The following is a 69322-nucleotide window of genomic DNA, read 5'->3' as shown; positions in this document are numbered from 1 at the left end:
AAACTTTCCACAAACACCCCCTTCATTAGCGAATAAATAGTCTAAAGCCAGCCTATTCTGGTACACTGCAGTTTTTCCCCATTTTGCCTGCAGGTACTCAATTTGGGTGGGTCTGTGGCTGTTGACATGGGTGTGTGTACCAAAAAGGAACTTTGGTATCTTTCCGTGTAATACTTTCTGTAGCATTTGTGACACGATCTTGCTGGTATCTCAGAAGGGAAAAGACAACAAATGAGAGACAGAAACAGGAATGACAGAGGTCTGGCTTGGCTTATACCCCTACCTCCCCTGCCTGTGGGGTTGCTGCCCACAGCAGGTACGTGTGATCTTCTTGCTGGTGAGTACAGTGCTCAATCCAGGCTTGCCCTCTGTTTCCCTTGTCACTCCTTTTTGCTGATTTTTCTATGCAAGTCCTTTTCAACGCTCCTTTGGTGTGTTTTGGTGTTGCCCATTTTAGATGTGATAGTCCATTCCTCACGTTTCTTCACAAGTCCTCTGCCTCTGTTTCCCACTTTCTCTAACAACCTGAATACCACCTTCTTTCAACTACTCAAAAAGTCCTTTCTCTCACAATACCATTCAACACAATCCACCTGCCTCCAAGGAGGTAAGTAAAGCTCAAAATAAACAATCTACATTATATATACTTCCATTCATCTACATTTACTCACTTCTATTTTTCACTCACTTTCACATACAAGGTACCTTTTACTTTCAAACAGTCTACATTACATATCTACACCCTGAGTGCTCATGGAATGTTAATCCATCAACCCAGCAGGTTTAATCCTGGATGTCTCTCAACCCAGCAGAATTTTAGGTGTTACTGTTTTCCAACCCCAGATCCCCTTGGACATTTTTAACCTACAGTCCAGCTGTGTTGTCCAACCCCAGATCCCCTTGGGCATAACCTCAATCCGCAACCCTGAGTGCTCTTGGAATGCAAATCCCCCAACCCTCTGGAAGGAGCCCCTAGAAAACAAACCCCCACGGCTCCTCCCCACCCACCTGATTTGGGAAGAATTTTCTCTGAGAGAAGTGGAAAAGAACCTGTTTATTTAACAAACAAAACACTCCCCAGCACTAAAAAAAATGAACAACACCAGATGACAACAAAACTCTTTCACCACTCTGCAGAGATGACAAATCCAGAAAGTCTCTCCTGGGGGTGGTCGCCCGGGTCTGGGCGCTGGGGATTGCTCTGGGCACTGGGGATGGCTGCTGCAGATCACAGAGCGCAGGCTCCCGGTGCTCCTCGGGGTTCCCAGGTCCCAGTCCAGAGCAGGTTGGATGGTATTCAGAAGAAGGAAAGGGAAAGAAACAGTCAGGGGAGAGAAACAGTCCAGGGAAAGAATTGGACTGCCTAGTTAAACTAACTAACAGGAAAAAGCAAAGGCAGGAGCAGAAGCAAGAGCAAGCAAACAAAGCCAGCAAAAGCAAGCCAAGCCAGCCCGCACAAGCCTCTTGTGGAGAACAGACCATGGGGGGAGGTGAGCCAGCTGATAACAAGGCAAAACAAACCTTCACTTTCAGAGTCAGTTCTGAGAGCACAGAACAGAATATCAAACATGAACAGAACCCACGATTGGGGATACAAACACCAGAACCTCACCCTGGGACACCTGGGTTTCCACATCAGCAGGAGACAGTTCCTTCCAGTCGAAGGGTCAGCGGCAGGGTCCTCAGCACACCCGTTCCTTAAATGTTATCCGGCCATGCAGATGGTTTTAGCTACTTCCACAAGCATTTTAAATCAACATTGGCTGTTTCACAAATACCTCTGAGTTATTACTGTCAGTTAGTTACAAAAATAAAAGCATTAGTTATTATTTCACAACTACAGCTACTTCTGCAAAAGTTAACATTCTAATGCACAACCCATGGCATCCACTTCAATATTTTGCAAAAGCCAAAACTATCATGTATGTTTTTCACACTGTGCACAAACTAAACTATCAGCCATGAATGATGTTCTAAAGATAGGAGCTACACAGGGGCCAGGGCATTGGCCACAAAAAGCTGACAAACGATACTACAGAAAAAGCAGTTAAAAGTGATTACAAACTGTACTGCATCAAAATCGTTGTGATTAAGAATAAGTTGCAGAAGTCAAGACATAAGAGCAAAAGCCACCAACTACATAGCTCTCTATAACAAACCCAGGGCAGGTGTTTCCCTTGCAGGGAGCACTGGGGCCTTCCCCGGGCCCCTTCTGCCCTCTGGCAGAGCCGGTGGCATTTTCCAGCACACGCAGTTTGTAACCAAGAGTCGGGTGCAGCCCAGAAGGCTCCGAGCGCCTCCTCCCAGGCTGACTCTGCAGATCCGAGGCTGCTCTGGGCTCTGCCAGGGCTCTGCTGGGGCTCAGCTCTGGGCCAGGCTGGGCCCGCTCTCCCCTCACATTGCTCCGGGCAGCCGAGCCACAGAGGGAGGAGGAAGGGACACCTCAAGGGAGTTGAGGTTTAAGAGAGTTTTTATTCAAAAAACTGCCATACCAAACAGGCTGTCATAAGAGCCGTAACAAACAGGCTGTCCTAACTACCATAACCAACTAGCACTGCTAACTACCATCACTAATCAGTTGTCCTCACTAACTACTGTAACTAAAAGCTGTCCTCCAGTGCTTCATCTCCTCTGCTGCTGCCTCAGTTGCTTTGCTGCGGTGATCAGAGGGGTCAGGCTGGAGAGAGGCTTGGCTGATGATAAAAATGGGTGCTGCCCAAAGGATAAAAAAAAGAAAGAAATGAACTGTTACTTTCCAGAGCAACTTTCTCACAGGCATGTTGCAACAGGACAAAGGGAAATGGTCTGAAACTCAGGAGAGGGAAGCAGGTACAGGTTAGATCGAAGGCAGAATCTTTTTGCCAGGAGAGTGGGGAAACACTGACAGAAGGTGCCCAGGGATGTGGGAGGTGCCTCCTCCCTGGGAACATCCAAGCTCAGGCCAGGCAGGGCTCTGAGCACCGGACCTGCCTGAAGATGGCCCTGCTTCTTGTGGGGCACCAGGGGCAGATGCCCTTGAAAGGACCCTGCCAAGCCAAACCCGGTGAGGATTCTGCTTGCTTTGCGTGTGGAACGCAGCGAGGCTGGAGACTATCGTAGGGGCCCCAGCAGAAAACCCCTCCCTGGCGCTGCTGCTTCCCCTCAGCCGCTCGGCATTCACCTGCAGCAGCTCCTGGGCAGACCAGCGCTGCTCCTCGTCCGGCTCCAGGCTGCACTCGAGGAAGTCCCGCAGCAGAGCCGACAGGCGCCGGGGCTCCTGCAGCTGCGGGGTCCCATTGTGCCGGATCAGAGCGCGAGCCTGCAGGAAAAGCAAACTCAGCGCTCTGCCAGCTTCCTTCCCACCCACAGGTGCTCACAGCGACCCCGGGTTCTCAGCCCCAGCTCCAGGGGCACTTTCCTCCCTGGCACAGATGCTGCTCACAGCTCATTGTCCTGTGCTAACCAAAAAACCCAAACCCTGGTGCTGCCACAGTCATTGGAAACAGCTGATGCACTTGCATCACATTTTCAGGTCATCCTCACAGCCAGAAGAGCTGCAACAGCATAAATCCCAAAGCAAATTGTTGCTGGAGACTGCAGAATATTTGTTTGTGTTGAGGCTCGAGTGCTCTGGGAATTCCCTTCCCCAGGTGCAGAAACCTCCAGCTGCTGCTCCCAGTGCAGGGTCACCCTGTGCTCACAGGGCTCTGCAGCCCCTGGAGAATTTGCCTCTTACCATGGCCCTCGTTTCCTTGAAGTAAGGAGGTTCTCCTTCCACCATCTCGATGGTCACAATGCCAAAGGACCAGATGTCCACCTTGGGGCCATAAGGAGAACTGGTCACAACTTCTGGGGCCATCCAGTGAGCAGTGCCCACCATGGAGCTGCGCTGGTCCTGTTCAGAGCTGAGCTGAGCACAGAGGCCAAAATCAGCTGAGGACAGAAACAAACACTGTCAAGGGCAGCTGGAATGAGGAAACCAAGCACCAAGACGCCCCACTCTCAGTCTGAGAATGCATAGTGAAGTCAGCTGGAAAAGTGCTCAGGACTGTAGCCAAGGGAAGGTGGAACTGGACCCTTAAAGAAACCCTCAGCTTTTGTGAAGTGGCTTTTACTGATTCCCTTGAAGCTTTAGATTCCAACTCCTGCCCCTCTGGCAGGACCATACCCAGAGCAAAGCCACCCCTGGCACCCTGCTGCTCTCCGGAGCTCTCTGCAGGGGCAGCCGCTCTCAGCTGGCAGCAGGGGCCGGGCAGTGCCCCCAGCAGCCCTTGTGGGGTTCTGGCCGGCACTGGGAAGCAGCCCCACAGCCGCACCCGGGAGCGCCGTGCCTGGCCAGGAACACCCACCCAGCTTGACAGAACCGGCCATGCCCAGGAGGATGTTGGAGCTCTTCAGATCTCTGTGGATCACCCGGTTCGCATGGAGGAAATCCAGGCCCTGCAGGCACTGAGATAGAACAAGAAACACCAGGACAAAAACCAGTGGCCGGAATCTATCACACAAGAAAGGACAGGTCGGAATTCTGCCAGCAGCAGCTTTGCTGTGACAGGCCAGGAGTGCAGAGCAGACAGGCTCCAGGCAAACGGTTCAGGGCAAAGCTGAGAACAGCACATCAAATCCAGAACAGACAGAGAGTGCCACAACAGCAGGAAAGAGAGCAAGAACAGAGCAGAAGTGCAGCGATGCTGGCAGGCCGTTCACTGCAGAGGCTCTTTCTTCTCCAGCTCATAAAAACAACAGAGAAACAGAGCCCTGAGCATGGAGCCACTCCTGTTCTCACGCCTCTGTGGAAGGACCATCGTGTCCAAGCCGTGGCAGCCACAGGCAGGATCCCTCACCTCCCGACTGACAGCTGTCATCTCTCCTTCAGCCATGCGTGTCTGTCTGACAACGTCCTGCAAAGTTCCTCCATCCATGTATTCCATCACCAGCCAGAGATCTCCGTCAACAAGGAAGCTGGAAGAGAAAAGCAGTGACATGGAGACGAATGTGCAGTGCTCAATTCCCCCAAGGAAAAGTCTGGAGTGGAGTTTTGTTTCCAGGTCACTTGTCCATGAGGACAGAATCAGATGGAGAGACATTCCTGCCAGGCTGCAGAGCCCTTGGAATCTGCACAGTCTAAAGGAAGAGACACCTGTGAGAAAGGAGAGGCCTTAGATGGAAAGCAGGTGAAAAAAGCAGTTTAGCAACAGCCCAGATCAGTGTGGAACCACAACACTGGCCCCAGCTGGTTCAGCTTCTGAGCTCATCAGTTCCACCATTCCCTGCAGAACAAGGCACCACAACCCCCAGGGTTATCCAGGGGATGAGGCCGTGCAGCACTTGGGACAAAAGCAATCAGAAAACCTTTCAGAAAGTCCCTTCAGAAACAGGCAAGGCCAGTGCAAAATGGGCAAATGAGGCATTTCTGGAAACAAGGCCCTGGTTTTCCTGGCATCTGCAGCAATGGAAAAGGGCTGGGAAGAAGAAGCCAAGGGAAATAATTTCTGCTGTGGTTTATCAGCACTTGCTGTAAGACACAGAAAACGGGGTCAACTTGAAGGAAAAAACAAACCAAAGTAACCAAAGCACATGGAGGGAGCGAACTGTCAGGCTGCTGTTTTGGGAAGATACGGCTGGGTCAGGCATTTTCAAAACAGGCTACAGACTACGGGTGCCAGGAAAGGTAAAGGCAGGGCCCGTGCACGGGGTGAGGCCTGGAGCACTCACCTGTCCAAAGAGTTGACAATGTTGGGGTTCTTCTTGTCCTTCAGGAGCAGGAGCTCATTCACAGCGCGTTCCCTGTTCTGCCCTCTGAGACTCATTTTCTTTATGGCCACCTGAGGGGACATTGCAGACCTTTAACTGGAGGAGTCTGTGGCAGGAGGCCACAGCCAACACGGGGCGAGGCTTTTTGGAGCAACGGAGCCGGGCTGTGCCAAACTGCCCTGGGATGGGCACCAGAGCTCAGCAAGGGCCACTCCCACAGCCCATTGCTCTGCTCGCTGGGGCTGCTTACAGGACACACGGCCAGAGACATTTGGCCTTGCAAGCTCTGCAGAAATGGCCCCTCAGCTGTCAGCCTCCCAGCTCTAACCACATTCTCTGCACCTACAGTCTTCTCAAATGGCCTCAACACTCTCATTACTATTCAAACACATTTTGCAAGCAGGAGGTCATTCTGGTTCTGTGAAAACAGAGCAAAACAGCCAGGAACCCTTTAGCAATTCCATGGGATTTGGTCATGATTTCAGATGCAGCTGCTTTGTTTGGGATTGCACAACAAAGCAAACACACACATCCATTGCTCAGGTGATCCCTGTCACAGGCTGTCACTGACCCCAGACCCAAACAACTGCAGGGTTTAGGAGAGAGCTTTGCCCTGGACATCCATCTTCTCATTTCTCTCCCTCTCTCTCTGTGGACAGCTGAAGTGGAATTAAATCCCCAAATTGAGCCCAAGCAGGATCTCACCCTAATTAGGCCTTGAGGTACCCTTTGAAGATGAAAGGCAGTATGGAAAAACTGCTAAATAGTGTTCCTGTCTGAGGCTGGGGTTAAGATAAATTGGGCCTCAGTCTCCAGCCCTGATCCATTCACACTTTTAGATATGAAGAGCAAGCCAGCGCGTCCTGCTCTGACAGACACCGCTGCCCTCCTTGCATCCCTTTGGGCACTCCAGAAGGACCAAGTGTGTCCCAGCTGTGCTCTGCAGGCTGACACTGCTCTGCCTTCAGAGGAGCAGCCTGTGCAGGAAAGCTCTGCTGGCCCCGAGAGCTGCAGCCACAGCTCCCAGCAGAGGGGAGAGCCCTGGAGAGCTGCCAGATGTGCTGGGCGTGTTGGCACTGACCTCTCCTCCAGTGGCCCTGTCGAGTTCTCTGGAAACGGTTCCGAAAGCCCTGGAGACAAAACAGCAGAGAAGAAAGAAGCAGCGCTTGAGGCCCTGGGAGTGAAAGCCAGCCCAGACAGGAGATCTCTGCTGCCTGCAGCGCTCACAAACACCTGGGTGCATCGACCCTTGCAACAACAGCGCAGCAGCCACCAGCCCTCTGCCATGGCAGGTGTGCAAGGGAAAACTGAGACCCAACACGAAGGAATTGGGCTGGAGCAAATCCCAAATGTCCACACTTAATTGCTTTAGTTCAAAACCTGAAGTGAGCAATGGGTGTCTAAAGAACTGGAAAAGAATGCATTTCATCCTTTTCCATTTCCTGCCTAAGACCTGCAGGATCCACAAGGGCCCTGCCATCAGGCAGGTGATGCATTTTCCCCCAGAGTGCATCAGCTCTGTGTCTGTTGCTGAATGTATGGGCTCTACAAGCTGTGCTAGAATAGAGCACTTATTAGTTCATCTCTGGTTCCTGTTTCCAAACCATTAGGTTGTTAATGCTGACTGGAGGATATTTTTTGAAGCAAAATATTTGAAAGAAATCTCCTTGAGAGCTGTTGTCTGACAGTCACCAGATGGTGAGTGGCTCTTTTAAGCAATCCAGTTCCAGACACAGAAGATCTCCCAGGTCCTGCTCCTTGCTGCAGGCAGGACACTGCCAGCCTCAGGGGCCTGTGACGGCTCCTTCTGACCACAGTTCTCAATTCTGATCAGGACTGAGAGACAGCAGGATGGCACCCCAGTGTCTGAAGGTGTTTGCAGCTCTCCTGACTTCTCCCTTGATCCTGCACCAGCACAGCCCCTGGGCTGCTTGTGCAGAAGTAGCTGCCGTGCACTTACCCTTGGCTAATCTGCTCCACTTCCAGGTATTTCTCGTCAGGCTCCTCCACGCTCACGATGTTCCCTGAAAGAAACCACGTGGAAGAGGCTCCCTCCCAGAGCGAGACCCCGCCAGAGCAGAGCCAGAATGCAGCCCCACTCCCTGGGGCCGTGAGCCCCTTGGTCTCAGCTGGGAAGGACAATAAATGCCCCTGTGACATTCAGCTGCAGAGCAACGCTGGCTGCAGCTGATGCCGAGACACACACACAGCCCCCTGCTCTGAACACAGGAACAGAGCAGACGTACTCAGCTGCACCAGGCACCACTCCCCTCTCCCCTCTGGCTGCAGGGCTGTGCTGCTGTCAGAACCTTCAGCCCAGGATCCCACAGCGGAGGGAGGTTCCGTGTCCTCTTCCCAAGCACAGGGAGGATCAGTGTCCTCTTCCCAAGCACAGGGAGGTTCTCCATCCTCTTCCCAAGCACAGGGAGATTCTCCATCCTCTTCCCAAAACGCTGCAAGTTCGCCATCATCTTTCCAAGCCACAGGACATTCACTGTCCTCTTCCCATGCTGGGAGAAGTTCACCCTCCTCTTTCCAAGGCACAGGATGTCCTCTGTCCTCATCCCACACCATGGGGGCTTGGCCATCCTCGTCCCGCACCAGGGGACATCCACCGCCCTCGTCCCACGCCGGGAGATGTCCACTGTCCTTGTCCCACGCCGCGGGAGCCTCGCCGCTGTATTCCCACAGCGCGGGATGTTCGCCCTCGTCTCCCAGAGCAGCGGGAAGTTCACTGTCATCTCCCGGCACCGAGGGAAGTTCACCAGCGTCCCCCAGAACAGCGGGGAGCTCACTGCTGTCTTCCTCCTCTTTGGCCTCCTCTTTGGGAGCAGAGGGAGCCAGAGGAGGGGCTGGTGCTGCTTTTGTGCCCTGTGGACAGACAGCAGCGTGAGGGACGGGAAGTTCTATCTCAGTGATCACCTTATTTACCTTCAGCTGCACATCCAGCTGCATGAAGCAGAAATTGGGTTTGGAGTCCTTCAAACTAACAATGGGCTAAAGTCCGCATTGCCACTTATTGTTGGGAATTCCATATTCCACCGTGGCTAAAGCCAGCAAGCAATCCTCTGCCTGCAAAACCAGACCTGCAGCTCTTCAAAAGCTCTGCAGCAGAAAAGGAGAAATCTGCTGGGATCCCTTTGCTGCTGCTGCTGCTGCTGCAAAGACTCTGACAGGAACTTTCCTTCAGCCTCCCAGGCTGGCACTCGGCTGCCACATGCCGAGCTCACAGCTTGCTGCACAATTCCAAACACCAAAGGTTCCTTTCCCACTCACCGGAGGAGGAGCTGCTCGGAATCCACACATGAGGTGCCCTGCAACGGGAGAGGGAACATGAACCAGATGCTGTCAGGAAAAAACTGCCTGTGGTGGGAAATGCCATGGAGCAAGGCAACCCCGAGAGAGCATTTTGCTTTCCCAGCGTCCCTCCAGGAGCCACAGTCCCTTCCCACAGCAAGAGAACAGCACAAAATGCTGGGCTGGGTCAGTTCTTGGCTGGGCAGGGAGTTCCCGGCTCTGCTGCCACAGACTCCCCGCTGGAGGGAACAGAACCCCCCAGGGCTCATTGCAAATGCTGTGCACGCCCCGCTGGCTGCAGACACCCCCTTTTTCAGCTGCAGCTGCTGCCAGGAGCTCTCCCAAAGCAATGGAGCCTTCATGGCCATTTGGTTACAAAGTCAGCTCGGGTCCAGAGGAAGAACAGAAAGCACACTGTGGGAACTCAAAATGTCTCTCAGACATTTTTAGAGGTTCCAGGCCTTGGTCAGAAGCATTCTAGACCCTGGCAGACAACTGAAAAACAGCTGTGATTTTGAGTTTGAGCCATGGAATGAATTGCCAACTTTGGAGGTGGAAAAAGCAATCACAAAAGGTTAGATAGTATAGTATAAGTAGTTACAAAGTAGAGGGGAAATTTTTTTAGTATTGTACAGGGGAGTTTTAACACATGTACAGGGGGTTTTCACTTTGTACATGGGGGTCAGAAGTTCTAAGATGGAGGAAAGTGGGCTGATCCTGTTCTTCCTCCTTCTTCTTCCTTACCTCCATGTTCTTGGTGATGTTGGCACTCACAGATTGGTTTAGAGTAGAAAAACACTTGGCAACGTAGGTAGTAGGTATTGGGGAATAATTGTAAACATGTTATACGTAATATATCTTATAAAAGATAGCAGCAGCCCTGGGCGGAGGGAGAGACGAAGAAGACAGCAGATAGAGAAGATGTCAGGGTGTGTGTGTGCCTCTACCCAGGCCGCTGATCAAATAGACGCAGTCCAAGAACATAATCTGTTAGATAACTAGCAATAAACTGCCTTGAGACCGAACAGCTAAGCCTGCGGAGTTTTTCTTTGGAAGCACGGGTTGGAGGAGGAATTTCACCACCACATGAGGCCCCAAAGCAAGGCCGGGGTTCTCACAGATGAGTCCACACGCAGGGGGATGCTCCCAGATTTGGGCATTGCACAGCCTGGCTGGGAACCAAAGGTTCCCCCTTTGCTGGGGCGGATGCAGCTGATCCTTCAGTCGGCTGCCAGGCTGCTTTTGGCAGGGCTGGGGCATGGGCTGGGGTGGGTACGAAATGGGAGTGGGCTCCTGGCCCTGCCAACAGCCCCCAGCACCCACCGTACCCCGGGCTGGGGCTGGGCTGGGGCAGCCAGCCCGACACAAACAAACCCCCATGGTGGGAGCAGAGGTGGGACTCCAGACCCTGTGCAGGGGCTGCTTTGCTTTGCAGGCAAGGAAGGGCTTGGGCTGCTCCACTGCCCTTGTTTGCTTTGGGATCACCATGGGGGCCGTGCAGGGGAAGGGAGAAAGCCTGGGATTCCCTCACCCATGGTGGGTTTTTCCCTGGCATGCAGGGGTTGGGGCTTCCTTAAGGCCCTGACAGAGATAAGATCTTTGACCTTTTTTCTTGTTCCCCTTTTTGTCTGTAATCTATTATCAATAATTTGATGTTTGTTTTCCTTGAGGAAGCGTTCCAGGTGGGGTCCAGTCTGGATCAGGTCGTGCCTGGGAGCAGCTGTGGCGTGGATGGGCCGTGCCCTTGGAGAAGGCTGAGGGCATCGTTTGGGAGCAGCTTTTCTTCCAGCGGGAGATGGCGTGAGGTGGGTCCTGTCTGCTGGGGATGGTGGGATCAGAGCTCTGGGGAGATGGCAGCGAGCACAGGAGCGTCCTGCTCTGGGCAGCTGCTGAGGGCTGGAGGTGCCGTGGCTGGCTGCAGGCTGGGCACATGTCCTGCCCTCCTGCTCTGCTCCCAAAGGCAGCAGTGATGGGCAGCTCTGGGCACAGCTCTGGCACGGCCAGCATGGCCTGGGCACCGCGGGTGGCTGGGACAAGGGGACAGGAGCCTTCAGCTGACGGGGCTTTCTGGTTTCTCTCCTTGCAGCCGGGCTCTGCGGGTGCTGAGGCTGCTCTGGGCTCTGCCAGGGCCCTGCTGGAGCTCAGCACCGGGCTGCAATCAGCCAAAGGAGAAATGGGGTGCCCTGCAGCACAGACTGGCTTGAGCATTTCAGCAACACAGCTCAAGTCTGCAGAGTGTACACCTCCAAGGAAAAACACACAGCCACCCAAAAAATAAACTTGTTCAATAACTTCTGAAATGAAATCAATCTGGGATGACCCCAAATGACTTTTTGCAGCTTGCTCAAGCAGTAGCTCAGCCCTTCTCTGAACTGTTCTCTCCCACACCTGCTTTTTACTTCCCAACTGCTCCCTCTTTTCCCCCAGTGAGTTCCCAGCCCATTCCAGTCTCCAGCACACTGTTGCCTTCCTTGCTGCCCCTCACCATGAGGAAGGCCCAGTCCCAGGCTTAGGGACTCATCCTGTCACTGGCTGAGGAGCAGCAATGTCTCAGAGGTCTGGTGGGATTTTAGTGTCATTCAGAGCTGCTCTCCAGCCCCTAGCTCTCCTCACTGCTGAGTTCCCGGTCCCTTTTCCTTGTCCTTGCAGCAGGATGAGCTCTGTGAATCCCCTGGAGCCTCCCCACTCTTCCCAGCCCATGCACCCACCTCGTTAGGCTGAAGCTGCAGCTTCTCTGTCCCCTCTGGCACACCAGTGCAGTCCCCTGTGCGGGGAGCCCCAGCCCCAGAGCACAGCACTCAGCAGTGCAGTCGGGGCTGGAGCAGCTGCCCTGCAGCCCTGCCTTGGCTCTTTGTGGCAGGGAATGCTCCCTGTTTGCAGCTGTCCCTGCAGGATGGCCCCAGGGCAGAGCCCAGCCGGGCTCCCACTGCAGCCCCTGAAGCTTGGGGCAGACAGTGGTCCCAAGAGCTGAGGTTCACGGGGAGCCCCCGGAGCTGTGCCTCGCACTCTGTTGCTGTGTCCCCGTGCAGGCTGGCTTGTACGGGGTGAATGTACCAGCCCTGGTTTGACTGACAGGGGCCTGGCCCATCACATCTCTCCCAAGGCTGCAGGCATTGCCCAGGCCAGAATCTGAAGGGGCACAGAGATCAGAGCAGTGAAATCATCCAGACTGGGTTTTCAAAGGCCCTTTAGAAGGAAGGGCTTGAGAATAAACGTGCTCTGTTTGCCACACAAACATCAGGGTGAGTGGTCTCTTTGGCTCCAACCCACTTTCCTCCCCGAGCCAACGTTACCCACTCCCTCACACGTACCCCCCGTGCCATCCCACTGCCTTGTCCTGTCAGGGCTTCCGCAGCCCCTCATCCCTTCGTGGCCCCGTCCCCTCAGGGTCTCCCCAGCCCGGCCAACCTGCCCGGCAGCAGCGCCGCAGCCCCACAGGAGCTCCAGAGGAGCCCCACCAAGAGTCACCTGGGAGCCCTCAGCAATCCAGCCAGCAACACACGGGCAGGAGGACACGGATGGCGCTTCCTGCCTGGGACAGGGCTTGTGGCCATCTCCAGGCACCGCTCTCACAGAGATCCCCACAGCTCCAGCCCCTGCCCATCTGCTCTGTGGGCAGCACAAAGGCTTCAGCAGAGCCACCAAAGGCCAAGGGGCTTCTGGCCATTTTCCCTGCAACCCTGCATGCCTGGGCAGCTTGCTGAGCCCAGGAACCCTTTTACACCCTCTTCCCCTCGGCCCTGCAGAGCCTGGGCAGCAAAATAAAGATCCTGGCAGTCTGTCTATAGCAACACATCCTATATTTATATGCTAAAGAAAAACAAAAAGAAAGAAAAGAACAATCTTAAAGAAACGAGACATTCCTGCTGGCTCGGGTGGCCCCAGCAGACAGAGCCTCTGGGATCAGCTCTCTGCAGAGCTCCAGCAGCGCAGCCAGCCGAGCCCCGACAGACGAGGCCGTCTCCTCCATGCCCTGCGGAGCCGATCCTGCAGGTTGTCAAAGATGGAATATGGAGCTCTCTCTGCTTCCTGGAGGATGCACAATGTTTGTACTGCCAGGCTTGCGACGGCGACGCTGGTGTCATTTTCCATGCCTTCAAGGGCTGAAAGAGAGAGGAACAGAGCCATGGTCAGTTCCCACATCTGAGGGGACCCGAGGGGACTCTGTGCCAGGGCCATCCCAGCCGGCTCTGGCCATGGCCAGCAGGGAGCAGGGACCAGCTGGATCAGCCCGAAGCTGCTGGCCACGAATCCCCCGGGTGCCCTGAAAGCTCTGTGTGCTCTGCCCACGCCGGCCCTGGTCCGCACAGGGAGCAGAGCCCTCCGCAGCCGGGGCAGGGCTCACAGCTCCCCCGGCAGCCCCCGCTGGCAGCCCGCTGTCCTCGCTCACCCTCAGAGAGGAGCTGGAGCTCTTCCTTCCTCCCCCTCAGGTGCCGCCCGGCCGTCCCTGGGAACACAGAGCCTGTCAGGCCCAGGGCACAGCTCCCTGCCAGCGGCGCCGCCAGCCCTGTGCCCACACGCCCTCCTGGCCCGGCTCGTGGCTCACCCATGAACCTGACGGCCGCCTCTCGCAGGGGCTCCTGTGGGCTCTGCAGGTAGGGCAGGGCCTGGCGCAGGTGCTCGGCCACGCTGCTGCTGTCCTCTGCCAGCTGGAGAGAGAGGCAGGAGGGAAGGGTTGGCCCCGCAGCCCCCCGGGCCGGGGCTCCATGGGCACCCGGCTGGGGCCGCAGGAGCCTGGAGCAGAGCCCGCGCGGCCTCGGGCTGCAGCAGTGGGCAGGGGCACAGCTGCCAGCCCGCACACCGAGCACCGCGCTCAGGGGCTGCTCCAGGCTGGGGCTGCGGCTTCCCGGCCCTCCTTACCAGGCACTCGGTGAACTGGCACAGCTTCTGGTTCTGCACCAGCTCTCCAAGATCCCTCCTCTTGAGGAACTCGGCCGCACAGAGCAGCGTTTCCTGAGAAGCCTGGAGAGCAGCAGAGACGCGGAGATGGCCCCAGAGCCCAGGGCGCAGGACCCCGTCCCTGTGCCAAGGCCAGCAGGAGCTGCAGCCTGCGAGGCGCCAGGGCAGGGCCAGCCCAGCCCCTGCCAGGGGCCAGCGGCAGCTGCCGAGTCCTCACCTCTGCCACTCGCTGGTTCTCATCGTGGCAGTGCAAGGAGAGTGGCAGCAGGCTCTGGCGCACGTGTGCCTTCAGGACCTTTCTCTCCTCTTCCGGAAAAAAATCCAGCATCTCCCGGAAGATAAAGAGGGAGCACAACTGCACCTGGTTGTCCTCCTGTAGGAAAGGAAGGAAGAAAGGCCTCAGCGTCAGCTGCTTCAGGCCCACCTGGGCACAGCCTGTGAGTGCACAGGGCACAAAGTGTGCGGGCAGCACCCGCTGGCCGTGGCTGGAGGCGCAGAGCCTTACGTTGTCAAAGAGTGGCAGGAGCGCCTCAGCCAGCGGCAGGGCGAGGGCGCTGGTTATTGGGGCACCATTGCACAGGAACAAAGCCCTGAGGAGAACCGTGGTCATCCTGAGCATGACGCTGTCATCTTCCTGCAGGAGCTCCACCAGCCTTTCATGCAGGCTCCACATCCTAATGGCCATCTATTTGTGGAACACAAGTATGTGAAACACCATCCTGCTGCCACAGGGCCCAGGGGCCCAAGGCCTGTGCCAAAGCCCTGGGGCAGCTGCAGCAGGAGGCAGGAGAGCTGGCAGCAGCTGCCCCAGTGCCCCAAGGCCAGCCAAGCCCCAGGGACTGCCTTCCCCAGCCCCACGCTGGCAGCACGGCTTCAGCCCCTGCGCTCTTCTCACCGAGACACTGGTGGTGCCGAGCGCCACGAGGCCTCGGAGTGCCAAGCGACGCCTCCCCCTGCACTCGCTCTGCAGGTGCTTGTACAGGAGCTGCAGGACGCTGTCCCGGCACTCACTCACGTTCAGGTGCTCCAGGATCTGAAAGGCACAGGCCGGTGACGGGGGAGCGGCCGGCGGGAGCCCAGAACCGCCCAGGGCCGGGCCCAGGCAGCAGCACAGGGCGCGGGCTCCGTCCCAGGCACTGCGGCCAAGAGAGGGCAGAGAGCCGGGAGGCAGCTCAGCGAGGCAGCGCCGGCCTTCAGGCTCACCTCCACAAGGAACGCCAGGGCAGCCAAATCCCGGCACGGCGTGTCCTTGCTGAGCAGCGCGAGCAGGTGGAATGCAATGGCGGAACACGCGGCTTTGGATGCGCGGTGCATTTCTCTGACAGGAGGAAACAGGAGCCAAAGCCCTGAGCCAGTGGGGGCAAACCTCTCCCAGGACTGCCTCACAGAGGTCTGGCCTTTCTCCACCACCCTGCAAGGGGCAGCTGAGCCCTCTGGGAGGTTGCTGCTCTTGGGCACGCTCCTCTCCCAGCCTTTTGCAGCCTCCTTGGCCGTCCCTTGGTGACAAGGCCTTCTGGCCCACGGCCACAGGGACTGTGTGGGGCACCTCGGGCACAGGGCACACATGCCGGGGACAGCTGGGGAGCAGGGGGTCTCACCTGGCCAGCACGCCCACAGCACAGTGGTGGGTGTCAGCACAGAGCAGTGTGTCCCAGCCACGCTTGTCTTCCACGGCCACCACCACATCCTCATAGTGCAGTCGGCAGAGCAGGGCCTTCAGGGTCTGCTCTGCAAAGCTGTGCGCAGAGCAAAGCCCAGGTCACGCTGGGAGCACTGGCCCCTGCCCTGGGCACATGGCAGGGACAGGAGGACTGGCATGGAGCACCTGCTGGGGCTGGTGGCAAGGCCGTGTTGCTGCTGGCATCCCTTCCAGAAGGTATCGACCTCCTCTGGCATATCCAGAGTGCTGAAGAGCACTTGGAAGAGCAGATGCACAAAGAGGCCGGGGAAACACACGGTGACTACGTGTGGCACACAGGGCAGCTGGAGGATCTTCCACATCACCACGGTTGCCTGCAAAGGACAGAGCAGCCCGAGACAGTGCTCAGTGCCGAGGTGTCCGTGTGGCAGGGCCCGAGCACGGGAGGGAGAGGCCCGGAGAGACGCAGGGGGAGCACCAGGCCTGGTGGCCCTGGAGCTGCCCCGAGGCCAGGTTTCAGCCCAGCGCCTGAGGCAGGGAGACACCGTGGGGGAGGGAGGATGGAGAGCTGCTGGAAAGGTGGCCTTGGGGCCAGCAGAGTCAGAAACTCACAGCCAGGGCAAGGACAGCCGTGTGGTCCCCATCGGAGGTGCACGTGCTGTGCTCTGGCCAGCTCCCTAGCACATCCAGGAGTACGAGCATGGCCGGCTCTGCAGTCCTGGGCGAGCACATGATGTTCTTCCACATGGCCAGAGCAGCTCTGTGGGGTCAGAGCTCTGTCTCAGAGGAGTCTGGGACACAGCAGCGTGGCCTGGGCGGCAGCGGGGAGCTGAGCTGCTCTGCCAGCCCTGCCTCTGCCCACTGCCCCTCACCAGCAACATGCAGGCAGCCCAGCCCTGTGGGCACTGGCCCCTGAGGGGCAGGGGGGAAGCATGGCAGCACGCTGGGGGGCTGGCAGGGGCCAGGGCTGGCAAAGGGAGCAGCCAGAGGGCCCTGGAATTCTCTGTGTGTCAGACACCTGGGACAGGCTGTGCAGGGGGAAGGGCTGCTGAGCCCTGAGCCCTCTGGGCAGCTGGGCCCCATACCTGTCACACAATGGGGCCACACGCAGGAGAGCCATCACCACGTCAGAGGGCTGTGCCTCTGTCAGATCCAGAAGGGGCCTGTACAGATTGTACTCAGGAAACTCATTGGCCACGAGCCACTGGTGGATGAACCTCACCATGGCCGGCACCTGGAGAAGGCAGGGGAGACTTGGAAAGCTGCCGGAGGAAGGAATGTGCCCAGCTGCCCCAGAGAAGTGCTTCCCTTGCCACCACACTGCCATGGCCTCAAAGGCTCCCAGGGAGCAGGCGTGGCTTGGGAGGCCAAGCAATTGCTGGGAGGAGAAAAGCCAGGCCACAGGCTGCTCACTTGCTCTGGGCTGGAAGGACCCTCCTCCACAAGCATATCCAGCAGGGCAGCGCTGCTCTTGGTTTTGAAGATGGGAGAGTACGCTCTGAGCACGGTGCCCATGGCGCTGCTCTCTTCCTCCCGAATCCTCTTCATGAATTTGCAAACCATCTGCAGCAGAAGGGCAAGAAGGCCGGGATGCTGCATGGAGTGCTCCGAGCACAGTGCTGGGCTGAGCAGTGCCAGCAGGCCCAGCCCAGGTGGGGATGGCTGCAGGTACCTGCGCTGTTCTGCGGAAGCGGCCACGGCTGCGTTCCTGCTCTCGTGTGCGCTGCACGGCTGCACCTGGCAAAGAGCGAGCGCAGCCCGAGCTGAGGGGCTGCGGGAGAGCCCGGAGAACACAGCCCAGCCCTGCACAGCCCAGGCAGGGACAGCCCCGCGACGGCCCAGGGCACGGAGCACGGCTGTGGGGTGTCTGCCCGGCCCCTATTCCATCCTGTCCATGGGCATGGCCCCAGGGGATGGGATGGGATGGGATGGGATGGGATGGGATGGGATGGGATGGGATGGGATGGGATGGGATGGGATGGGATGGGATGGGATGGGATGGGGCCAAGCTGGCTGCAGGCACCATCCCTGTGGCCCAGCTCTGCCACTCACCCTTCTGCGGTGGCTGGAACTGCTCCAGCTCTTCAGGCTGCTGTGCTGGGGCAGCTCCAGGGCCTTCTTTCTCCTCCTTGCCCCAGGCCAGCTTGGGCACGCTCGCAGGTCTGAGCTCTGCGTCACTGCCTGGATTCATGGCTACTTGCAGAAGGTGAAAAGGAAAAGGTCCGAGTCAGCAAGTGCTGCAGTCGTGCCTTGAGGGCACCTGCAAGAGTGAAGTCTTGGCAAGGCTACAGGACAGCAAGTCCTGCACTCTGGTCCTGGGGGCTCCAGCCACAAGGACAGGAGACTCCTGTCAAGGATGGTGCAAAGCAAATGCCACGGTCTGCCCTCGAGGGTAGCTGCAGAAGAGATGTCTCGGGAAGGCCAGGGGTCACCAAGTGCTCTGGTCTGGCCACGAGCTCACCTGCAGGAGTAATACCTCGGGAAAGCTCCGGGTCAGCCAGGAACGAGTGGCTGTGCGAGGGCTCCTCACAGCACCGCTCTCTCGCGTCCTCTCTCGTCGTGTGCACCGAGCACTGTGGAGTGTAACTGTAACTTGTCACTGCCAACACCTCTGCCAGAGCGTGTCACCAAGGGCCCTTGGAATCCCTGTCCCGTTCCATTCCACGGTGACCATGCTGCACCGTGTCACCAAGGGCCCTTGGAATCCCTGTCCCGTTCCATTCCACGGTGACCATGCTGCACCATGTCACCAAGGGCCCTTGGATCCCCTGTCCCGTTCCATTCCACGGTGACCATGCTGCACCGTGTCACAAAGGGCCCTTGCACGCACTGCCACCTGCCCTGGGGCCACCCCCAGCCCCCCAGAGTGGCCCAGGGTGGAAGGAATGCCTTGCCCCAGGTGTGTCAGACAGCCCAACAGGATCTTTGGGAAAGGCTCAGCCCATCAGCAAACGCTGCCCTGCTCTGCGGGCTCAGAGCAGCAGGAGCCCCCGCAGCTGCCGACGCAGCCGCGGTGGGAAGGGCACGGGGCCTCCACAGAAGCTGGCACGGCCTCCTCGGGACACGTCCCACACGGTGGCCATCCTGAGCACGGCCATGGGACATGGACCAGGAACGTGTGGGCCAGGGCAGGAATGCTGCTCTGAGCCCTGGGGCCAGGGCAGCGCTGACAGCAGCAGGTGAGGCACAGTCCTCGCCCAAGCAGAGTTCCCCCTGTCAATCATGGTAACACCTCACCCTTCTTTTCTGTATCAAATTCTGTGTATTGTTCTCTGTCACCCATCTGCAAGGGCCCTTTGCAAACATGGGGACAGAGGACAGCGTGCATCTAATTTACACTGGAGCTGCAGCATTCCCCTCCAGGAACTGTTAGGGGAGAACTCAGGCCACAGGCATAATGCTTCTTGGTTACAAATTGAACTTATCTCTAAAAGCAGAAAGCTATTTAACCCTGAGCCCATTTAACCCTTAGAGAAAAACCCAATTTTAAAAAACAACCTTTAAACACTTGATCCCTTGGAGAAAAACCGAATTCCCAGAAAACAGTCTGTAAACAGAAAACCTGTTTGTAAACATGAGAAATAATTTGTAAAAAAATCAAGTCCTTATATGAACTGTCCATGAGGCAGGTGATAATTTGTAATGCTCTTTGTGGTTTCCAGTGTCCATATTTTAGGCAGCTGTATTGTACTGTTGTAGGATTTATTGTAAAACATGAGAACAGACAGAGGGGAGGAGGGTGTACCCTCAATCCAACCCCTTTCCCCTTTTTTCTTTGTATAAGAAATAATAATAGGAACAGAACATGGATTTTGAATACTACTAACTTATGCAAACTTTCATACACGTTTACTGATAATATTTTTCTTTACCAGCCAGGTTCAGGGTGAAGAACTTGATTGGGAGATGTTTTGATCAGGGCAAGGAACTTGGTTGGGAGACATTTTCTGTATTTATATTTTATCTAGTGCAAACCATATACTTTTTTCCCTTTGTTAGAAATTTTGTTATTGACTTTAATACCTGACTTTTAACTTTTGAAATTATGACAAGTGGCAGAATTTCAGTGAAAAAACTTTGCAACTGCAATTTGCTTAAGATAAATCCATGTTCTATGTGTACCTCAGTGGATATTCTTTGAATCATACCAGTTTATCTTGAAGCAATGCAAGAATAATTACTAGAATATAAAGAAAAGACATGTTAATACACATACTAGGACTTCTTTAAGACAATGATTTACTAAAATATGAATATAAATCTAATATTGATCTCCAACTGAGAAAGACAAAAACTCTCTAAGAGTTTAAAGTTAGAAAGTGTATGTTTATTGAGACAGCCAGGCAGTACGTGGGATAATTCCCTAATGCACACTGCAAAAATCACAGGTATCAGAAAGCTTTTTTATTTACAGAAGTCTTGAATACCCAAAATATGAATGCATATTCATATCCCTGTCACTTCCTCTGCTCCACTTCATATGCTAATTGGCAAAAAGGCAATTAAGCATGTGTGGTTCTGTTCCCTGAAATGACTCGGGGGTCCATTTTGGGGAAGGTTCTCCAAAATGAAGAAGTAAAATAAGTCTTCCTCGTTCTGACCTTTCTGCCTTTCCCATGCACACGTGACAAATGAATCCTTGCCGTTTTCCTGTGCTTAATGAATCCCTAAAGAATGGGAAGTCTGCAACTGTTTTTGTGTCCCTGAAATCTGTTGATCACATCCTGTTTCTCATGATAAGCACAGCTACCCAAACATAAAGCTGGCAAGCAATGAGTTAATAGATCCTGGGTATCTTATCTAAGATCCAGCTACTGTTAACTATGAACAAAGCCTATTTATCTACTTCTGCTAAGTCAGCAACATCCAATTTAACTATCATCTTAACTTTCCTAAAATTCTTAATTCTTCAAAATTAATGTCTCACCGGGAATGGGGACAGGGAATGGGAATGGGGACAGGGACCAGGAATGGGGACAGGGAATGGGAATGGGGACAGGGAATGGGAATGGGAATGGGAATGGAGAAAGGGAATGGGGACAGGGACCAGGAATGGGGACAGGGAATGGGAATGGGGACAGGGCATAGGACTGGGAATGGGGACAGGGACAGGGAATACGGTGCAGGGATCAAGAATGAGGTCTGGATTGGGATGGGAGCAGGATGGGAACGGGACAGGGGGGACACAGGAACAGGCAGGGGCCAGGGGAGTATGGAAGGGGAGTAAGGAATGGGGCAGCCGCTGCAGGTGGACGAGGCGTTGGGATGGGGCACATGGGGACAGTTCCAGGGCAGGGGGTGCTTGACCAGCTGCCCAGAACCTCCACCAGGGTCTCCCAGGGCAACTGCAGCCACTCAGCCTGGGGTGCCCAAAGCCCTGAGCAACTCCCAGGTCCCTCCCAGGGACCCTCAAGTCCCTCAAACCCAGCATCCCCCACATCCCCTGCAAGACCCCCCCATGTCCCCATCCTTGTCTTAGCTCAACATCTTTATTTTTACCTGCTTTTAAGAGTTTTGAAAGGGCAAAGAGAAATGAAAAGAAAATCCAGGCCACGGGGAGCCTGGAGGATGTGGAGCCCCCCAGCCAGGTGTCTTCCCAACATGGATCAGCAGCACCACCGGTCACCAGGGCTCTGCCCACCGGGGCTCACTGGGGATCATCCAGCACGGATCCTCCCGTGGGGGATGGAGTTGGAGCAGCGCACGGAGCTCTTCCCACACTGGGGCACTCGCAGGGCTGCCCTTCGTGGTGCCTCTGCTGGTTTTGGGTCAAGGCTGAGCTGTGTGATGAGCTCTTTCCACACCTGGGACACTTGTGGGGCCTGGGACATCACCAGGAGCGGGGCTGGGATGTGCCCTGGTGCCTGGGACATCAACAGAAGAGGGGCTGGGATGTGCCCTGGTGCCTGGGACATCACCAGGAGCGGGGCTGGCTCTGATGCTCTCTGGTGTCTGGGACATGGCAAGGGGCGGTGCTGGCTGGGGTTTGTTTGGTGCCTGTGCAATCCCAAGGGCAGTGTCACAGCGGGGCAGCTCTCAGTGTCCCCAGCAGGTCACAGTGTCCAGGGCAGCCCGTGCCAGCGGTCACTGCGCACACGGGGCAGGCTGGGCTGGACAGGGGACGGGGCAGAAACGCTGCCCCGGGACTGGGGTCTCCCCCTGCCTCTGGGGCCCAGCCCCTGCTGGGAGCGCCTTGGGCAGGGCACGGGGCTGCTGCTGGGCCAGGGGGACAGGCCGTGCCCCCTGTCCCCTGCTGCTGGGCCAGGGGGACAGGCCGTGCCCCTTGTCCCCTGCTGCTGGGCCAGGGGGACAGGCCGTGCCCCCTGTCCCCTGCTGCTGGGCCGGGGTGTTACGGACAAATTCAATTGGGGAGGCTAATTATAGATAAATCAATTATAATTCATAATTCATAAGAATTTATGAAGCAAGCGATATTAAGCAAAAGAACAGCACTACGTGGCCGGGGAGCCTCTGCTCTGCCACGGAGCACCTTCCCCCTTTGACTTTTTTGTTTTTATAATCCCTTTTTTTTTGTCCGTTGATGTATTTTCTCTTGATGCACTCTGCACCAGGGCAATTGGTTGCTGGGGGTCTTTTTTTCTGCCCTTGGTGGTCATAGGAATGAAGGCTCCTCATCTTCCTTGCAGATTGTCCTTGGCCTAAAAGTTAACTTGTATATAATTAGTTACACAGCCTTCTATGCTAGTTGCATTCCCTACTCAGTTCAAATTCTTATCTCCTTTAACGCTCGTTTTGATGAACAAAGACCTTTTTATTTATTACAATCCCCCTTTTCTCTTTACCAATTTGTTCATTAAAACATTTCAACTCACGGAAGCTTAAGACCAGGGTTTCATCTACTTCTAAGTCCCTGGGCAATGTTTCCTGCCTATCTCTAATAAGCATTAGATGAGCTGCCTCTAGTCTTCCTTTTACAATGTCTATGATTTTATTAAAAATGTAAGGTCTGAAAGTTAAACTTAGTAACAACAATATTATGGGACCTGCAACCCCCCTTATACAGAATTTCTCCTTGAGTGCCATACCCCGGAGTTTTGCACCCCTCAGGGTACCATGAGACATTTAAAAATTTATCTGGATGGGTGACAGCGAAGGCGGTTGCTATGGTTTCACAGCTCCAATACTCACACAGATATTCCCCAGGATAATAACAATATCCCCTCCCAGGATTGGAACTAGGATACCAATAGGTAGCCCGGAGTTCAGGTTTACTCCATCCCCACAGAGAGTTTACCAAGTCTTTCTTAGTAACAAAAAAATGGGAGCTACAGTGGTGGCATTATGCTTAAAAACTTTCCCTTGGTCTGTTTTGGTCAGAGTCCAATTAAATGGCTGGTGTGCATAGTCCCCTTGTACAGGCCAGGTACAACATATAACTAATATGAACAGGATTTGCCAGCAAGGGTGGAGTCCAAACCGCCCCAGGATCTGATTATCATTATCTCCCCATTCCCAGTGTTTGTTTTGACATGTTATTGTCAGGCTCACCTTTACCCTTGGGAGATCAGTATCCTTGAGGCAGTTCTTGAAATACTTTGAATTGTCCCAGTCTGAGGGCTCTTTCCTCCACCGCTTCTCATCCCTCTGCCTCGCTCGCCGACTCGGTTGCTCCGGGCCGCGAGGCGCACCATCTTCTCAGCAGCAAGGATATTCTTCAGGAGGACCCAAACTCTGTTTTTGTTGCCTCTTTTTGAATGATTCCCAGCTTTTATCCTTCACTTGTGGTGAGTCACAGTGAATCCCAGGTAAAGTTTTGCGGCAATTCCCTTTTATAATTTGAACAATTAGGGGAATTGGTTCATTGGAGTGGAACCAACAATTTTCAGGTCTAGCCCCCTTAGTAAACACCTCCCACCCCTCTTGGGATTCCCTTGGTAGGGTCCCGTTCTCTTCTCCAATCCTTAGGACTGACTCTGTCAGTTCTCTTTCTAACTGATCACACCTTTACAAATACCCCTAGGAGGAGTGCCTCTGTAACTATGGACCCACCACTGTTCCGGCAAATTTTACAAATAGAGCATACAAAAGGGTAACAATCACAATCCTTATTTGTACAATATACTCTAAAATCATTAGTTATAGGATATCCATAGTCCAATATCTCACTCTACCAGCTGTTTCGTACAATTTTTACTGAGTCCATTCAGTCCATTTAAACGTGACCTTAAGGTCCCCGGGCTGGCTGGTTATTCTCCAGGGCTCTTGGGCAGCAGCAGGAATCGCTCCCTTTATTCGGCTCGCATGGGTCCACGCCTTCTCGGCGGTTCTGACTGCAGTTTCTGTAGTGAGTAAAACAACACAAGGGCCTTCCCAATTTGGGGGTAGTGAGGTTTCTTTCTAGGTTTTTTATTAACACCTTATCACCTGGATTTATATTGTGGATTGCTAGGTCTAAATGAGGTTGTTGCACTAGTAACTCAGCTCTTCTAAGCCCTTCCTGAGCCTTCACAAGTTGCATGACATATTGGTTAATTTGTTGATTACTTATTTCAGGGTGATCTATAGGAGAATCCATGTCATAAGGCATCCCATAAAACATTTCAAATGGAGAAATTCCAATATCGGTTCTTGGCTGAGTTCTTATATTTAACAAGGCTAAAGGTAAACATTTTACCCAAGATAACTGTGTTTTATACATCAATTTAGTTAGTTGTTTCTTAATTTTCCCATTTGCCCTTTCTACTTTACCTGAGCTTTATAGGTGCCAGGGAGTATGATATTGCCACTTTTTCCTAGAGCTGTAACTACTTCTTTAATTTATTTTGGAGGCAAAGTGTGGCCCTCTGTCTGAGTCTATTACTTCTGCTAGTTCATAGTGGGGGATTATCTCTTCTAATAGTATTTTTACTACTGTTTGTGTAGTTGCCCTGGAGGTAGGGTGAAGAGAGCCTGACAGAGGAATGGTTGAACGACAAGGGACATGATACTGTAAAATTAATCTAAATAGGGAGGGCTACGTGACTGCTGCAAAGTTCGCATGGCCCTGAAGAGTAGATGGTGTGCAGAAAGCAGGATATTGAAACTGCTTGGTATGTAGAAGTAGATAGAGAAGAACAAAGGAGTACTAAGCTGTTCTAACTGCAAGGCCAGCTAGACAGGCATGTATCTTTCACAAAGATAGTTTTAAGATAATAGTACAAGTCACATAGCAACCAATCATGAGCTCGGCTTTTGCAATATGTATGAGCTAATTAACGAACATATATAAACTGTGTAATCTGTCACAATAAACTGAGACTTGATGATCATGATATCATGAGTCTTGTCTCCCGCGGCATTCCCTCTAACAACAGGGAATGCCTCTACAAAGTGAGTCAAGTGATCTATTATCACCAATAAGTGTTTATACCTTCCTACTTTAGGCAAATTGGTAAAATCTATTTGAATGTGGGAAAACGGTCTATGTGCCAATTCCCGCGCCCCCCATTTCCCACAACACTCATGATTTCTCACACCTGGGTCTACTCCTGGGTCAGGGGTCTCTTCAGCCCCTCTAGAAATCTCAGCCCTCATTCTAGAGAGACTGCAGATTGTAGAGAGAAAGCTTACCAGATTAAATACCAGGAAGATGGTCTCTTTAACAGACAGGGGAAACGGAACATTCTCTAATAGGGAGCTGAGAGATTCAAAGGAGAAGAAGGAAAGCAACGGCTGAAAAGCCTCAACCCCTGCTTCCCCTCTAACAAACTGGCTGCACAACCATGACCATGAGCCATGCATTCCTGGAACAGACTTCAGCACCTTCATAAACTCCTGAAAGCCATGACACCCAAGCCCAGCCCAATGGATATTCTGGTCAGTGCCCTTCTACTACAAAAACTACATATTAGGGACAATACCGTATCTATTCCTGAATAAGAAAATAAACCTAGGGACCATAGAGGGATTAAGATCTCAAAAAACCCTAGGGACCAGAAACACATACAGGCCTGCACTCTAAAAGACACTATGAATTCAAACAACATAGCCAGCAACTGCTCCATACTAACACAAAGTAATTGGAACCAAAATATGATTAGAACAGGTTGGTTTTTTTTTTCACTCTCTCCAGACACGAAAATGGGCAGCAAAATATTTGTCCTAGTTTAGGGCAAATTTGGGAGAAAAACCTCTGGAAGGAGCCCCCAGAAAACAAACCCCCACGGCCCCTCCCCACCCACCTGATTTGGGAAGAATTTTCTGTGAGAGAAGTGGAAAAGAACCTGTTTATTTAACAAACAAAACCCTTCCCAGCACTAAAAAAATGAACAACACCAGATGACAACAAAACTCTTTCACCGCTCTGAAGAGATGACAAATCCAGAAAGTCTCTCCTGGGGGTGGTCGCCCGGGTCTGGGCACTGGGGATTGCTCTGGGCACTGGGGATGGCTGCTGCAGATCACAGAGCGCAGGCTCCTGGTGCTCCTCGGGGTTCCCAGGTCCCAGTCCAGAGCAGGTTGGATGGTATTCGGGAAAGGGAAAGGGAAAAGAAACAGTCCACGGAAAGAACTGGACTGCTCAGCTAAACTAACTAGGAAGAAAAGGCAAAAGCAGAAGCAAGCAAAAAAAGCAAAGCAAAGCAAGCAAAAGCCAGCAAGGAAAGCAAAGCAAGCCAGCCAGCACTGGCCTCTTCTAGACAGCAGACCATGGGGGGAGGTGAGCAGGCTGATAACAAGGCAAAACAAACCTTCACTTTCAGAGTCAGTTCTGAGAGCACAGAACAGAATATCAAACATGAACAGAACCCACGATTGGAGATACAAACACCATAACATCACCCTCGGACATTCCACCCCTTATCTCCATATCTTCAACATCATGTATAAACTTCATCAAGTAAAAACTTCTTTCATTTACTCAAACCTTTGACACTTACACATTTCCTTCTATTTCACTTGCTCAAACCTTTGACACTTACACATTTCCTTCTGTCCCATGTCTGTGTGTTTTTGTGTACAGACACTGGCAGCACCATCCAGCAAACAGTGATATTTGCACATGAGTCTCACCCCACAATCAGATCCCCCTGAGGTACACATCGTGTTGCTCCATCTCTCTGCATTATCCACCATGTACAACCTGGTCCCTGAGCAAAGACAATCCCACAAATGGGTTTGTCTGTACTCGAGGCAGAATTGATCCACACTGATTTCCTAACAAACCTCTGGCATGTGCCACTGGGACTTTATCTCCATCTACTATATTCAGGGGCTCAGACTGGGCAGGACCTGCTCGACTGGTGGAACCTTGGCTGTTAACTAACCAGGTGGCCTTTGCTAAATGCTGCTCCCAGTTTTTGAAAGATCCCCCACCCAATGCTTTTAAGGTGGTTTGTAACAGTCCATTGTGCCTCTCCACTCTGCCTGCAGCTGGTGCATGTTTTGGGATGTGGTACACCCACCCAGTGCCATGTTCCCTAGCCCAGGTGTTGATAAGGCTGTTCTTGAAATGAGTCCCATGGTCTGACTCAATCCTCTCAGAGGTACCATGCCTCCACAGGACCTGCTTTTCCAGGCCCAGGATGGTGTTACGGGCTGTAGCATGAGACACAGGGTAGCTTTCCAACCATCCTGTGGTGGCTTTTACCATGGTGAGCACGTAGCGCTTGCCTTGGCGTGTCTGGGGCAGTGTGATGTGGTCAATCTGCCAGGCCTCCCCATACTTGTACTTGGACCCCCGCCCACCATACCACAGGGGCTTCACCTGCTTGGCCTGTTTGATGGCAGCACAGGTCTCACAGTCATGCATCACCTGAGAAATACTGTCCATGGTTAGATCCACCCCTCGGTCTCGTGCCCACTTGTAGGTGGCATCTCTGCCCTGATGGCCTGAGGCATCACTGGCCCATTGTGCTCATAGCAACAGCCACTGGTTAAGGCTCACAGTCTGGTTTAGCTGCTGGCTTAGGCTCACTGTCTGGTTTAGCTGCTGGCTCAGGCTCACAGTCTGGTTTAGCTGCTGGCTTAGGCTCCCTGTCTGGTTTAGCTGCTGGCTTCCAGCCGGGGCTGTTGGCTGCAGCCTGAGTGACTGGGATAGCTGCTGATTTATCTCCCTGCCCCCCTTCCTCTGTCTGCTGCCCTACAATATCTAGCAGGGTGTGATAAGCACATGCCAGGGCCCAGCTCACTGCAATGATCTTTTTCTCCTTAGACTTATCATGGCATTTATCTTTCAGGTACTTTGCCACCTCAGCTGGATTCTGAATTTGCTCACATGGGATGTCCCAGGCTATACGGTCAGAAAATTCCTTTAAGATTTGGCCCATATGCTCCCATTTCTTTCTTGAACTCCCTCACATCTCCTGAGTTGAGAGGTACCTCCACATAACCTAGTCCCAGAATTTGGGTTGATTGTCCGTGCTGACCAACATTGGGGTTAGGGATCATTCCCAAAGCTACTTCCCTTCATGGATATAGAGCTTGCCCTTCCCTTTCTCTTTCCCCCCTTGTTAGACTACGAGTAACACAGTGATTTTCCTCAGGGACCGGCTCTGGGATTTCTACCTCTTGGTTATCAAAATCTCCCCCTTGATCAAAATCGGGGTAGACTGCTGGTGGTGCTGGTGGGGGTGGAGGAGGAGGAGGGATGTATGGTAGAGGGGGTGCAGTTGGAACTTCCTCAGGCTTTTTATTTTTCTTTTTCCCTCCCTGGGTGCTTCAGGCAAAAAGTTTTGCTCTTGTTTCCCCCACTATCCAGAGAGCAGCATACTTGCTCTCTTCCATATCAAAAGGTTCTTTGGAGTTTGCATAAATGTTTAATGCCTGGCAAATCCAGTCCTTGAAGTTTCCAAACTGGCCAAAATAAATTATCACTACAGATGTGTTTTCCTCCTCATACTTTTATACAATAATGTATCATTTTTGCCCTAGCCTTCCCTTTCCTTGAAGGATATTCATCCCAAGATTTTATCATTAGACCTAACGGACTGTCAGGGGGGATCTGGGGAAGCGTTACCGGGGTCCCCGTCCCCATGGAAGCAGAGGGCTTGCTTTTCCTCTGTCCCATCTCCCAGGACACCTTCAGGCACACACACACTCGCGGCCCCTGTTGGTGCCCAGCCCCTCGCGGGCTCTGCAAACCGCACTACTCAGAGCTCTGCCCGTGCCTCGTCCTACAAGGACGTCTCACGCGTTATGTCCTGGGATCCCAGCCCAACCCAGCGGATCCCCACTTTTATATTCACGCTGTCCTGCGTCTTCGCCCGGCTTCGTGCACAAAGATTACGGGGTTACCGGTATCCCTTGTGCTCAATACCGAATCTGGGTTCGTCGGTAAGGGTCTGGGAAGGAAAAGCCTGCACCAGGGCCGCTGCAGAGGCAGCGGGGCGCTTCCCTGATTAGGAATTCCCACCCGTTCACCCTTATCCGAGTCACAGCACCAAGTTTGTTACGGACAAATTCAACTGGGGAGGCTAATTATAGATAAATCAATTAACAAGAATTTATTAAGCAAGCGGTATTAAGCAAAAGAACAGCGCGGGGCAGCCGGGGAGCCTCTGCTCTGCCACGGAGCACCTTCCCCCTTTGACCTTTTTGTTTTTATACGTCCCAGTTGACGTATGTTCTCTCGATGCACTCTGCGCCGGTGCAATTGGTCGCTGGGGGTCTTTTTTTCTGCCTTTGGAGGTCGCAGGAATGAAGGCTCCTCATCTTCCTTGCAGATTGTCCTTGGCCTAAAACTAAACTTGTATATAATTACACAGTCTTCTATGCTAGTTGCATTCCCTACTCAGTTCAAATTATCTCCTTTAACACTCATTTTGATGAACAATGACCTTTGTATTTATTACACCCACTCTCTCCCAGTGCCCCCCAGCGTGTCCATCTCTCTGCTGCCCTCGAGCTCCTGGCCCGGCCCCGGCCGCCTGCTCCCATCCAGCTGAGGTGGTTCCAGGGCCAGCAGGAGCTCTCTGTGGTGGCCACCAACGTGGTCCCCAACGGGGACTGGACCCACCAGCTCCTGGTGCTGCTGGAAACCCCAACCCGGGCCAGGCTCACCTCCACCTGCCAACAACATCAGCCTGGAACAACCTGTGAGCCGGAACTGGGGTATGGGGGAGGAACTGGGGGTGCTGCGAGAGCCACTGGGATGTGCTGGGAGCACCTGGGAGGGAGTTGGAGAGAGCCTGGTTTCAACTGGGAGACGAGGTTGGGGGTTTGGAAGGGCTAAGAAGGGGTTTGAAGGATACTGGGGAGGGTGGGATGGGGTTCTGAGGGTCCTGGTGGGCACTGGGAAGAGACTGGGAGAGGATTTGGGGGTCCTGGGACAGTGGGGGTGACTGTAAGGAGGCTGTGGGATCCTGTGAGTGACAGGAGGGGCTTTGGTGGGTCCTGGGGAGGTCAGGAAGGGATCAAGAGGGAGGTTTCAGGGGATCCTAAGTGGGCTGGGAGTGACCTGGAGGGTGCTTGGAGGGGCCAGGGTGTCTGTGAGAGTTTTTGGGAGATCCTGACCCCTGCGGACCCTCCAGAGATGCTGCTGGATGCTGCCGCAGCAAGATGCTGACAGGAACTGGAGGCACCCGAGTTGGGTTCTGTCTTCCTGGCACTGGGGATCGGGTTCTACCTGTGCAAGAATGTCTGGGGGGTCCCGTGTGTCGTGTCCCCCCTCCTCTGGAATGTGTGGGCTCCCCAGGGGCCCCCAGCCCGGTGTCACCCCCTTTTCTCTGCCCACAGAGCTCCTGAGACGCCGGCGGCCGCAGCCCCTCCCCGTGGCCTCGGGCCGAGCCAGGACCTTCCCAGCTCTATCCCCACGCTGATTTTGGGGGGGTCGAGTGTCCCCCAGTCCTGCTGTCACTCTGCCCCTGCCCCCTGCTCCCAGTGTTCCCAGTAAAGCTTCCCAGTTAAACCCAGCCCAGTTCATGGGGGCACTGGGGAGGGACTTGGGGGGACCCCACGGCGGGGCCGGCCCTGGGCAGGGAGGGCGGGTCCAGGTGGGGAACACTGCCTGCTGCGGGTCTGCCCGGCAACTGGTGAGTCATCAGCCCCGCTCGCTCTCATTGGCTGACTCTTCTCCACCGCGTTCTCTCATTGGCTGAGGAGAGGCCCGGCAGTGCAGAGAAGGAACGGGAGAGATCCCGCCCCGAGCACCGGCACGGGGACAACAGACCCAGCCTGGGCACAGGGAGGGAATTTATTACCAACCAAACCACGGCAGCACCAGGAGAAGGGAAAGAAATCCCTCCAGCACCTTCCCCCACCCAACGGGGATCACCCACAACAGGGTTACCCACCATGGAGAGACGGGGACATCCCAGTTTAGACCAAAGCCAATTTTATTGAGTGTACCAGGTGTTTATACAGGGATTTACTTGTATGGTGCTTATAGAGGGCTCTGTTTTTGGTAACAATTTCCCATTGGTTACACATTCTTCATGACATCACATCACCTGGTAACATTACCTTATCAAAAAGTCTCATACCATATTGCCTGGTCAGTCTTCTTGCCAAGGGAGACTTAAAACTGTGTCTGTGTCTCCCACAGTTTCTGCTCAGTCAGGCCTCAGATATCGGGCCCCTTTATCAGCTCCATTGCTTTACTCTCTGTTTTATTCCCCATACGGGGGCACCAGGGCTCTGCCCAACGGGGGTCACTGGGGATCATCCAGCCCGGATCCTCCCATGGGGGATGGAGCTGCAGCAGCGCACCAAGCTCTTCCCTCACTCTCTTCCCTCACTCCAAGCTCTTCCCTCACTCTCTTCCCTCACTCCAAGCTCTTCCCTCACTCATGGCACTCACAGGGCTTCCCTCAGTGGTGCCTCCGTTGGTGCTGGGTCAAGTCTGAGCTCCTGGAGAAGCTCTTCCCACACTTCCCACATTCGTAGGGCCTCTCCCCGGTGTGGATGCGCCGGTGCATGGTGAGGCTGGAGTTGTGCTTGAAGCCCTTCCCGCAGTCGGGGCAGCGGTAGGGCCTCTCCTCTGTGTGAATCCGCTCATGTAGGAGGAGATTGGAGCTGGTCCGAAACCTCTTCCCACACTGGGGACACTTGTAGGGCCTCTCCCCAGTGTGGATGCGCTGGTGTGCTTTCAGTTGGGATCTCCACCCAAAGCTCTTCCCACATTCCAAGCACTCATAGGGCCGTTCCCCAGTGTGGATCACCTGGTGTTCGAACAGGCTAGACCTCTGTATGAAGCTCTTCCCACACTTCCCACACTCGTAGGGCCTCTCCCCAGTGTGGATGCGCCGGTGCACCGTGAGGTCAGAGCCTTGCTTGAAGCCCTTCCCGCAGTCGGGGCAGCGGAAGGGCCTCTCCCCTGTGTGACTCCGCTCGTGTCTGAGGAGATTGGAGCTGCTCTGAAACCTCTTCCCACACTCCCCACACTCGTAGGGCCGTTCCCCAGTGTGGATCCTCTGGTGCCGGATGAGGCTGGAGCTCCAGCTGAAACCCTTCCCACATTCCAAGCACTTGTGGGGCTTCTCCCTGCCATGAGGCTTCTTCACCAGCTCCAAGCTCTGCCTGGATCTCCGCCCGCCTTCCTGGCTCAGGGGAGCTCTTTCCTCCCCGCAGCTCCCTGGGCTGGATTTGCAGCTCCTCCTCCTGCAGCATCTCCGGGGCTTTTCCTCCTCCTCCATTCAGCCACACCCTGGAAATGATAAATCCGGGTTAGAGGGAAAAACAAGAGAAGAGCTGCTTGGACTGGAGGTTCCGCCTTGCCCAAGTCCATCCCTGGAAGTCATTGGGAATCTTGTATCTGTAAGAACCTCCAAAACACCAAGATTCAGCCCAAAAGTCCCACAAACTTCAAGACACAAATCAAAAACTCCCTGAACATCACAAGTCAGCAAAAACCTCCTCTACAAGATAAAGATTCAGTTCCCACATAAAACCAAAGCACCAACATTTAGCCCAAGAAAGCTCAGAAACACCAAGATTCACCCCGTGAAAATTGTGGATCCCCCTCCACAGTCACCTGCTGCATGTGGGGGGAGCAGCACTCCTGGGGCTGGGGGGAGGCTGCAGACACAGGGAGGGGTGGAACCTTCTGTTGCTTCCTCTTTCTGCTCCTCCTCCTCCTGTGTCTCTACTCTTCCTCACACTCCTCTTCCTCCTCCTATTCCTCCTTCTCCTGCACAATCCCACCCTCTTCTGCCACCTGCATCGTTTGACCATTCTGTTCCTCAAGCCTGCTTCTCCTTCCCTTCTCCTCCTGGCCCCAGGCCCAGCACCCACTGCCGGCTCCCTCTTCCCCCCACACCCACAGCATCCCAGCGCAGGGGCAGGGATGGAGCTGGGGCAGGTCGGGCTGGGGCAGCGCTGGGCTCTCGGCCGCTCCCGCCCGCACTCGGTCCCCACTGCAGCCGCTCCCGCCAGGACAGCGCGGGGGGGCCCGGCCTTGGCGCTGCCCCACTCCCACCTCCCCAAATTCCCCTCACGGGGGCCATGGGGCCGAGGGGGGGGCGCAGGTGGGTCCAGGTGGGGAAAGCTGAGATAACTTTAAGAGTGGGTCCCCAAGAAGAATTGGAATTTGTGGCAGACACAGGGGCAAAAAGAACCTTTATGTTAAATATTCCAAAAGGTTATAGTGTAAGCCAAGATACTGTAAAAGTAACAGGACCAAAAGGAGAGAGTTTCACAGTACCCATTATTAAAAATATGGCAATAGAGGGAGAAACTAGATTTTGGATGAGGGATGTTTTCTTGGTCCCAGGGGCAGGTAGCAATTTATTGGGACGAGATTTACAAGTTAAATTAGGAATAGGGGTTGATCCAAAAGATGGGAAGATGACAGCTAGACTTTTAAAACTAGGCCAGGAGGATGGAAGAAGAATTAACAAGGAAGTTTGGGCTGGGGAGGGAAATAGGGGAAGATTAAATATTGACCCCATAAAGATTACAATTGAGGAAAAAAAAATTGTCCCATACGTGTACGGCAGTATCCTGTATCTTTAGAAGGACGGGAATGTTTAAAGCCAGTAATAGAAGGACTAATAAAGGATGGGACATTAGAACCTTGTATGTCTCCCCATAATACCCCAATACTCCCAGTAAAGAAGCCTGATGGGAGCTATAGACTGGTACAAGCCTTAAGGGAGGTTAACAAAAGAACTCAGACCCGCTATCCAGTGGTACCAAATCCTTATACTCTTTTCAGTAAAAGTTCCTCCCCAGCATCAGTGGTTTAGTGTAGTGGACCTTAAAGATGCCTTTTGGGCTTGCCCATTAGCCCAGGAGAGCAAGTTATCTTTGCTTTTGAATGGAAGGACCCACTAACTGGGAGAAAACAGAAATTAAGATGGACAAAACTACCACAGGGGTTTACAGAATCCTCAAACTTATTTGGACAAGCTTTAGAAACAATACTACAAACTTTCCCCACTCCCCCTGGAATACAAGTTATCTAATGCATTGATGATCTTTTACTTTCTGGGAAAGCTGAAGCTGAAGTTAGAGAGGCTACTATAAAGCTTTTGAATTTTCTTGGGGAAAAAGGATTAAAGGTATCAAAAGGGAAGCTGCAATTTGTAGAATAAGAGGTAAAATATCTTGGACACTTGATTAGGAAGGGTAGTTGAAAGCTCAACCCAGAATGAAACACAGGGATTCTATCCCTTCCCCCTCCCCCTTCAAAGGGGGAAATCAGAAAGCTACTCAGATTATTTGGATATTATAAATTGTGGATTGAAGGATATACACAGGCAGTAAAATTTTTGAATAAAAAAATTGACAGAGGGAAATGATATAAAATGGACCAAAAAGGATAATGAAAAACTGAAGAGAGCCTGACAGAGGAATGGTTGAACGACAAGGGACATGACACTGTAAAATTAATCCAAATAGGGAGGGCTACGTGACTGCTGCAAAGCTCGCATGGCCCTGAAGAGTAGATGGTGTGCAGAAAGCAGGATATTGAAACTGCTTGGTATGTAGAAGTAGATAGAGAAGAACAAAGGGGTACTAAGCTGTTCTAACTGCAAGGCCAGCTGGACAGGCATGTATCGATCATAAAGATAGTTTTAAGATAATAGTACAAGTCACATAGCAACCAATCATGAGCTCGGCTTTTGCAATATGTATGAGCTAATTAACGAACATATATAAACTATGTAATCTGTTACAATAAACTGAGACTTGATGATCATGATATCATGAGTCTTGTCTCCCGCGGCATTCCCTCTAACAAAAAACTAAGAAAAATGAAGTTAAAACTAGCCCCAATATCAACTTTAAGCTTACCTGCACTAGCAAAACCCTTTCATCTGTATGTAAATGAAGAAAAGGGGGTAGCTCATAGGGTTTTGTTTCCAGAGTGGGGAGGAGTAAAGAGACCCGTGGCTTATTTATCAAAGATGTGGGATCCAGAAAATCAAGGCTGGCCAGTGTGTATTCAAGCTATAGCAGCTTCTGCAATCCTGGTAGAGGAAAGTCGTAAACTGACTTTTGGAGGTAAATTAATTGTGTACTAAATTTCTTCCAATTTGCATTGTGATTTTTATCTTGAAATACATAATTTACTGTACTCTAGGATTGAAAAACTAGTTTACAGCTGTGACATAGCAAAACCTGCTATTAATTTGAGTCAATGCAGGCTGTTCAATCAACTGTTCTCAGTGTGTAAAGTTAAACTAAAGGTAACACCAGCTGCTTGGTAGGTCAATGAGAAACATTTTTCCTTCCAACCAGTCCTTTTTCAAGTACCCAAATGTATTTTGCTTTCTTAGTTTTTTTGTTTTGTTTGTTTGCTAGTTTTTCTGGAAGTGCTAACTACTTGCAGTGCATCTAGAACAGCAATTCAAGTTGTGCATACAAAACACTTGTAAAAAAATAGGGCTCATTTTTTCCCACAATGGGAGGTGGCTACATATAGAAAAAGGAAACCTACAAAGCTAGATGAAGAAAAATTTCAGTATCTTCTACTGTAAACTGTTAATTTGTTACTTTCAGCATCACAGTGGGTGTGTGACACACACATAGGAAAAAGATGGTGAGGGAGATCTCTGTTTACTACAGTTTCCTATTTCTTGAATGAGTTAGAGAGCTATGAAGCAATTGTGACTCCTTGTGTGGATTACCCAGGCCTGCAGGGAGGGCTTGGCCATGGTTCCCTCTGTGCTGCAGGCAGCCCTGCAGCGTGGCAGCAGTGGCTTGCCTCTGGTGAGTTTGCAGGCAGGGTGCTCCAGCACTGCAGTGCTCAGGGGCAGTTTCCTACTTTGACATCAAAGCTTAAATTCAGGAGTGCCTCTTCCCATCCAGTTATTTTTTGTACCATAGAAACCTCTTCAGAGAGTGTTTCCTGGCAGTCAAAAAGAGAGTATTGCAGAGATAAATTCCTTACTTGCTGTCTCCCCCACTGTATCCACATTTTGTCTATTCCCTCTTCAAATTATAGATTGGTAAAACCCATGCTCTGTGTCCTCAGATGCCCTTCCCAAATCAAACCTTGGCTTCTTTGCAAATTATATTGCATGAACAAGGATTGCCTTAAATTTTTTAGTGCAGGCAAGGTCACTTTGGAAGTAAGTTGTGGTTTACCTTGTTCCTACAACCCTTTCAAGCTTGTGAATGGAAAATTGTGACAGCAAAATAAGTCTTTAGTTTTAGCACTGTCAGCTGTGGGTAGCTGGTAGCCCTTGGTGGAGGGTGCTGTGAATTACAGGCCTGCAGAACACACATAACAAAAGTAATTTAATTTGTAAGGAAGTTGAAAAAGGGGGGAGAGGTGATTGGCAGACTCACCTCTCCAGGATGTAGGATTAATGTTAGAAAGTGGACTGATATTGGAATGTGGATGTTGAAATGTGAAGAGAGAAAAAGAGAGCGAAAGAGAGAGAAAGGGAGAAAGAAAAAGAAACAGAGAGGGAGAGCGAAATACACCCCAAAGTCCCCATACCGTCGCTATTTGTAAATTCTCCCCCATTCCTGCTAGACAGAGTGACAACAAGGGGAGGGGAGTGACAAGGACAGTCAAAACCAAAGCTGTGAAAAACAGGGAGAGCGGGACCACCAATACAGATAAGATCAAAGCAGAGGTCGCTGACTCTCACAATGTGGTTTATTTTTTTAAACAAGACTTCTTTTCTTTCCTTCTGATTTTTGTTGTTAAGAAGAGAAGGCTTTTGTTCTGAAGAATGGGTCTGTAAGACTAAAACAGATGTTGCCTAAAAAGCAAAAAACCAAGAGATGTGATACATCTCCTGTTAAATTTGGCCTAGTCTTTTTTTATTTAACTACTTATAGCTCACAAGAAGAAGAATTGGCCTCTGCAGCAATTAACACAGCTGGATACAAGAAGAAGAAGCAGATATAGAAAAAGATTGTAGTTAAACCCAGAAAGTTTTGAAGAAAACTAATGGTAAAAGTTAATGCAGTATTGTTTTTCTTTTAACACTGTGCTATTAAGAATTCCTTTCCAGGTACTTCTAAAGCAGCAATCCCAACCATGGAAAAGAGGGTGAATTCATGCCAGCAAAATAAAAGAATTTGTGAAGAAACGTGAGGAATGGACTATCACATCTAAACTGCGTGATACCAAATTGACTTTCAACCAGGACTGGGTGGTAATGGTTTGGGAAGACCAAAATGACCCAAGGCAGGTACAAAGAACAACACCTAACTGAGAAATAAGGCAAAGCTTGCATCACTGGTTCTAAGCCCTGCCTGAATAAGCCCTGAGATGTCTCCGACACCTCCTTGGCAGAGGAACACTGCCACTTCAAACAGGAGGATCCGGAGTGTTTGAGTCAAAGAGTTCTTATAGTCTGGCCTTAGCCTGTGACTTGTACAGGGAAGAAGGGAAATTACCATTAATACTATGCTGTATACGTTATTTGATTCATCCCCATATTGGACATGACAGGCTGTGTTATAAGTGAATGTTTAAATTATGAGAATAATTGGCATTGTAGTTCACAAAATCTATGTTCTCGTTGCAAGAAGTATTGGTACTGAATCAATCCCCTATACAGAAAGAACTCAAAAACTGAAGTAATAAATTGGTTTTGTAGATGGGAATTATCAGTGCCTGTGGACTGAGAGATACCTGAGGAATGGTGGAAAACCACAGTTAAAAGGTGTCAAAAACAATTTGCCTGGAAATGAGTAAAAAAGGAGTGACAAGGGAAACAGAGGGCAAGCCTGGGTTGAGCACTGTACTCACCAGCGAGATCACACGTACCTGCTGTGGGCAGCAACCCCACAGGCAGGGGAGGTGGGGGTATAAGCCATGCCAGACCTCTGTCATTCCTGTTTCTGTCTCTCATTTGTTGTCTTTTCCCTTCTGAGATAGCAGCAAGATCAGATCGTGTCACAAATGCTACAGAAAGTGTTACATGAAAAGAAACCAAAGTTCCTTTTTGTTACACACCCCCATGTCAACAGCCACTGTTATAACCCATCCAAATTAAGTACCTGCAGGAAAAAGGGGGAAAATTATCACATTACAAAGAACTTAGGGAAAAGTAGTAATACTTGGGGCATGGAATGTCCAAAAGGAGAGAGATGGATTTGTTTTACATTTGATCTTTGAAATATAGTCCAAGATTCGGTAAAGAGACAATTAGTAAACAAAAGGTAAAACAAGCACAGCAGTCTAGCTCTGTATTAACCCCAAATTATATCCTGAATCATATTAAATGACTCCAAGCAGTTATAGAGAAGATAATAAACAAAGCTGCTCAGGCATTGGAATTAATATTGAGTCTGCAAAGCCAAACATCACCTGCAGTGCATTAAAATAGGTTGGCTTTATGCTATTTATTGGCTAAAGAATGGGGTGTACAGATTGTTGAAAATAGATGGCAATGAGGATGTCATCCTGGAAAAAAAAAAGGATATCAGAAAAAAATTATGACCCAGGTATCAGTCCAAAAATGGGAAAATAATGTTAAAAACTAGCAGGTGAGGTAATGTATTGAGAATGGGATGCTGGAAGAAATTAGGATTCTTCCTTTTATGTGTTACAAGTGTTTTGGCATTTCTTCTTTGTTTAATCCCATGTTTTATTTGATTACCAACAGAGTCCAAAGAATGCAAGAGGATAAGAAATATTGCTCAAACCAAATGAATTATAATGATTAAGAGGTGGGATTGTGAAAAATGCATATTTAAGATTGGCTTTTCGCAAATGTTACAATGAATAATATATATGTAATGTTAGAAAGTTATGCTGTATTAATTCCTGTACGTATTAAGTGTAGTTTTAGGTTACAACATAATGTTAAAATAGAGATCATGTATATGGGGGGAGTTCTTTTTAGGAATGAGATGCTCCCTTCCAAGAACACCTAAATCTTCCAAAGGAGAGGAATTTATGGCTTCTTATCAGAAGAAGATAATTTCTTCAGGCCTTGCTCAGACTTGAAGACACCAGGGGATTAAAGGAAACAGTTGACATAAAACAGACAGAGTTTCTTGTTTAGAATAGAATGTATGCATAACCATGAAGGATGTATGAATATGCAACAAGTGTATTAGTTTAAGGGTGATTCCTTTGTTCACAAGTCATGCTTTTCTTGGGACGTCTGTAATTCTTTGCTTTTTATTGTCTTGTAATTGTCCTAACTCCAAAATGTATTACTCTAATTGTATTATTATTTTTATAACCATTTTATTATTATGATACTTATAAAATTTTAAAAACAAAATTATTGAAATTTTTCAAAATTTATAAAACTAGATGAGATTTAAAAGTGACCCTTTAACTCATAAACAATAAATAGATGATTTGAAGGGGAAAAAAAAAAGCAGCAGGTTGTGGGGGGGGGGCACAAGTGAGGCTGCTGAAGGCTGCTGTGGAAGAGAAACTGCATTCCAGGCACCCAGAAGGAACTTCAGAAATGCAAATTAACACTGCTGGGGCAAAGTGGGGACAATGTACCTGGCTCTTCTTGCCTGGGGCAGGAATTGGCTGATTCCCTCTGCCCCTCACCCCAAGCTCTGCCTGCTTGCACAGATGGAATCTGCACAGCTGAAGGCAGAGCCCATGCTGAGGATCTCTGACTCTGCAACAGAAATGGCTGAAGCTGCAAAGGGAAACAGCAAATGGAGAATGTTGGGAAAACTGCACTAAAATAAGGGGGGGATCTTCCCTCTGCCCACTCCAACATCTGCTGTCACTGTCTGTGCTGTACAGGGTGTATCACAGCACTGGGCTTTTGCTATAACAAGTTCAGGAGTAAGAAAAAAAATGGTCAATTGATGCAGCCCCAGATTGAGGGAGCACCCAAACGTGGGGAAAAGATGAAGGGCCAGCAGAACATATCCTACAACACCATGGACCAGGCCCTGGGAACCAAAATGATGTTGTGAAAAATGCATGTTATATGGCTCTACGCAGATAGTTACTATATGTATTATGTTACACAGATAACTTGTGCTATATTAACATTTTATTAGTATGGTAAACGTAGCTTTGTAGATAAAATGAAGCTTTAGTAGTTAAAAGAGAAAATATGCATGGGGGGGGGGGGGGGGGTTAGGAAATGAGAACACCTAAATTCGCTCTAGGAACACCTAAATTCTCCAGACAAGAGGAATTTATGGTTTTCTTACTAGAAGAAGCTAATTTCTTCAGGCCATGCTCAGACTGGAGGATGCCACAGGGATTAAAAAAAACAGCTGACATACAACAGACAGAGTTTCTTGTTTGAAATAGAATGTATGCATAACCATGAAGGATATATGAATATGCAACAGTGTATTTTTTTAGGGGTGATTCCTTTATTCACAAGGTATGCTTGTTGTGGCTTAAGTGCCCAAGAGAGCATCCAGACATCTGTAAGTCTTTGTTTTTATTGTCTTGCAATTGTCCTAACGCTAAATTTTAATTAGTCTAATTGTATTCCTACTTTTATAACCATTTTACTAGTATTAAACTTCTAACATTTAAAAAACCAAGTGATTGGCATTTTTCACAAATTCCTATCAGGAGACAGAGAAACAATTTATCATTTCAATGGCATCATTAGATTACAAGCTGTCCTCAGAATAAGAAACAACCAGACAGCTCCAGCTCCTGACCTTCCTGCCGACCAAGCCACTGAAATGAGGAACACAACATTTCACATGGGGATGGGATCAGATTATCTGTGTGCAGAAAAAACAGGAGTTTGTGGAAAACTCAGTGACTCAAACTGATGTTGGCAAAGAGATGACAAGAGAAAACTGCTAAAAAAGCTAACAAAGCAAATAGGAGAGCACTTTATGAATTGGTCCAAATATGGAAAGGATGGAAATGGGATACGGTTCCCCGGCTCCCCAGCAAACCAGGGGTCAAACGAATGTGGCTTCTCCTCTTCTGTGCTGCAGCAACTCTCATCTTTTTACCATGCTCCACACCTTGGCAGTGCAGCTCATCCAGCAGCTGAGCCAGGGCATGCAGGTGGCAGCCAGGCCTCCTGATCCACAAACGGCTACAAAAGGACAGGGAATGAGGACACCGAGAATAATCCCAAAACCAAAGAGGACCCGAGAAGAACAAAACAGACTCAAGGAGTGAATCTGCCTGGAGATAGGGCCGGGCACTTGTAGATAAGGGGAGAAACCATCAGTTCCAATAAATGTTCCAAATCGACCCAGACAGCTGCTCAAAGTCCCGCTACATTCCCGAACTTCGAGGAGAAGAACAAAGACTTAACAGAGCCATGAATATCGGCTGTTCTACAAAAGGAGGGTGCACATTAACGAGGACAGGCTCCAGGCGCATCGGGAAGTCGGAACCTTCCAAGGAACTCAGCCGGTGGGCAAAGGCAGAGGGAGATGCGGCCGGGAAAATGAGGATAAAAAGGAGGCTGCGGGCTACAGCCACGGCAGAGAGCGCACGGCAAATGCCCCACGGCCTCTGCCCCTGCTCGGCAATAAAGTCACTTTGACAGGACTCCTCGCTCTCCCCCGGGCACACGAACCTCCGGCGACGGGAATTTCCCCGCCCGCTCCCGGCCGCGGGGCAGCCCCTCTGTCCTACCCACAGCAGCCGGGCCGAGCCAGCGCTGCTCCGGCAGCGGCTCCTGCCCGGCCCCGGCGGGAAGGAGACCGCGGGCAGCCGCTCCCGCAGCGCCCTCAGCCCGGGGCCGGCACGGGCCGGACACGGCACCGGCGAGCCGCCGGAGCCCCCTGCCGCCCCCTCCGCCCGCAGCCAGCCCCGAGCCCCCGCAGAGCCCAGCGCGGCTCCCACCTGCGCCGGGGCCGCCTCCGAGCTCCGCCGCCGCCGCCTCACCGCGCTCCGGCCGCTGCCGCCGCTGCCGGGCCCGCGCAGCCGCTCGGCCAATGGCGGCGCTGCGCGGCCACGGCCGCCCTCAGCCCGCCGCCGGGGCCGCGCCGCGCCCCGCTCCCACCAATCAGCGCGCCGCAACCGCGACTGACGGCACCGGCGGCCAATGGCAGCGAGCTCGGGGCGGGCTCTGCGCACGGCCCCGCCTCGCCCCGCGCTCTCGGCGCCCCCGGGCTGCGTGAGGGGAAAGCCGGAGATGAGGAACAGCCCCGGCACGGGCCCGGGCCGAGCCGGGATTGAGCTGCCCACACAAATAAACTTCTCCGCGCCTCCCGCCACGGCTTTCCCGGCCCTGCGCCTCCCGTGCCTCCGCCTCTGCGGGAAGCCCAGGAGCCTCACTTCTCCTGCCCCTCGTTAGCGCATCAGTGCTTCGCTTTGATTTCCCCCAAAAAGGGAAACCTGCCCGAAGCCCTGTGGGTGGGTGGGGCAGGGGAGAGATTTCTGGCGGAAAACTCCAAAGACTCGGAGCAGGAGAAGGAGAAGTCAGTGCAGAGCCTTAAATGCAGCTTTCCCCACGCCTCCCTGCTCCCAGCTGCACCTCCTCCCCCGGCAGGGCAGGAGACAGGGAATGGGGCCATGCTCAGCTCATCCCCCGGGGCTTCTCCCTCTGCTCAGGGACAGGAGTCGTTCCCTGCTGCACCCTGCGCTCTCTCCCGGCCGAGACTTCTCCAGGAACTTCTCGGAGCGGAGTCCATCCCCTGGGCACAGCCCCCTCCGAGTGCTGCAGCGTGGGTCACTGTGCCACGGGCTCAGTCCTGCCAGGACAGGCTGCTCCAGCGGGGCCCCTCTGCCCGCGGGCTCACAGCCTCCTCTCAGGCATCGCCGAGCTCCAGCCCGGCTCCTCCAGGGGCTGCAGGGGATCTCTGCATCCCCCTGGACCTGCAGGGGATCTCTGCATCCCCCTGGACCTGCAGGGGATCTCTGCATCCCCATGGACCTGCATGGGGATCTCTGCATCCCCATGGACCTGCAGGGGATCTCTGCATCCCCATGGACCCGCAGGGGGATTGTGGCAGTCCAGGGCGTCGCTTTGGCTGCCCTGAAGTCCTGGGTCCCTGGCAGGGGTCAGGAACCCCCCTGTACAGACCCCCCATAGACACTGTCTCTGATCTCTGTCCATGGAAGAGTTTTCAATCTTACAGGATGAATTACAAGCTCTGAGTGTTTGATATAAGTAATAACAAAGTGTGGCACGTGTCCAAAAGTAAAATTTTAGGATTGTAGATTAGGGGGCCAAAGGGGACAAGATGGAAGGAATTGGGTGTGTCTTGTCCTTTTTCTTCTTCATGCCCTCCTCGTTTCACTCTAGTGTTGGCATTTTTCTGTTGGTTTAGGCCGGGCACACACTGTCCAACACAGGTGACAGATATTGGCACATTATTGTAAATATAGCACAGGGAGTTTCTGGTATTTAATGTTTGTAACATCCCACTGAGGGCAGAGCCCCACACGCTGCCTTGCAGGACAGAGCTGCGGCAGGGCAGCAGAACATGTTAGAGATAAACAGAATAAACAATCTTGAAACCAGCACAGACCAATTATGGCTTCTTCTTTGGCAACCGGGCTGACAGAAACTTTCTACAATCTCGGAATCATCAATACCACAGATGCAACAGGGGATCTCTGCATCCCCATGGATCTGCAGGAGGATTTCTGCAGCCCTACTGTAATATATGTTATGCAATAATTCGTGCTTACGTAAAGTGTACAGGTAATAAGTTGTGCTTGTATAAAAATATTCTCAAAGTTATAAAAGACCACAAGCTGCAGCCGGGGAAAGATTGCAAAACCACAGATGGCAGCAGAAAGAAAGTCCTAATATACAAATGAAAATTTCCACCAGAACTGGCAGAATTTCACCAAAGAGCTGGGCATTTTGCACAGAACCGCCGGAATCGCACACAAAAATTTGGGAATTTCGCGCAGACCCGCCCGGATGGCGAATCCCGGAGCCGCCCGCAGCGCGCCCCGCACGGCGGGGGCGGGTCCCGCCCCTCGCAGCCCTCACCTGCCGCCCAGGTGAGCTGGTGCGGCTCGGCCGAGGTGTTTTGTGCCACTGCGGGAAGGCGTTCTCGCAGCGCAGCGCGAGCGGCGCCTGAACCCGCACCTGGGCCCGCGGCCTTCACCTGCGCGCAGCGCCGCGAGCGCTTCGGGATGAAACAGCGCTGCCGAGACATGGAACCCACCCCGGGCTGCGGCCCTGCACCCGCAGCACCTGCGAGCGCACCTTCGTGTGGAGGGACGGCTTCGTCAGGCACCGGGGCACCTGTGCGGGGACAGCTGGCACACCTGAGTGACACCTGGGTGACACATGGCACACCTGAGTGATACCTGAGTGACACCTGAGTGACCCCTGAGCAACACCTGAGCAACACCTGGCACACCTGAGTGACACCTGGCACACCTGAGTGACACCTGGGTGACACATGGCACACCTGAGTGACACCTGGGTGACACCTGAGTGACACCTGGCACACCTGACACCTGAGTGATACCTGAGTGACACCTGAGTGACACCTGGCACATCTGAGTGACACCTGAGTGACACCTGGCACACCTGAGTGACACCTGGGTGACACCTGAGTGACACCTGGCACACCTGACACCTGAGTGATACTTGAGTGACACCTGAGTGACACCTGGCACATCTGAGTGACACCTGGGTGACACCTGAGTGACACCTGGCACACCTGACACCTGAGTGATACTTGAGTGACACCTGAGTGACACCTGACACATCTGAGTGACACCTGAGTGACACCTGGCACACCTGAGTGACACCTGGGTGACACATGGCACATCTGAGTGACACCTGAGTGACACTTGAGTGACCCCTGAGCAACACCTGAGTGACACCTGAGTGACACCTGGGTGACACATGGCACACCTGAGTGACACCTGAGTGACCCTTGAGCAACACCTGAGCCACATCTGAGTGACAGCTGAGTGACACCTGGCACACTTGAGTGACACCTGGCACACCTGGACACAGGTACATCACACCTCAGTAACACCTGAGTAACACCTGGGTGACACCTGGGCACAGGTAATGTTACAGCTGGGGATGGATGTCACACCTCAGCACGGGTGATGTCACACCTGGGTGGGTGCAGGGACACAGAGCCACCTGTGCAGGGACACGGTGATGTCATGTGCGCGACATTATCACATCTGGGGGATGAGACACCTGGGGATGGGGGGAACATCACAGCTGGTGAGGTGACATCACACCTGGTGGAGTTGGTGACATCACACCTGGTGCAGTGACATCACACCTGGTGGAGTTGGTGACATCACACCTGGTGGGCTGGAGAGGTGACAGGGGAGGGGACAGGTGGGCACGACGGTGATGTCACGCCCAGATGAGCCTGGAGGTCACACACCTGGATGATGTCACAGCTGGGCAGGAGGGGTGTGTGGACAGGTGATGTCATGGCCAGGTGAGCTGGTGATGTCACACCTGGGTGGGGGTGAGGTCATAACCAGGTGACACCACACCTGAGTGGAGAGGTGATGTCACACCTGGGTAGGTGGGTGATGTCATAACCAGGTGACATCACACCTGGATAACCAGGTCCCACCCACACCTGGGCACCTGGACCCCGCCCAGACACACCTGGATCACCCCAGGACACCGGGATCCCCCCAGAAAACACCTGGAGCTATGGAGGAACACCTGGAACTGCCCCCAGGATACCTGAGACCCCTCCCAGGCACACCTGGATGCCTCCTGAACACAGCAGAAACCCCCAGGCACACCTGGATCCCCCTGAATAACACCTGGGACACCCCCAAAACCACCTGGAAATGCCTCAGGGACACCTGGATCACCCCTGGGACATCTGAACCTCCCTCAAGGACACCTGGATCCCCCCAAAAACCACCTGGACCCACCCAAAACCCACTTGGACCCACCCAGGAACAACAGGGACCCCCCAAACTCATTTGGACCCCCCCCAAAGCCCACCTAGAACCCCCCAAAATCCCACCTGGCCCCTCCCCCGTGACATCACAGGTGTGGTCCTGCTCCCCTACTCCCGTGGGTTTGAATTTTTGGGTCGATTTCTGGCGATTCTTGGTTTCCATTGATAAAACTATCTACTCAGGGGCGGGGCCAAGGCTGATTGGGGCGGGGCCTCAGGAGGGGCGGGGCCAGAAGGCGGAGCTGGGAATGGGGAGGGGCGGGGCCTGAGGGGGCGGGGCGCTCGGTGGGCGTGTCCAGCAGCGAGGGGCGGGGCTAAAACACGGGGCGGGGCCCAAGGGGGCGGGGTCAGTGTCTGGGGGTTCGTCCTGCCCCCACCCACCCCCCCAAATTCCCCCAGACCCTCCCTCACCGCCCCTCCCTCACCCATGGGACACACACCAAAACCTCCCCAGCCCCTCCCCCCTCGGTCCCCCGGAGCTGTTTTCACCTGGGAACCCCCAAATCTTTGGGAATTCTCACCTGGGACACCCTAAAGCTCACCTGCACGCCTCCAAAATCTCCTCAGGACCCTGCAAACCTCACCTGGGACCCCCAAACCCTCACCTAGGACTTCCCCAAAATCTCCTCAGGACTCCCCAAAAGCAGCCAAAGGTGGGGCGGGGCCGGGGCGATGATGTCACCTCTTCCTGTTTCCCCTCCCCAGCCATGTTCCCGCGTGTCCCCAAGTGTCCCCGGCCGTGTCCCCTCCCCGGAGTGTCCCCAGCGGCCATGGAGCCCCACGAGGTGCGACAATCCCGGCTTGGGGGCGGGAGGGGACTGGGGGCACACGGGTGGCAGAGGGACAGAGGCGTGGCAGGAGGGGACAGGAGGGACACGGGGGGGGGCAGAGGGGTGGAGGGGACTGAAGGTGGCAGGAGGGAACAGGGAGGGACAGTGGGGGATGAGGGGGTGGCAAAGGGACAGAGGGGACAGCAGAGCCCTCCAGGGAGGGGACAATGGAACTCTGGGAGGGCACAGGGGCCACTGTAGAAGGCCACAAGTGCCACCAGGTCCCTGACACCTCCCTTGTCCCCTCCCAAGCTGTCCCCCCACCAGCTGCTGGAGGCGATGGTGGCCGTGGTGGCCACACTGGGCAAGCTGGTGGCCACCCTGAGAGAACTGACAGCCACCGTGGCCAGGCCGCACAGGGACGTGCTGCTGGCCGTGTCCCCAGAGTTCCTGCGCGTGGCTGTGGGGACCTTGATCTTTCACCTCCAGGACGCCCTGCGCCACTACCCTGTCCCCTACCTGGACCACCACCCTGTCCCCTCCCTGGGCTGGACCCTGGCCAACCTCGGGGACACCCCAGGGACCACCTGGGCCGATGTGAGAGCCCTGGCCAGTGCCTGGCAGTGTGTCCTGGATAGGCTCATGGACAGCTGGGCCCGGCTGGCCAAGGGGGCCACCAAGCTCCGCGACGCCTGCAGGGATGCGGCCACCAGGAGGGGACAGCGGCTGGAGCTGCACCTGGGGCTGCTGGGGGACTTGGTGGCCGCGTGTGACGAAGCCACCGCGTTCCCCCGGGAGCTGCAGCGCCGGCTCGGGGACATCGAGGCTGCCCTGGAGGGGACAATGGAGGTGTCCCCTGATTTCCGTGTGGCCTTGGTGGCCACAGTGGCCGAGGCTGAGCAGCTGTGGGAGGCCAGTGCCCGCCTGGCCACGCGTCACCTGCTGGGGACACTTGGGGACATCAACACCCTCTTCTTCTGTCCCACTCCTGGCCACGGTGGCCGCGTGGTGGCCGAGCAGTGCCAAAGAGCCATGGAGGACATCCCGAGGCTGCTGTGCACAGAGCAACATCACCACTGGGCTGTCATCAGGCCGGTGTCACCTCTGCAGAGACTCGGGGACATCCTGATGGCACTTTGGGAGCACTTGGGGACACTTTGGGAAGGCGTGTGGCGACGCTGGTGGGGGCAGGGGGGTGAACGAGCCTCCCCTCAGTGCCCTGCAGGAGACCCGGCTGGGATTTGGGGGCCGGGGGGTCCCCAGGCAGCCCCCGCTGCTGAGCACTGACCCTGCCCAGGGGGTTGCCAGGACCCCCCAAAAACCGCACCCGCACCCCCTTCAGTGCCCCCAAACCCCGTCGAGCCCTGACCCCCCCTCACCGGGCACTGGGACGAGTGGAAACCCTCCCTCAGTTTTCTGGTGGTCGAGATGACTCCGAGATTGTGAACAGTCCTTTTCTCCCAGCCCACGCGGGCAGAGAAGGAGTCGAGATGTGGAGCTTTGCTTCTCAGGGCCGTTTATTTTCCCTTGTCTCTAACACGCTTTGTCTGCTCTGCTGAGCTCTGTCTGGCAGCTCGGTCTGTGGCAGCCTCCCTGCCCTCAGGGCGCTGTTTACCTTTTACACTAAAAACTACCTGTACTGTGTTTACATTAACGTGCCAATATCTATCATTTATGTTGGACAGTGAATAGAATAGTGTCATCATCTCAGCAAGACATGGAGGGCAAGAAGAAGGAGCAGAAAGTCAGGACACGCCCAAATCCCTCCATCTTCTTCCCTTAAACCCCATATTGTAAAACCCTAAAATTTTACTTTTCCACCCTGTGTTAATTCACCTACCACGCTACTCAAACCCTTGTATTTTGTAATTCCTCATACAAAGTTGGCAATTTTCTCCAGGGACTAAAACCAAAGCCACTGTTGTTCTTGACACCGTGCCAAGGTCTCTGAGCCCACTGCCAGGGTCTCGAGCCATCCTGGCAGCCAGAGGAATGTCCTGGATTCCGACACCCCCCAATTACCGAGCAGTGGGAGCCCCCCGGGCACTGCCCCCCCCTCACCAAGCACCGGGATAGAGACCGAACCCCCCTTGAACCGTGGGAACCCCCCAGGCACCGGGACAACCCCGGCAGCAAAACCCCCGTGCACCGGGACAGGGACCGGGCCCCCCTCGTGCTCCGACCCCCCCAAGCGCTGGACCCGGACACCCCTTTGTGCCCCCCACCCATCACAGAGGTTTCACCCCCTCCCATTTGACCCCCCAGAGCTGTGGGACCCCCAGAAACAGTGCTGTGACTGGGGGGGACCCCAAGCACTGAGGGGGCTTGGGGGGTTCACCAGCACCAGGGGAGTCCCTTAGGGTTTGGTCTTTCCCCCCCCCCCCGCCCCCCCCATTATCTCCCAGGACCCCCTGTTATCATCAGGGTCTCCCCCAGTTTACTGGGACCCCCCCAATACCTGCTTCCCCTCTTCACCGATCCCCCCAAAAGCACTGGGACCCCCCGAGCCATGAGCCCCCCCAGTGCACCAGGACCCCCCACTCACCTCCCATCCCCCATCCATGGGAACCCACCCAAATCACAGCAGCACAAGGAGAAAAAGCCAACACCTTCCCCACACCCAACAGGGATCACCAGGACCACGGATCATCAGGGCTCTGCCCAACGGGGGTCACTGGGGATCATCCAGGCCTGATCCTCCCATGGGGGATGGAGCTGCAGCAGCACACCAAGCTCTTCCCTCACTCCAAGCTCTTCCCTCACTCTGAGCACTTACAGGGCTTCCCTTAGTGGTGCCTCTGTTGGTGCTGGGTCAAGTTTGAGCTCATGGAGAAGTTCTTCCCACACTTCCCACACTTGTAGGGCCTCTCCCCGGTGTGGATGCGCTGGTGCTCAGTGAGGTGGCAGTTTCGCTTGAAGCCCTTCCCGCAGTCGGGGCAGCGGTAGGGCCTCTCCTCTGTGTGAATCCGCTCATGTAGGAGGACACTGGAGCTGGTCCGAAACCTCTTCCCACACTCCCCACACTCGTAGGGCCTCTCCCCAGTGTGGATGCGCTGGTGTGTTCTAAAGTCTGAGCTCCACCGAAACCTCTCCCCACATTCCAAGCACTCATAGGGCCGTTCCCCAGTGTGGATCACCTGGTGCTCGATCAGGCCAGACCTGTGTCTGAAGCTCTTCCCACACTTCCCACACTCGTAGGGCCTCTCCCCAGTGTGGATGCGCCGGTGCACGGTGAGGCTGAAGTTTCGCTTGAAGCCCTTCCCGCAGTCAGGGCAGCGGTAGGGCCTCTCCTCTGTGTGAATCCGCTCATGTACGAGGAGACTGGAGCTGGTCTGAAACGCCTTCCCACACTCCCCACACTTGTAGGGCCTCTCCCCAGTGTGGATGCCCTGGTGTCTTCTCAGGTGTGACCTCCTCCCAAAGCTCTTCCCACATTCCAAGCACTCATAGGGCCGTTCCCCAGTGTGGATCACCTGGTGCTCAGTCAGGCCAGACCTGTCTTTGAAACCCTTCCCACACTTCCCACACTCGTAGGGCCTCTCCCCAGTGTGGATGCGCCGGTGCACGGTGAGGCTGGAGTTGTGCTTGAAGCCCTTCCCGCAGTCGGGGCAGCGGAAGGGCCTCTCCTCTGTGTGACTCCGCTCATGAAGGAGGAGATGGGAGCTGGTCCGAAACCTCTTCCCACACTCCCCACACTCGTAGGGCCTCTCCCCTGTGTGGATCCTCTGGTGCTCGATCAGGTTGGAGCTCCAGGTGAAACCCTTCCCACATTCCAAGCACTTGTGGGGCTTCTCCCTGCCATGAGGCTTCTTCCACCAGCTCCGAGCTCCGCCTGGATCTCCGCCCGCCTTCCTGGCTCAGGGGGGCTCTTTCCTCCCCGCAGATCCCTGGGCTGGGTTTGCAGCTCCTCCTCCTGCAGCATCTCCGGGGCTTTTCCTCCTCCTCCATCCAGCCATGCCCTGGCAATGACAACTCCTGGTTTGGGGAAAACCAAGGTGGGAGCGCCTTGGAGTAGAGGCTCCTCCTGCCCAAGTCCATTCCTAGAACTCAGCAGGACTCTTGTGTCCATGAAAATCTCCACAATATCAAGGTTCAGCCCAAAACAACTCTCCCAGGAGTTCCCTATCTCTGATCTCTTCAATTTTGGGGTTCCAGAGGTTTACTTTCCTTGGGATGATGGGGGTCCAATGTCTCCAGGGTTTCCCCCTTCTCAGGTGTCCTGCTTAGGGTTGATCCAGGGGCTGTTGGGGCTCCATGGGGTCCCTTTTCCCCTGATGCTCTACTCTGAGATCCCAGGGGTCCCAGGGGTTCCTCCTCTCCAGGCTCCCCCCCTTTCCAGCCAGCCAGGGGTCCCTCAGCTCCAGGATCGCCCCTCTCTGCTCTCCCCACTCTGGGGGTCCCAGGGGTTCCCCTCCTCTGCTCCCCCGGGGGTCCCCAGGACCAATGTCCTCCCCCTGGTGACACTGGGCAAGGGCCACGTGGACTCCCAAAGATCCCCCAAGGGGCTCAGCTTTGGGGTCCTGCAAGATCCAAACCTACACACACAGAGAAAAAAACCTCCCAGGGTTTATTTGGGCCTCCCAGATGACATCTGGGGCTCAATTCCACAATCTGCAAGCTCCCAACACACCCCAATAAAAAACCCTCTCAGGGACCCCCCCGATAGATTTGGGGCGAGCTCCCCCTCCCCTCTCACCTGCAGGATGAGCTGGGGGCGATGGTCCCGGGGCCAAGGGTGCTGCGGCCTCAGGGGGCACTGGAACCTCCTGTTTTTCCTCCTTTTCTTGCTCCTGCTCCTCCTATTCCTGCTCCTTTTCCTCTCTCCCTCCTCCTCCTCCTTCCTAATCCCACCTCCTGCCCAGTTCCTGCCTTCTGTATATTTAGAGTGGAGCACCTTGCTTGTTTTTAGAGCGAGAACAAAGATCCCAGCGGGAACACGGCTTGCTGGCTTTAGTCAGAAGTAGCAGTGCCTAAAGGTCCTGTTTCCTCTGCTGTGCTCCCGTCCTTGTTCCTCCTCAGTGTTCAGGCTGGGCTATGGGGTGTCCCTGTTTGCTGCATTTTCAGAGCTCCTCCTGGAGCCTTTGGGCAATAGGCTGTGCCCTGGGAGGGTTCTTTGTGCTCCTTTGTGACCCAGGAGAACCTTCCGGGCGGTTTCTGCGTGAGCTGCTGCTGTGATGTCACAGGAGCACTGCCACGTCCCCGAGGTGCTCCCGTGGCTGTGGGACACGGAGGCCTCAGTGTCCCGAGTGGCTCTGGGCACTGCTCCGTGCCGGAGGATCCTCCTGCCCGAGGCATTCTCAGCACCAGCCCAGCCCTGACGGGTGTCCTTGTGTGCTTGCAGGGCTGCAGTCTGCAGACGTGTGCAGCGCAGCCAAAATGATCCAGCACGTGGCTGCTGCAGTTTGCACGCTGTACTCTGTGGCTTATTCGGGCTATTTTTTAACCCACTTGGCACGTAAGTCGAGGTTTTCCCTCGGTGCTGTGGCTTTGGGCTTGCTGTGTGCTTTCTGTTCTCCCTCTGGACCCGAGCTGACTTTGTAACCAAATGGCCATGAAGGCTCCATTGCTTTGGGAGAGCTCCTGCCAGCAGCTGCAGCTGAAAAAGGGGGTGTCTGCAGCCAGCGGGGCGCGCACAGCATTTGCAATGAGCCCTGGGGGGTTCTGTTCCCTCCAGCGGGGAGTCTGTGGCAGCAGAGCCGGGAACTCCCTGCCCAGCCAAGAACTGACCCAGCCCAGCATTTTGTGCTGTTCTCTTGCTGTGGGAAGGGACTGTGGCTCCTGGAGGGACGCTGGGAAAGCAAAATGCTCTCTCGGGGTTGCCCTGCTCCGTGGCATTTCCCACCACAGGCAGTTTTTTCCTGACAGCATCTGGTTCATGTTCCCTCTCCCGTTGCAGGGCACCTCATGTGTGGATTCCGAGCAGCTCCTCCTCCGGTGAGTGGGAAAGGAACCTTTGGTGTTTGGAATTGTGCAGCAAGCTGTGAGCTCGGAGTGTGGCAGCCGAGTGCCAGCCTGGGAGGCTGAAGGAAAGTTCCTGTCAGAGTCTTTGCAGCAGCAGCAGCAGCAGCAAAGGGATCCCCAGCAGATTTCTCCTTTTCTGCTGCAGAGCTTTTGAAGAGCTGCAGGTCTGGTTTTGCAGGCAGAGGATTGCTTGCTGGCTTTAGCCACGGTGGAATATGGAATTCCCAACAATAAGTGGCAATGTCGACTTTAGCCCATTGTTAGTTTGAAGGGCTCCAAACCCAATTTCTGCTTAGTGCAGCTGGATGTGCAGCTGAGGATGAATAAGGTGATCACTGAGATAGAACTTCCTGTCCCTCACGCTGCTGTCTGTCCACAGGGCACAAAAGCAGCACCAGCCCCTCCTCTGGCTCCCTCTGCTCCCAAAGAGGAGGCCAAAGAGGAGGAAGACAGCAGTGAGCTCCCCGCTGTTCTGGGGGATGCTGGTGAACTTCCCTCAGTGCCGGGAGATGACAGTGAACTTCCCGCTGCTCTGGGAGACGAGGGCGAACATCCCGCACTGTGGGAATACAGCAGCGAGGCTCCTACGGGGTGGGACAAGGACAGTGGACATCTCCCGGCGTGGGACGAGGGCGGTGGATGTCCCCTGGTGCGGGACGAGGATGGCCAAGCCCCCATGGTGTGGGATGAGGACAGAGGACATCCTGTGCCTTGGAAAGAGGAGGGTGAACTTCTCCCAGCATGGGAAGAGGACAGTGAATGTCCCGTGGCTTGGAAAGATGATGGCGAACCTGCAGCATTTTGGGAAGAGGATGGAGAATCTCCCTGTGCTTGGGAAGAGGATGGAGAACCTCCCACTGCTTGGGAAGAGGACACTGAACCTCCCTGTGCTTGGGAAGAGGACACGGAACCTCCCTCCGCTGTGGGATCCTGGGCTGAAGGTTCTGACAGCAGCACAGCCCTGCAGCCAGAGGGGAGAGGGGAGTGGTGCCTGGTGCAGCTGAGTACGTCTGCTCTGTTCCTGTGTTCAGAGCAGGGGCTGTGTGTGTGTCTCGGCATCAGCTGCAGCCAGCGTTGCTCTGAAGCTGAATGTCACAGGGGCATTTATTGTCCTTCCCCAGCTGAGACCAAGGGGCTCACGGCCCCAGGGAGTGGGGCTGCATTCTGGCTCTGCTCTGGCGGGGTCTCGCTCTGGTAGGGAGCCTCTTCCACGTGGTTTCTTTCAGGGAACATCGTGAGCGTGGAGGATCCTGCCGAGAAATACCTGGAAGTGGAGCAGATTGGCCAAGGGTAAGTGCACGGCAGCTACTTCTGCACAAGCAGCCCAGGGGCTGTGCTGGTGCAGGATCAAGGGAGAAGTCAGGAGAGCTCCAAACAACTTCAGACACTGGGGTGCCATCCTGCTGTCTCTCAGTCCTGATCAGAATTGAGAAGTGTGGTCAGAAGGAGCCGTCACAGGCCCCTGAGGCTGGCAGTGTCCTGCCTGCAGCAAGGAGCAGGACCTGGGTGATCTTCTGTGTCTGGAACTGGATTGCCTAAAAGAGCCACTCACCATCTGGTGACTGTCAGAAAACAGTTCTCAAGGAGATTTCTTTCAAATATTTTACTTCAAAAAATGTTCTCTGGTCAGCATTAACAACCTAATGGTTTAGAAACAGGAACCAGAGATGAACTAATGAGTGCTCTATTCTAGCACAGGTCATAGAGCCCATACATTCAGCAACAGACACAGAGCTGGTGCACTCTGGGGGAAAATGCATCACCTGCCTGATGGCAGGACCCTTGTGGATCCTGCAGGTCTTAGGCAGGAAATGGAAAAGGATGAAATGCATTCTTTTCCAGTTCTTTAGACACCCATTGCTCACTTCAGGTTTTGAACTAAAGCAATTCAGCGTGGAGATTTCGGATTTGCTCCAGCCCAATTCCTTCGTGTTGGGTCTCAGTTTTCTCTTGCACACCTGCCATGGCAGAGGGCTGGTGGCTGCTGCGCTGTTGTTGCAAGGGTCGATGCACCCAGGTGTTTGTGAGCGCTGCAGGCAGCAGAGATCTCCTGTCTGGGCTGGCTTTCACTCCCAGGGCCTCAAGCGCTGCTTCTTTCTTCTCTGCTGTTTTGTCTCCAGGGCTTTCGGAACCGTTTCCAAAGGACTCGACAGGGCCCCTGGAGGAGAGGTCAGTGCCAACACGCCCAGCACGTCTGGCAGCTCTCCAGGGCTCTCCCCTCTGCTGGGAGCTGTGGCTGCAGCTCTGGGGGCCAGCAGAGCTTTCCTGCACAGGCTGCTCCTCTGAAGGCAGAGCAGTGTCAGCCTGCAGAGCACAGCTGGGACACACTTGGTCCTTCTGGAGTGCCCAAAGAGATGCAAGGAGGGCAGCGGTGTCTGTCAGAGCAGGACACGCTGGCTTGCTCTTCATATCTAAAAGTGTGAATGGATCAGGGCTGGAGACTGAGGCCCAATTTATCTTCACCCCAGCCTCAGACAGGAACACTATTTAGCAGTTTTTCCATCCAGCCTTTCATCTTCAAAGGGTACCTCAAGGCCTAATTAGGGAGAGATCCTTCTTGGGCTCAATTTGGGGCTTTAGTCCCACTTCAGCTGTCCACAGAGAGAGAGGGATAGAAATGAGAAGATGGATGTTCAGGGCAAAGTTCTCTCCAAAACCCTGCAGTTGTTTGGGTCTGGGGTCAGTGACAGCCTGTGACAGGGATCACCTGAGCAATGGATGTGTGTGTTTGCTTTGTTGTGCAATCCCAAACAGAGCAGCTGCATCTGAAATCATGACCAAATCCCATGCAATTGCTAAAGGGTTCCTGGCTGTTTTGCTCTGTTTTCACAGAACCAGAATTACCTCCTGCTTGCAAAATGTGTTTGAATAATAATGAGAGTGTTGAGGCTATTTGAGAAGACTGTAGGTGCAGAGAATGTGGTTAGAGCTGGGAGGCTGACAGCTGAGGGGCCATTTCTGCAGAGCTTGCAAGGCCAAATGTCTCTGGCCATGTGTCCTGTAAGCAGCCCCAGCGAGCAGAGCAATGGGCTGTGGGAGTGGCCCTTGCTGAGCTCTGGTGCCCATCCCAGGGCAGTTTGGCACAGCCCGGCTCCGTCGCTCCAAAAAGCCTCGCCCCGTGTTGGCTGTGGCCTCCTGCCACAGACTCCTCCAGTTAAAGGTCTGCAATGTCCCCTCAGGTGGCCATAAAGAAAATGAGTCTCAGAGGGCAGAACGGGGAACGCGCTGTGAATGAGCTCCTGCTCCTGAAGGACAAGAAGAACCCCAACATTGTCAACTCTTTGGACAGGTGAGTGCTCCAGGCCTCACCCCGTGCACGGGCCCTGCCTTAACCTTTCCTGGCACCCGTAGTCTGTAGCCCGTTTTGAAAATGCCTGACCCAGCCGTATCTTCCAAAAACAGCAGCCTGGCAGTTCGCTCCCTCCATGTGCTTTGGTTGCTTTGGTTTGGTTTTTCCTTCAAGTTGACCCCGTTTTCTGTATCTTACAGCAAGTGCTGATAAACCACAGCAGAAATTATTTCCATTGGCTTCTTCTTCTCAGCCCTTTTCCATTGATGCAAATGCCAGGAAGACCAGGGCCTTGTTTCAAGAAATGCCTCATTTGTCCATTTTTCACTGGCCTTGCCTGTTTCTGAAGGGACTTTATGAAAGGTTTTCTGATTGCTTTTGTCCCAAGTGCTGCAAGGCCTCCTCCCCTGGATAACCCTGGGAGTTGTGTTGCCTTGTTCTGCAGGGAATGGTGGAACTGATGAGCTCAGAAGCTGAACCAGCTGGGGGCCAGTGTTGTGGTTCCACACTGATCTGGGCTGTTGCTAAACTGCATTTTTCACCTGCTTGCCATCTAAGGCCTCTCCTTTCTCACAGGGGTCTCCTCCGTTAGACTGTGCAGATTCCAAGGACTCTGCAGCCTGGCAGGAATGTCTCTCCATCAGATTCTGTCCTCATGGACAAGTGACCTGGAAACAAAACTCCACTCCAGGCTTTTCCATGGGGGAATTGAGCACTGCACATTCGTCTCCATGTCACTGCTTTTCTCTTCCAGCTTCCTTGTTGGTGGAGATCTCTGGCTGGTGATGGAATACATGGATGGAGGAACTTTGCAGGACGTTGTCAGACAGACACGCATGGCTGAAGGAGAGATGGCAGCTGTCAGTCGGGAGGTGAGGGATCCTGCCTGTGGCTGCCACGGCTTGGACACGATGGTCCTTCCACAGAGGCATGAGAACAGGAGTGGCTCCATGCTCAGGGCTCTGTTTCTCTGTTGTTTTTATGAGCTGGAGAAGAAAGAGCCTCTGCAGTGAACGGCCTGCCAGCATCGCTGCACTTCTGCTCTGTTCTTGCTCTCTTTCCTGCTGTTGTGGCACTCTCTGTCTGTTCTGGATTTGATGTGCTGTTCTCAGCTTTGCCCTGAACCATTTGCCTGGAGCCTGTCTGCTCTGCACTCCTGGCCTGTCACAGCAAAGCTGCTGCTGGCAGAATTCCGACCTGTCCTTTCTTGTGTGATATATTCCAGCCATTGGTTTTTGTCCTGGTGTTTCTTGTTCTCTCTCAGTGCCTGCAGGGTCTGGATTTCCTCCATGCAAACCGGGTGATCCACAGAGATCTGAAGAGCTCCAACATCCTCCTGGGCATGGCCGGCTCTGTCAAGCTGGGTGGGTGTTCCTGGCCAGGCACGGCGCTCCCGGGTGCGGCTGTGGGGCTGCTTCCCAGTGCCGGCCAGAGCCCCACAAGGGCTGCTGGGGGCACTGCCCGGCCCCTGCTGCCAGCTGAGAGTGGCTGTCCCTGCAGAGAGCTCCGGAGAGCAGCAGGGTGCCAGGGGTGGCTTTGCTCTGGGTATGGCCCTGCCAGAGGGGCAGGAGTTGGAATCTAAAGCTTCAAGGGAATCAGTAAAAGCCACTTCACAAAAGCTGAGGGTTTCTTTAAGGGTCCAGTTCCACCTTCCCTTGGCTACAGCCCTGAGCACTGTTCCAGCTGACTTCACTACTGCATTCTCAGACTGAGAGTGGGGAGTCTTGGTGCTTGGTTTGCTCATTCCAGCTGCCCTTGACAGTGTTTGTTTCTGTCCTCAGCTGATTTTGGCCTCTGTGCTCAGCTCAGCTCTGAGCAGGACCAGCGCAGCTCCATGGTGGGCACTGCTCACTGGATGGCCCCAGAAGTTGTGACCAGTTCTCCTTATGGCCCCAAGGTGGACATCTGGTCCTTTGGCATTGTGACCATCGAGATGGTGGAAGGAGAACCTCCTTACTTCAAGGAAACGAGGGCCATGGTAAGAGGCAAATTCTCCAGGGGCTGCAGAGCCCTGTGAGCACAGGGTGACCCTGCACTGGGAGCAGCAGCTGGAGGTTTCTGCACCTGGGGAAGGGAATTCCCAGAGCACTCGAGTCTCAACACAAACAAATATTCTGCAGTCTCCAGCAACAATTTGCTTTGGGATTTATGCTGTTCCAGCTCTTCTGGCTGTGAGGATGACCTGAAAATGTGAATCAAGTGCATCAGCTCTTTCCAATGGCTGTGGCAGCACCAGGGTTTGGGTTTTTTGGTTAGCACAGGACAATGAGCTGTGAGCAGCATCTCTGCCAGGGAGGAAAGTGCCCCTGGAGCTGGGGCTGAGAACCCGGGGTCGCTGTGAGCACCTGTGGGTGGGAAGGAAGCTGGCAGAGCGCTGAGTTTGCTTTTCCTGCAGGCTCGCGCTCTGATCCGGCACAACGGGACCCCACAGCTGCAGGAGCCCCGGCGCCTGTCGGCTCTGCTGCGGGACTTCCTCGAGTGCAGCCTGGAGCCGGACGAGGAGCAGCGCTGGTCTGCCCAGGAGCTGCTGCAGGTGAATGCCGAGCGGCTGAGGGGAACCAGCAGCGCCAGGGAGGGGTTTTCTGCTGGGGCCCCTCCGATAGTCTCCAGCCTTGCTGCGTTCCACACGCAAAGCAAGCAGAATCCTCGCCGGGTTTGGCTTGGCAGGGTTCTTTCGAGGGCATCTGCCCCTGGTGCCCCACAAGGAGCAGGGCCATCTTCAGGCAGGTCCGGTGCTCAGAGCCCTGCCTGGCCTGAGCTTGGATGTTCCCAGGGAGGAGGCACCTCCCACATCCCTGGGCACCTTCTGTCAGTGTTTCCCCACTCCTGGCAAAAAGATTCTGCCTTCGATCTAACCTGAGCCTGCTTCCCTCTCCTGAGTTTCAGACCATTTCCCTTTGTTCTGTTGCAACAGAGCCTGTGAGGAAGTTGGCTCTGGACAGTAACAGTTCATATCTTTCTTTTTTATTTTTTGGGCAGCACCCATTTTTATCATCAGCCAAGCCTCTCTCCAGCCTGACCCCTCTGATCACCGCAGCAAAGCAACTGAGGGAGCAGCAGAGGAGATGAAGCACTTGAGGACAGCTTTTAGTTACAGTAGTTAGTGAGGACAACTAATTAGTGATGGTAGTTAGCAGTGCTAGTTGGTTATGGTAGTTAGGACAGCCTGTTTGTTACGGCTCTTATGACAGCCTGTTTGGTATGGCAGTTTTTTGAATAAAAACTCTCTTAAACCTCAACTCCCTTGAGGTGTCCCTTCCTCCTCCCTCCGTGACTCGGCTGCCCGGAGCAATGTGAGGGGAGAGCGGGCCCAGCCTGGCCCAGAGCTGAGCCCCAGCAGAGCCCTGGCAGAGCCCAGAGCAGCCTCGGATCTGCAGAGTCAGCCTGGGAGGAGGCGCTCGGAGCCTTCTGGGCTGCACCCGACTCTTGGTTACAAACTGCGTGTGCTGGAAAATGCCACCGGCTCTGCCAGAGGGCAGAAGGGGCCCGGGGAAGGCCCCAGTGCTCCCTGCAAGGGAAACACCTGCCCTGGGTTTGTTATAGAGAACTATGTCGTTGGTGGCTTTTGCTCTTATGTCTTGACTTCTGCAACTTATTCTTAATCACAACGATTTTGATACAGAACAGCTTGTAATCACTTTTAACTGCTTTTGCTGTAATATAATTTGTCAGCTTTTTGTGGCCAATGCCCTGGCCCCTGAGTAGCTCATATCCTCAGAACATCATTCTTGGATGATAGTTTAGTTTGTGCACAGTGTGAAAAACATACATACTAGTTTTGGCTTTTGCAAAATATTGAAGTGGATGCCATGTGTTGTGCATTAGAATGTTAACTTTTGCAGAAGTAGCTGTAGTTGTGAAATAATAATTAATGCTTTTATTTTTGTAACTAACTGACAGTAATAACTCAGAGGTATTTGTGAAACAGCCAGTGTTGATTTAAAGTACTTGTGGAAGTAGCTAAAACCGTCTGCATGGCCAGATAACATTTAAGGAACGGGTGTGATGAGGACCCTGCCGCTGACCCTTTGACTGTCAGGAACTGTCTCCTGCTGATGTGGAAACCCAGGTGTCCCAGGGTGAGGTTCTGGTGTTTGTATCCCCAATCGTGGGTTCTGTTCATGTTTGATATTCTGTTCTGTGCTCTCAGAACTGACTCTGAAAGTGAAGGTTTGTTTTGTCTTGTTATCAGCCGGCTCACCTCCCCCCATGGTCTGTTCTCTACAAGAGGCTTGTGCGGGCTGGCTTGGCTTGCTTTTGCTGGCTTTGTTTGCTTGCTCTTGCTTCCGCTCCTGCCTTTGCTTTTTCCTGTTAGTTAGTTTACCTAGGCATTCCAATTTTTTCCCTGGACTGTTTCTTTCCCTTTCCCTTTCCTGAATACCATCCAACCTGCTCTGGACTGGGACCTGGGAACCCCGAGGAGCACTGGGAGCCTGCGCTCTGTGATCTGCAGCAGCCATCCCCAGTGCCCAGAGCAATCCCCAGCGCCCAGACCCGGGCGACCACCCCCAGGAGAGACTTTCTGGATTTGTCATCTCTTCAGAGTGGTGAAAGAGTTTTGTTGTCATCTGGTTTTGTTCATTTTTTTTAGTGCTGGGGATTGTTTTGTTAGTTAAATAAACAGGTTCTTTTCCACTTCTCTCAGAGAAAGTTCTTCCCGAATCAGGTGGGTGGGGAGGAGCCGTGGGGGTTTGTTTTCTGGGGGCTCCTTCCAGAGGAGGATTTGGGGGATTTGCATTCCAAGAGCACTCAGGGTTGCGTGTTGAGGTTATGCCCAAGGGGATCTGGGGTTGGACAACACAGCTGGACTGAAGGTTAAAAATGTCCAAGGGGATCTGGGGTTGGAAAACAGTAACACCTAAAATTCTGCTGGGTTGAGAGACATCCAGGATTAACCTGCTGGGTTGATGGATTAACATTCCATGAGCACTCAGGGTGTAGATATGTAATGTAGACTGTTTGAAAGTAAAAGGTACCTTGTATGTGAGAGTGAAAAATAAAAGTGAGTAAATGTAGATGAATGGAAGTATATATAATGTAGATTGTTTATTTTGAGCTTTACTTTATCTCCTTGGAGGCAGGTGGATTGTGTTGAATGGTATATTGAGAGAAAGGACTTTCTGAGTAGTTGAAAGAACGTGGTATTCAGGTTGTTAGAGAAAGTGGGAAACAGAGGAAGAGGACTTGTGAAGAAACGTGAGGAATGGACTATCACATCTAAAATGGGCAACACCAAAACACACCAAAGGAGTGTTGAAAAGGACTTGCATAGAAAAATCAGCAAAAAGGAGTGACAAGGGAAACAGAGGGCAAGCCTGGATTGAGCACTGTACTCACCAGCGAGAAGATCACACGTACCTGCTGTGGGCAGCAGCCCCACAGGCAGGGGAGGTGGGGGTATAAGCCATGCCAGACCTCTGTCATTCCTGTTTCTGTCTCCCATTTGTTGTCTTTTCCCTTCTGAGACAGCAGCAAGATCATGTCACAAATGCTACAGAAAGTATTACATGGAAAGAAACCAAAGTTCCTTTTTGGTACACACACCCATGTCAACAGCCACAGACGCACCCAAATTGAGTACCTGCAGGCAAAATGGGGAAAAACTGCAGTGTACCAGAATAGGCTGGCTTTAGACTGTTTATTGGCTAATGAAGGGGTGTTTGTGGAAAGTTTAATGTATCAGACTGTTGAAAATAGATGACAATGGGGAGGTCATCCTAGAAAAAAACAACCCAGACACCAATCCAAAAATGGGAAAACAGTCTTAAAAACTAACTGGTGGGGTAATGTATTGAGGATGGGATGGTGGAAGAAATGGGGATTCTTCCTTTTATGTGTTACAACTGTTATAAATGAAAATTTGTCCAGCCAAATTAATATGAAAAAATAAAATATTTATTTTGCAATCAAATTGTACATGGCCAGCCACAAGGAAAGAACAGAGCCGAGCCCAGGGTCAGCCCTGGGTGTGCAACAAAGAGGTCAGCCTCAGCAGAGGTTTTCCTCTAAGCCCACACACCTCCATCCTGGCACAAGCGGTTTTTATAGGGAAAATTCTGCCTGAGGCCAAGATTTCGGCAGTCAGTCTTCTCTTCAGAGTCCACATGTTAACAAGATTTTCTGCTTTGGTGATGAGGGAGAACAATTCAGTGTCTGGAGTTTGTTGAATCCCTTGATGAAATTTACGGGAGGGAACGCTGCATTCACCTGTGTCTGCCCAAGGATTTCCATGATATCCATCTCGGGTCCTTCAGGCAAGGATCAGCACCGGGGGTTCCTGTATCTCCCCAGCCATGGCCCATCTCCTGGGGAGCCGCACCTTCTTACTTGTAAATCAGTTTCCAATATACACCCGGTCTCACCTGCGAGGGAGGGGGGGAATCCTAATACAAACGTGTAGAGTGTTAGAGTGTTCTAACAAATATAACAAATATTCAATATCACATATATCATATTAGAAATGGAGCCAATTATATCTGCTGCATATAACAGTATGGTAAATGTAGCTTTGTAGATAAAATGAAGCTTTAGTAGTTAAAAAAGCAACTATGTATGTGTGTGTGTGGGGGTTGTTTAAGGAATGAGATACTCGTTTCAAGGAACACGCAAATTCTCCAGAGAAGAGCAATTTATGGTTTTCTTATTAGAAGAAGCTGATTTCTTCATGCCTGGCTCAGACTTGAAGACCCCGTGGGAATTAAAGAAAGCAGTTGACATACAACAGACAGAGTTTTTTGTTTCAAATAGAATGTATGCATAGCCATGAAGGATATATGAATATGCAACAGTGTATTGTTTTAGGGGTGATTCCTTCATTCACAAGGTACATTCCTCTTGGCTTAAGTGCCTGAGAGCATCTGGACCTCAGATATTCTTTCCTTTTTATTGTCTTGTAATTGTCCTAACTCTAAATTTTTATCAGTCTAATTCTATTCCTATTTTTTTCACCATTTTATTATTAGTAAACTTTTAAAATTCTAAAAACCAAATGATCGGCATTTTTCACAAATTCCTATCAGGAGACAGAGAAACCATTTATCATTTCTAAGGCATCATTAGATTACAAGCTGTCCTCGGAATAAGAACCAACCAGACACCTCCAGCTCCTGACCTTCCTGCCGACCAAGCCACTGAAATGAGGAACACATTTCACCAGGAGATGGGATCAGGTTATCTGTTAGCAGAAAAAGGAGGAGTTTGTGGAAAACTAAATTACTCAAACTGATGTTGGCAAAGAGATGACAAGGGGAAAGTGTTGAAAAAGATAACAAAGGAAATAGGAAAGCAGTTTATGTATTGGTCCAAGCATGTAAAGGATGGGAATGGGACACACTTTCGTGGCTCCCCAGCAGAGCAGGGGTTAAACGTTGGGACTCTCCTGGATTGTCCCCGGAAAGGGCCCATCTCTGCACCAAGCTACCTTTTTTCATTTGTAAATTAGGTCTTTCTTTCTTTGCCAACTGTGGTGTCTCCAGCCCCGGCTGCAGCCACTGGTCATTTAAAACTTTAAGAATCTTTTTCTACAAGCACAACTGACTTGATGTATATTTTTCATAAGCACGAATTATTCCACAACATATATTACAAGGGGCTGCAGAGATCCCCTGCAGGTCCATGGGGATGCAGAGATCCCCTGCAGGTCCATGGGGATGCAGAGATCCCCCTGCAGGTCCATGGGGATGCAGAGATCCCCTGCAGGTCCATGGGGATGCAGAGATCCCCTGCAGCCCCTGGAGGAGCCGGGCTGGAGCTCGGCGATGCCTGAGAGGAGGCTGTGAGCCCGCGGGCAGAGGGGCCCCGCTGGAGCAGCCTGTCCTGGCAGGACTGAGCCCGTGGCACAGTGACCCACGCTGCAGCACTCGGAGGGGGCTGTGCCCAGGGGATGGACTCCGCTCCGAGAAGTTCCTGGAGAAGTCTCGGCCGGGAGAGAGCGCAGGGTGCAGCAGGGAACGACTCCTGTCCCTGAGCAGAGGGAGAAGCCCCGGGGGATGAGCTGAGCATGGCCCCATTCCCTGTCTCCTGCCCTGCCGGGGGAGGAGGTGCAGCTGGGAGCAGGGAGGCGTGGGGAAAGCTGCATTTAAGGCTCTGCACTGACTTCTCCTTCTCCTGCTCCGAGTCTTTGGAGTTTTCTGACAGAAATCTCTCCCCTGCCCCACCCACCCACAGGGCTTGGGGCAGGTTTCCCTTTTCGGGAGAAATCAAAGCGAAGCACTGATGCGCTAACGAGGGGCAGGAGAAGTGAGGCTCCTGGGCTTCCCGCAGAGGCGGAGGCACGGGAGGCGCAGGGCCGGGAAAGCCGTGGCGGGAGGCGGGAGAAGTTTGTTTGTGTGGGCAGCTCAATCCCGGCTCGGCCCGGGCCCGTGCCGGGGCTGTTCCTCATCTCCGGCTTTCCCCTCACGCAGCCCGGGGGCGCCGAGAGCGCGGGGCGAGGCGGGGCCGTGCGCAGAGCCCGCCCCGAGCTCGCTGCCATTGGCCGCCGGTGCCGTCAGTCGCGGTTGCGGCGCGCTGATTGGTGGGAGCGGGGCGCGGCGCGGCCCCGGCGGCGGGCTGAGGGCGGCCGTGGCCGCGCAGCGCCGCCATTGGCCGAGCGGCTGTGCGGGCCCGGCAGCGGCGGCAGCGGCCGGAGCGCGGTGAGGCGGCGGCGGCGGAGCTCGGAGGCGGCCCCGGCGCAGGTGGGAGCCGCGCTGGGCTCTGCGGGGGCTCGGGGCCGGCTGCGGGCGGAGGGGGCGGCAGGGGGCTCCGGCGGCTCGCCGGTGCCGTGTCCGGCCCGTGCCGGCCCCGGGCTGAGGGCGCTGCGGGAGCGGCTGCCCGCGGTCTCCTTCCCGCCGGGGCCGGGCAGGAGCCGCTGCCGGAGCAGCGCTGGCTCGGCCCGGCTGCTGTGGGTAGGACAGAGGGGCTGCCCCGCGGCCGGGAGCGGGCGGGGAAATTCCCGTCGCCGGAGGTTCGTGTGCCCGGCGGAGAGCGAGGAGTCCTGTCAAAGTGACTTTATTGCCGAGCAGGGGCAGAGGCCGTGGGGCATTTGCCGTGCGCTCTCTGCCGTGGCTGTAGTCCGCAGCCTCCTTTTTATCCTCATTTTCCCGGCCGATCTCCCTCTGCCTTTGCCCACCGGCTGAGTTCCTTGGAAGGTTCCGACTTCCCGATGCGCCTGGAGCCTGTCCTCGTTAATGTGCACCCTCCTTTTGTAGAACAGCCGATATTCATGGCTCTGTTAAGTCTTTGTTCTTCTCCTCGAAGTTCGGGAATGTGGCGGGACTATGAGCAGCTGTCTGGGTCAATTTGTAACATTTATTGGGACTGATTTTTTCTCTCGTTACTTTATTCTCTACAAGTGCCTGGCCCTATCTCCAGGCAGATTCACTCCTTGACTCTGTTTTGTCCATCCCGGGTCCTCTTTGGTTTTGGGATTATTCTCGGTGCCCTCATTCCCTGTCTTTTTGTAGCCGTTTGTGGATCAGGAGGCCTGGCTGGCACCTGCATCCCCTGGCTCAGCTGCTGGATGAGCTGCACTGCCAAGGTGTGGAGCATGGTAAAAAGATGAGAGTTGCTGCAGCACAGAAGTGGAGAAGGAGCATTTGTTTAACCCCTGGTCTGCTGGGGAGCCAGGAAACCGTGTCCCATTCCCATCCTTTCCATGTTTGGACCAATACATAAACTGCTCTCCCATTTCCTTTGTTATCTTTTTCAGCACTTTTCCTTTGTCTTCTCTTTGCCAACATCAGTTTGAGTCACTTAGTTTTCCACAAACTCCTGTTTTTTCTTCTAACAGATAACCTGATCCCATCCCCTGGTGAAATGTTGTGTTCCTCATTTCAGTGGCTTGGTCAGCAGGAAGGTCAGGAGCTGGAGGTGTCTGGTTGGTTCTTATTCCGAGGACAGCTTGTAATCTAATTATGCCATTTAAATAATAAATGGGTTCTCTGCATTTTGATAGGAATTTGTGAAAAACTCAATCACTTGGTTTTTAAAATTTTAAAGGTTTAATAATAGTAAAAAGGTGAAAAAAGTAATAATACATTTAGAGTAATAAAAATTTAGAGTTAGGACATGTACATGACAATAAAAAACAAAGAATTACGGAGGTCCGGATGCTCAGGCACTTAAACCAAGACGAGCATACCTTGGGATCTAGAGGAATCACCCTTAAAACAATACACAATTAGCTTCTTGTAGTAAGAAAACCATAACTTCCTCTTCTCTGGAAAATTTAGGTGTTCCTTGAGTGAGTATCTCATTCCTTAAACCCCTCCTCCACATACATAGTTTCTCTTTTAACTACTAAAGCTTCATTTTATCTGCAAAGCTACATTTATTATACTATTAATATGTTAATACAGCACAACTAATCAATATGACATAAGACATATAGTAACTATCTGCGTAGAGCCATATAATATGCATTTTTAACAAATTTGTTGGGGTTCCCAGTGGCTGGTCCATGGTGTTGTAGAATTTGTTCTGGTGGCTGTTAAACTTTTCCCAATTTTTGGGCTCTGCCTCAAGCTGGGGCTGCATCAATTGACCCCGTTTTTCTTATTCCATCATCATATACATGAATTCCAACTGATTTCCCTGAACTTGTTATAGCAAAACCCCCAGTGCTCTGATACACCCTGTACAGCACAGACAGGGACAGCAGATGTTGGAGTGGGCAGAGGGATGATCCCCCCCTTATTTTAGTGAAGTTTTCCCAACATTCTCCATTTGCTGTTTCCCTTTGCAGCTTCAGCCATTTCTGTTGCAGAGTCAGAGATCCTCAGCATGGGCTCTGCCTTCAGCTGTGCAGATTCCATCTGTGCAAGCAGGCAGAGCTTGGGGTGAGGGGCAGAGGGAATCAGCCAATTCCTGCCCCAGGCAAGAAGAGCCAGGTACATTGTCCCCACTTTGCCCCAGCAGTGTTAATTTGCATTTCTGAAGCTCCTTCTGGGTGCCTGGAATGCAGCTTCTCTTCCAGCAGCCTCACATGTGCCACCTCCCCCACAACCTGCTGCTTTATTTTTTTCTTCCTTCAAATAATCCATTTAGTATTTGTGACTTAAGGGGTCACCTTTAAATCTCTTCTAGTTTTGTGAAGTGCAGCCTAAAGGTGTGTGTTGAAAAACCCAGACCAAAATTTTGGTATCTCTTACAGAAACATACACAAAAAAATTCCAAGGCAATTCTAATGCTCTAAACTTTGCACTGGAACTGCAGGAAAAAGGAAAACTCCACCAATATGTTTATTGTTAGAGTCAAGGCATTCCTTGATTCTGGCCAGGATGTGCAACAGAAATCATTCCAGCCCCACATAGCCCGGGTGTGCAGAGAAAATCGTTCCATTACATGTGGGTTTTACTCGAGTTTTCCCAAAATTGATACAGTCTAAAGCAATCTAAATCCATTGGTTTAATGTTCTGTAGTTTCAAGTTGTGCAGTTTTGAGTGTTCCTTTGCTTCTACTGTTAATGAGGTGGGAAGTGCTGGATTTCCTTCTCAGCCTTTTGCAGACCAGGTGTCTGCAGCCCTGCCGGGGGCAGTGTCTGGGGTAGGTGTTGGTTGCTGTTTGCTGCTGGGGTTGATGTTTTGCTGCTGGTCGTTATCTTTGTGGGTATCTTTTGGGCCAATCCCAGTGTGTTGAGGTGTTAAACTCATCTCCACTGAGTGGTGTAACATCCCTTAACAAAACCTTTAACATTTCTTTCCCCAAGGCCAAGGCAAAGCAAGCCTGAGTAGAGAAATCAAAGGTTAACAATGCTCAAGTCTATGAGCTGGTCTATTTTCCATGGATGCACTGGCAGGCAGGGCAGTGTGTGAGTGTGAGTGAGAGCCAGAGTGGAATTGTCCCGGTGTGTCCCCAGCAGCTGTGGCAGTGCAGGCCCAGCGAGCACTGAAGCTGCAGCAGTGGCAGCAAGGGCTGGCCCCGGTGGCTGGAGCTGCCCAAGGAGGGTGGCCAGGCCGAGGATTTCAGCAGAGGATGTGTGGGCAGGCCCAGGGCCTTGCCCCGCTGTGGAGCCCTGGCTGCTGCTGCGCTGCCTTCAGTGCAGGCTCAGGGGGGCCTCCCATCCTCCTGCTGCAGGCGGGAAGTGCAAATCTCCGGGGCTGCAGAGACCTGGAGCCCAGGCTGAGGGGTCCCCCCGTGTTCAGCTGTGCTGGCGGCTGTTTCTGGCCTCGGGGCCCCTTGGCATGGGCCACGCCACTTGGCCACCAGTGGTGCTGCTTTGCACTCCTTAGGCAGAGCCCATGTCCTGCTTGGATGTTGGCAGCAGCAAAGTGCCAAGGCAGGCTCTGTGCCAGCCCAGCTTCCTGGGGGAGAGATTGCACCAGAGACAGGATTCTGGCCACAGACTGCTTTAAATGTGCATCCCTTATCTCCACCCTGCACTAGGTGGAGAACTCCCAGGGTATGGAATTCCCGAGATCAATTCCAAGGGAAATAATTGAATATCTGCCCTGGGTCTGGCTCTTCTTCTTGCCCAAGCCAATGTCAAAAGCCGTACCCATGGCATCTTGGTTTCTATCCCCAGCTTCCACAGGTGTTTCTTTCCCCATTCATTCTTTGTACCCAGCCTGAGCTCTGGGGGTGCCAGGGGTTATGGAGGTCCCATTGTATTCCTAAAGCTGCCATAAGCCCCTGGAGGATATCTCCTGTAAAATGAGTTCTGCTCTCTGAGTCTGTTGCTTCCACAGTCCCTTTTCTTGAAATTATGTCTTTTAGACATACCCTAATAAGTGATCCAGTGGTTGCTGAGCAATCAGAATTGCTTTTGCCCCCCTGTTAGGTGAGATGGTGTCACCAGAAGATATTGAAGCCTTCCTGCTCAGGGCATTTCAGTGCCAGGCTCTTACAAGCACACACAGCTGTGCTGGTTGAGCTGACCATGGGGGTAACCTGCACTTTGTCTGATTCCCTTTCCTCAATAACAGCGTGTCTTGGAACTCTTTTCCCTTCTGCTGCCCTTGTAGAGCCATCCAAAAAGACATTTTCTGCCTCAGGCCAGGCAATGTCTCCTGAATCTCCCCCAGGCTGGGTCTGGAGCTGTGTCACTTGAATGCAGTGCTGGGTTTCTTCCCAGCCCCTCTGTGGGCTGTTCAAACAGGAGGCTGGGTTAAACCCTTCCCCTGTCCTCAGTTCTGAATCCTCCTGTGCCACTGCACAAGTTTCACACTGTAATAACCGAGCACTGCTCATCCATTGCGAGGCTCTTTTGGTGATCAAAGCTTGACCTTGATGGCAGACTGGAACAGTTGGAGATCCTGTTGTCATCAGGTTTTGGGCCTCAGTTCTGTTGAATCTGTGGCTGCACAATTCTGCAGACAATGAAGCCACTCTGGCCACTGTGTGAAACATTTTGGCGCAAGAGTTCCTTTGGCATGGCCCTGTTTAATATTCACCTACAATTCCAATTTCTTTTCTGAGTCTGGAAGAGCCCCAGCTGAGGCATCAATATTTTTGGGTTTTCATTTTCTCAAGTTTTGCTCACTTTTTCCTTTCCATACCACAGCATGGAGGCTGTCTGGGGTTACAAAGTCCTACAATGTTCTGTCCGGAACAGAGAATCCTCAGTCCAGGCTGTGTAATTCCCTGTTAATCCTCAGAATTGTCGCAGCTCCTTTTTGGTGCTGGGAAATGTTACTT

The 69322-nt window shown here is 53.0% G+C and overlaps 4 protein-coding genes across 4 annotated transcripts; 2 read left to right on the top strand and 2 right to left on the bottom strand.

Moving 5' to 3' along the window:
* Window positions 1–4636: 4636 nt before the first annotated feature.
* On the bottom strand, window positions 4637–5890 carry LOC146764153 (serine/threonine-protein kinase PAK 3-like). Its single transcript, XM_085565657.1, has 2 exons — window positions 5692–5890; window positions 4637–4938 (listed from the first exon to the last, which is right to left on the bottom strand). Exons 1-2 carry the CDS (start codon window positions 5811–5813, stop codon window positions 4680–4682), a joined length of 381 nt encoding a protein of 126 aa, XP_085421783.1. The 5' UTR covers window positions 5814–5890; the 3' UTR covers window positions 4637–4679.
* A 24726-nt stretch (window positions 5891–30616) lies between these two features.
* Window positions 30617–52338, bottom strand: LOC146764151 (uncharacterized). Its single transcript, XM_085565464.1, has 3 exons — window positions 52304–52338; window positions 49259–50313; window positions 30617–31994 (listed from the first exon to the last, which is right to left on the bottom strand). The coding sequence occupies exons 1-3, from the start codon at window positions 52336–52338 to the stop codon at window positions 31312–31314; spliced, it is 1773 nt and encodes a 590-aa protein (XP_085421590.1). The 3' UTR covers window positions 30617–31311.
* Window positions 46801–48057, top strand: LOC146764152 (uncharacterized). The gene has a single exon (XM_085565414.1). It carries the CDS (start codon window positions 46801–46803, stop codon window positions 47746–47748), a length of 948 nt encoding a protein of 315 aa, XP_085421540.1. The 3' UTR covers window positions 47749–48057.
* A 324-nt stretch (window positions 52339–52662) lies between the features above and the next one.
* On the top strand, window positions 52663–58891 carry LOC144247601 (serine/threonine-protein kinase PAK 3-like). Its single transcript, XM_085565463.1, has 10 exons — window positions 52663–52681; window positions 52923–53101; window positions 53621–53712; window positions 54543–54591; window positions 55602–55711; window positions 56466–56583; window positions 56976–57075; window positions 57493–57689; window positions 58107–58244; window positions 58691–58891. The coding sequence occupies exons 1-10, from the start codon at window positions 52663–52665 to the stop codon at window positions 58778–58780; spliced, it is 1092 nt and encodes a 363-aa protein (XP_085421589.1). The 3' UTR covers window positions 58781–58891.
* The last annotated feature ends 10431 nt before the right edge of the window (window positions 58892–69322 follow it).

Source organism: Lonchura striata, chromosome 36 (genome assembly GCF_050655825.1).
Source record: "Lonchura striata isolate lonStrDom1 chromosome 36, ASM5065582v1, whole genome shotgun sequence".
NCBI lineage: Eukaryota > Metazoa > Chordata > Aves > Passeriformes > Estrildidae > Lonchura > Lonchura striata.
This window is presented reverse-complemented; position numbering and strand designations above follow the sequence as displayed.

Bases quoted from the DNA above. Each gene is read 5' to 3' on its own strand.
- LOC146764153 (XM_085565657.1), bottom strand. From the start codon at position 5,813: ATGTCCCCTCAGGTGGCCATAAAGAAAATGAGTCTCAGAGGGCAGAAC. The intron at 4,939-5,691 runs GTGAGTGCTCCA...TTTCTCTTCCAG, and splicing joins ATTGTCAACTCTTTGGACAG to CTTCCTTGTTGACGGAGATC.
- LOC146764152 (XM_085565414.1), top strand. From the start codon at position 46,801: ATGGTGGCCGTGGTGGCCACACTGGGCAAGCTGGTGGCCACCCTGAGA.
- LOC146764151 (XM_085565464.1), bottom strand. From the start codon at position 52,338: ATGAACCAGATGCTGTCAGGAAAAAACTGCCTGTG. The intron at 50,314-52,303 runs GTGGGAAATGCC...CCCCTGAGCCAG, and splicing joins TCAGGAAAAAACTGCCTGTG to GAAGGCGGGCGGAGATCCAG. The intron at 31,995-49,258 runs GGCACCACTAAG...TGGTGAAGAAGC, and splicing joins CTTGACCCAGCACCAACAGA to CTCATGGCAGGGAGAAGCCC.
- LOC144247601 (XM_085565463.1), top strand. The intron at 54,592-55,601 runs GTCAGTGCCAAC...ATGTCCCCTCAG, and splicing joins ACAGGGCCCCTGGAGGAGAG to GTGGCCATAAAGAAAATGAG. The intron at 58,245-58,690 runs GTGAATGCCGAG...TTTTTTGGGCAG, and splicing joins CTGCCCAGGAGCTGCTGCAG to CACCCATTTTTATCATCAGC.